We start from the raw sequence: 72,089 nt of genomic DNA, 5'->3' as shown, positions 1-72,089 counted from the left end.
AGACTTGGTTAGATATCATCTACAAGTTGAAAGAAAAATGAGCCGCATGCTATATGAAGGATGTTTTCACATTTTGGGAATGAGAAGCACACAATTAAGTGGAAGTCTGAACAATGACTTGAAAAAACATTTAAAATCAAATTTTGATACCATCTGGTTTCTAAAGCATTTTGAAAGGGTAGCGCAAGACAAAAGAGATAAGGAACTAGATTCCGAATTTGATTCAAGGAAAAAACAACCTAGAATCAAAATGAGGATACATGTGTTGTTGCAAGCAAGCAAATTGTGCACACCTATTATATTTGAAGCTTTCCGGTCTGAATATGAGAAGTCTATGTCATCATGTAGTGGAGTATTGGATGGAAATAATGAATATATTGTTGCCCTTGGGAGTCTTGATGAAGATGTAACATTTGAGGACGAGTACAAAGTTATTGGTAATCCCGCAGAGCAAACAGCTTCATGTAGCTGTGAGCAATTCAATATGATTGGAATATTGTGTGGTCATGCTTTGAAAGTTCTTGATTTGATGAATATTAAGTCACTACCGGCACATTATGTATTAAAGCGATGGACATGGGAGGTACGGTGTGGAACTATACAAGACATACAAGGAAGAAACATAATTGAAAATCCAAGGTTGGATGCTATGCTTCGCTACAATTTTCTCTCACATAAATTTCTCAATTTGGCACGTCAAGCAGCTAACTCTCTAGAATGCTGCTTGTTAGTAGCCAACACACTTGACATCCTAGGTAAGCAAGTTTAAGAACAAATCAGTGGATGTAGAAGTACTTTTGAGGATCCATGCAAAGTTCAAGAGGATGTTCAAACAACAAATGACTTGCTGAGTAATGCACGTCTAAAGAAAAAAGAGGTTCTGACAAAAGGTTCAAAGCGAAAAAGAAATTGGCTTGATAAGAGAAGATAGGCAAGGAAAACAGGACAAAAGTAGGGAAATCAGTGGTATGTTGTTAATAACAATTGTATTCTTTTGTTATTCTTCAGTACTAAGTTTCTCTGAATCCTTTGATTTTCTTCTCTTCACAGATACAAGAGGATGGGAATGATGGTGTACAAGCACAAATAGCAGATGATAGTCCTTCTACAGACAATAGGAAAGGGATTCAGGGTCCTAAGCACCTTCACTGAATTATTGATGGCAATCCTGTTCATGTGCTAATTTTACAAATTTAGCGATGATACTACTCTATTAAGAGTTCTTACTTGTTCTTTTCACCATGTAGGGATCAAATACTGATGAACTATTTTCGAAGTAGAGCTCATCGTATCCTGCAGCAATACTTTTGTTCCTAGCATAACTCATGGAGCATGTATTCTAAATGTTTTTACTTGAAAACTCATGTGTTGCTTTTGTAAATTTTAGAACAACTCGAGATTACTATGCATGAATCTTAGCTACTTTCGTTGTTGCGTGTCAACTTGGAGTATTTTGGAGACCTTTAGTATATGTTTTTAGTGTCAGCATGCAGGCTATTTTCGTTCAGAAGTTTGCAATTTTCTTATTGCAGGCTCTTAGTGGGCTGTTTGACAGCTTGGACCTGCAAGAGTCCAAGTAGCGTTCGGTGGGATTCATTGGTGGCCGGAGCAGCGTCGGATGGAGCGAACAGTGGATGCAAGTTACTGCACGCCGTGACTTAAGTCAGACTATCCGCGTCCGACCTCACGCGCGGGAGGCTGCCGGGCACGCCAGAAAGCGTGCTGCGGTCTCCGTTCTCGAGCCAGGCAGGTGTCGTAGCACGTGGTTGCAGGGAGGAACAAGTGACAGTCACAGACTCACAAACCACATGGTCAATCCAGAACGCGTCACTGTAGCTCAGTCTACCATCGTAACACGGTTCACGGTTGCATCCGCTTTATTATTGTTTTCGCACATCACATAGCCACAAAGAGAATCGAGCCACACATTCCACATCACTCACGGCGGGAAAATACAAAACTGCATAAGCTTATGTACATAATATAGCTTATCTTAACCGTCTATCTATTTTTCTGATACTCATCTATTCATTGATTCGACGTGGCCGTCAGCCAACATCGGAAGCAATAGCATTCAAAGCCGAAGCCGAAAGGCCCGCCCTTGCAGTAGCTGACCTGTTGGCCACGGGACCGCAGCAGGCAGGCAGCGTCGCAGAACAGACCGTGGCACGGCCCTATGTATAAACGATGTTCGCCGCATGATTCTTCTTTGGGACCGCCGCCGCCGAGGCTGAGCTCTTGCCCTTTGCTTCCGCCCAACTGCTCACCGTTGACATGATCTGTTGTTGAAACGATGTCCGGATTAAATAAAATCACCAAGAGATTAATCGACACAAGGAGAAGAAAAAAGGATTGCGGCAAGAACAAGAAAATGGTGACGAGGGTAAAGAAGGTAGCAGCGTTCGTGATTTGCACCTAATTAGACAAAGTAATGGCGTAAACAGAGGGTATCTTGGGACAAGGGTAGCATGAGACGACACAGTAGTATGGAGGGAGCTTTTATATATGGATGGTGCATGCGATTGTCATACAGTCTGTACCTGCAAAGACGAGCGAAACCGCAAGAAGAATCGTCAGAATGACTTCCGTTCTTGTAGCCATTTCGCAATGTGCTATGAAGAGTAGCGCTCGGGACTTGCGAGGGACCCTGCACATATATTATATAGCCGCTTGGACAATGCAAGCTACAAGACGATTCATGCGAAGCGATTGCTATTATAAGTGCGGATAGTTTTCAGGATTCCTTTCCAATAATGTTGGATTCTCAGCCATAGTTAATATATGGAAATCGGATACCCAAGTCCCCGGCGTCCACAATCATACATGCTTCTGTTCGGGATATGCGACCATTATTGAATCTGCCAGCTGTGTTGCTCAACGATTTAATTCATTACAACAATATAGAAAGCAATTTCCAAGCACCAACTAGAAACTCCCTACCAACAGATGTAAAAAAAATAAATAAAGAAGAATCAGGGCTCCAAAATGTCAAACCCGGCTGTTGGACTGAAAATTAGTTCAATCATGGTGTGAGTTTCTCTAACCACGTCAAGATTATTCCAGCTCCTTTCTCCCACGAGCAATCTAACATCATATCGTGTGCTACACCTTCCACACATACTGATTGCACCCCGTAAAATCTTGAAGTTTCAGAAAGCCCTTCAGAATCCTAATTCAAGGAAACAAAGTGATTAAGAAAACAAGGAAACAATTTTTTTTATCGTGTATGTCATAGATCTTTGAAGGAAAAGTGACGTCTACAGCGCCTTGCTAAAATGATGTGCTAAACTTTCAAGTCGCCGATAATTTTAAGGCATAGGTGTAAATGTTAAGAATAGCAATTTATATTCAATAGTAGTCCCATAAGGGTAATATATATAGTACAAAAGGAAACCCTAGACTAAGAGAATACAATAATACCCTTGACTATTATGCTCTTAACACCCCCTAAAACGCAAGACGTATGCAATAATGTTACATTTGAAAGATGTGACACTAAGTAATAAATTTAGACTAATATATCGAAAACCTTGTCTCTGGCGTGTCTCTTCCCCCACGCCATCCTCCAACAGCCGCTCGCTCTAGCCACGATCCGACCTCCACATCTCCGCCCGGAGCCCCCAACACCGACTGCCTCCGCGGCTCCCCTCCGGCATGCACGAACATAGCAGCGCGCCACTACAGCATCATCCTGAGCTCCAAATTCCACACAGCTGAGCCCGATTTCGCCCAACCGAGCCTCAAATCACGAAGAGGAAGGTCGCCCAGGGTCGTCCCCGTCGTTTCCCACGCGAATCCTCCGTTTCCCTAGCTGAATCGAGCTTTCGCGCGTCACCTTCCCCAACTCTGGCGGTTTTCACTCAGTTGTCTAGTCTCCAAGCAGAGCAGCCTCCTCTCTCTCTTTCTCTCGGAAACCAATATGATGTCACCATTGCCCATCACGTGCCGCCCCTCCGCGACGCGGCACCTGCTGCTGCTCTGCATCCTCGCGGCACTGGGGCTGGGTCTCATGCTGCCGAGGAGGGAGACCGTTGTTGCGCGCGCACGTGCGGCAGATCAAGGCGGAGCCGTGGGCGTCCACATTGGCAGGAACAGGAGAGAGGAGGCGGTGAGGTGCGCGGCGGTGGGGGAGGTGGCGGGGAGTACTGGGGAGGGGAGGAATGTAGGCATGGATGTGGCCCTGGTGGTGGTGTTGCTCCTCTCTAAGGACCTCACGGGTGGCGGCACATCAGGGGCTCGCGAGCAGGGCGCATCTATCGGGTGGTGACGCAGCGCAGGCACACGAACAGACCGGGTGGCGACGAGGCACGGATGCGCGAGCAAGCGCGGCACAGGCGGCTCCAAGGACCTCAGGGACTGCATCAGCTTCCTTGCCGGGTCACTCTCAGCCACGCTATCGGCGTGGCTGCTCATCGACGCGGCACAGAACTTCCTCCGCTACGGGTGGCTCTGGCTCATCGTCACCAAGCAGGCACTGGCGCTACCCCTCTGGACGGTGAGCTCATCTTGCATTGGTTCTTGATTTGCTTGTTGATGGAATTGGAATCTATTGTCTAGCTTGTAGTTTCTGTCATGGTAACGAAGATTGCAAAACTGATAGATCAATCATGTATCTAATGATTGTTTTCCTATGTTGTCTGCACATGGTTGTGATTCCTTTGACATTTTAATTTTTTTGATTGCTAGCTTGAAGTTGCAAGCTAGAGAGATAGCACTCCATACTGTATGAGGGCAAAGCTGCATTGTTTCTAGTGTCAGTTCTTGCGCAAGCAAGCTTCAGTTTTGCCTTATTCAATTCTGAATGATTGTTATTGTAGTATTGCAGATTTAGTTATTGCCAAGCAAATTGTGAATGACTTATGAGCTATAAACTTATGGAACTGCAATATGAAAAATTCAAGGTCTTTGCTATCAATTTATGAGTTTATCCATTGCTTCATGGCTCAAATGAGTAGGGTTGGGTGATTTCAATGGTTGATGAATACATCTAAATTTCAATGGTTTCTGTGTGCACAGATTTTGTTGAATTGGATTAGGTATGGTTAGTTACAAAAAACTAAAAAAATATAGGACAGTGTAATATTGAGGGTGGATATGGATAGTCTGTTAGAGTGAAAAAAGATATAGAGTGAGAATCTTTTTAGATGACCCTCCATATGGAGATATGATGATGTAATTTGACTAATCTGTTGGAGATGCTCTAACACCAGCAAGCAGCAGCCCACCAAAACAACTGCTAACTCCTACTGCTGCACCACCAACCAAAACAGAGCACGAAAAAGAGCAAAGCACCATATAGAGCATAACAAGATACACAGAAGAGTTGTGCACGCCAGCAAGGAGCCATAACCAAACCCCTCCCAGTCCCCGCCATCAAATCCACGCGACCGTGAGAGTGCACCACCACCGAGAGACTCCCAACGAGCACACCGACCAAATCCGCGAGCGTGTAGCAAAGCCGGCCAGATGGCATAGGCGGTCGGTGGCGGCACTCTGATGAACAATGGCGGCTCGGTGATGTCCTAGTGGTTAGCAGCCCGAGCATGCACCCACACATGCTCCCCTTTGCAGGCCAAAGGAGCCCGAAGGCCAGCAGCCTTGGCGACAGAGCCCAGCAGCTGATCCGGCCCATGGCCACACAGGTAAGGTGGCTGCGGGCGGATCCAGAGCTCCCTCCGACCGTGAAGAGCATTGCGCGGGCACCCACGACGAAGAGCACGACCGGCGGGCAATCGAGTTCGACGGTGGGTGGCGGTGACCGGCTCAGAGGCAAGGCAGCAGCACAGACGAAGGCGGGCAGGGGCGAGCGCGGCTGAGCGACATCGCAGAGGGGATCGGGGCGGAGGACCGCGCCAGGGCAGACGACGCCGGGGGCGCCGACAAGCCAGATCCGACGGGAAGGAGCGGCGGCCCGACCCTCGTGAAGCCGAATCAGATGGGTAGCCACCGAATCAGGCGGGTAGAAGGCAACGCAAGAGCACACCGTCGAGTGGAGAGGAGCCGAGCGCAGGGGAGCGCAGGAGACAACCAAACGAGCGCGAGCGCACGCATGCAGTAGGCTGGCATGCGAACGCGGGAGGGGAGCCGACGGGAGAGTCAAAGCAGCAGGTGGGAGGCGACGTCTAGATCAGATTGCCAGGAGCCGGTAGGGAGGGAAAAGGATGACGAGAGAAAACATATCTAAACGGGACGAGTTGTTGCGTCCAAAAAACTAAATCTAGCTGTGATACTATGTTAGGAATAGCAACTTATATTCAATAGTAATCCCATGGGAGCAATATATAGAGTACAAGAGGAAAATCCTATACTAGGAGATTACAACAATACCCTATTATACCCTTAACAGTTTCCTATATATTGTATAGCAACTTGTATTCAATAGTAGCCCCTAGGGGCAATATATAGAGTACATGAGATGGACTCTAGTAACCTAACATATACATAATAGATAAGGACTATATATTTCTAACACCCACTCAAATGCAAGGTGTATGTAATAGCGTTGCATTTGAACAGGGTGACACTAAGTAATAAACTTAGACCAATACATTCAAAAACTTATCTCTTCTAAGCCGTCATAGAGTGGAGTCTTGTAATCCTATTGGATCAAGCCGAAGAAGTGCATAGTGAAGCACAGTGGTCGTGATAATGACAACAAAGCATGCCCTTGATCAAGAATCACAATAGAGCGATGATGAGTAGTAAGACGACAAAAGAAAATTGCCACTAGAGCTATGAAAAGACCAAGATGACACAAGAATGGCCTAGACCAAGATGACGAGTAGCGAGACAACAAATGAAGTTATCACTAAAGCTACGAAAAGATCTAGATGGCTAAGTTGCATCAATAACGACAAGAAAAGAAATAGACTAATTGACGAAGGAATATGTAGACTCGCACGGCATAAACGAACTCAAATAGACCGAAACTTGGATGGACGCAGCAAAAGACAAAAAAACTAAAGCTAGACGCAAATAAAGCTAGCAGTGCAAAAGCTAATCATAGCAAAAAAAAAAGGTAAGCAGAAACGTAACAACAACAGGAGCAAGTACCAAATGGCACCAATATGAAGCCAATGAACGTCCTGTCCACAAGAGAGTATAGTAGCACAGCACTACTCTATTGCAGGAGAAAATAGAGAGCACGGGGTGCAGGGCGAGAGGCCGAACAGTGAACAGTAGTCGAACAAAAACCAATCCGATCTGATGAACAGTGTTAGTCTGGCGCGATGAACAATTGTAAAGGCCGGATGAACAGTTCTGGCGCCAGTGAGATCTCCTGCGGCTTGCTTGTTGCTACAGTAGATCATGTGGCTGCTTCATGTCCACGTGCAAGCAACGAGCGCTAAAGGCAATAGCAAACTGATTTGATCTGGATGAGGATCATGTTGACCAACTTGCAGCATGTGAGGATGAGGAAGAAGGCGTTGAGGACCTCTAAGATGTCAGCGCCAAGCAGCAGTTTCAAGTCCCTCCCCACCTTGAGGGGGTACTGGAAGTAGGCGCCTTGGTGCTGGTGCCGGTGCTTGTATACTAGGCGCTCCAGCACACCCGGCTCAGCCTGCAGGTGCCGCAGCGTCGCCCACGTGCGCTGCTCCTCCCCCCCCCCCATGCCCTCCTCCTGACGGTGCGGCATGGGCGCCCGCATGGCGGTGGCCCCGTTGCAGGAAGCAGGTGGCCGTGTAGGCGGAGAAGACCAGCAGCAGACATGGGAGCTGGTGGGCGGAGAAGATCGGCAGCACAGGAGGAGGGAGCAAAGCCGACAGCGGACGAGGGCGCGGTCGAGCACCTCAACGACAGATCCGGCCAGGGGCGGCGCTGTCAACGAATCTGGCCAGGGGCGACTACAACGACGAATCCGAAGGTCGGTAACGGATGAGCAAGGTTGAGCGGAGCCGGCAATGGGCAGAGCTGCGAAGGTGGTGGCGAACCAGGGCGGGCCGGGCAAATCCGGCCAAGCGGAGGGGCGCAACGGCGACAGACGACGGAGTTGGCTAGGCACAGAAGCACGACAGGTCGGGAAGGAGTCGGAGCGACGGCTGGACGAAAGGAGCAATCAACGCATGGACTACAAGCCAGTGAGTAGATGAAATCGACGGGAAGAGATAAACAGGGTAGATCGGATCTGGACGAGTTGCAACGTCAAAAAAAACTTGGTTGTGATACCATGTTAGAAATAGTAACTTGTATTCAATAGTCTCTGGGGAAAATATATAGAGTACATGACAAATACATGATACAGACTCTAGTAACCTAATTTATACATAATGAATAAGAACTCTATATTCCTAACTGTACCAACTCGTTCATCATAAATTGCATTAAGTTGGTCGAAGTCAGAGTATGTTTGGTTTCTTTGCCAATCCTTACCTAGCCTTGCCTAGCAAGGTTAGAGGACAAGCAAGCATATCTTGATTTGAATTTGGACAAGATTGGCAAGGATTTCTTTTCTTTTGAGAGAGCCAAATTGGCTCTCCTCTCCTAGCAAGGTTTGCCTCGCCTAACCTTGCCAAGCAAGGCTAGAAACCAAGCATACCCTGGTTATATGGTAAATGTATTACTGTAGCACTATATTTGTAGAACGAAATTAAGCTTCCTTCTTTATCAAATTTGCAATGTTTATTTTTTGTTATATCAAGCAGTGTGTTTATATCAAGCAGAATTGTGGAAAAATGTAAGTGATCAATATGTGTGAGGGAGGGAGGGTCACTCACAACAATGAAATCATTGCTTGCGCCCATGACAAGAATTTCTGCTGTATTATCTGGTACAGAAGATACAGGCAATGATGCATTTAGCTTCCTTAAGTCAAAAAGTGGCAATTTTGAGCTCTCCTTCATTAGCGCTTGGTACCTTCAAGATATTGATGCAGATATTATGTTGTGACTAAAAAAGAAAAACATATAAGAATGCAACCCCATAAAATAATTGGTGGGCCATGAATTATCCATGTCCAATTCGTTATAATAACCACCTCATATAAAAAATCTTTGATTTGGAGAAGCTTAGGTGAAAGAGGAGAACAGAAGGTGAAGCATCTCATGCAAATTTTAATCAAAACGAAGAGAAAAAAGAAACTACAACCACCGCTACTACTATGACGGCTACTACCACAACGACCACTACTACACCTACGACCATTGCCCTGAAATAGCATGAAATATGTCAACAAGAACAACTATAGACACTAAAGGTGGTTCGGTCCGGTGAGACATTGGCTCAAGGAAGCAGCTATAACGGAGGCGTCATGGAATAAATCACTTCCCCATAATCTACGACACAGAAGGCACCGTTGCAGTAAAGGCACCATTGGTGCCAAGTTCATGATGTCAAACACAATATAACAACATTTTCAAAAGATTATATTATAATGCAAAAGGAACTGTCATACACCATATTACCTTAACACAAGTTCATCATCCATTTGTGGCGAGAAAAATGTTTCCTTACAGAGGGACAATGAATTTGCATATGCTTTTGCCGCCAAGCTGAGTGTCACCTGATAGGAAGATTATTAAGATTTTGCAGATGCACATAAACAAAACTAAGTAGGTCAAGAAGTATCAACAGAACCCTCATAAAAAAAATAAATTAACAGAAGAAGGGAAATGTGATAGCTTCATTTCTAGTTTTGTACATGTGCATTAAACATAATACGATGTATGCACTTCAGTTTGTGGATGGCCTTAATGCCGTCAATAGCAAACTATTGTTTATGAACGGAACAATAATCAACAAATATAAGGCTGGATAATTCAGAACAGTTAAATACTAACTCAAGATAGAAGTGGAGAAAGTCCAAGAAATATGATTGTTTGTTGTATGGTAAATGAATGGGCATTTTACATTGGCAATGGAGATTGAATCAACTGGTACATTTTAGGTATAAAACACAGAATGAAAGTTTAAACAATTTGTCGATACTAGACGAAACAATTGCAGAACTAGGCTATCTCAACAAAATTCCAACACATCTAAGTGTTGGATCTCAACAGAAATAGTGTAATAGCAGATCCATTTACCTTAAACGCGGCAACTGGTTTAGTCAAAAGGTAACGCCATACCAACCCACTGTAGATAAATGATACAAAGGAGTTGCATGATAATGAAAGTAATATAAAGATAGTAAATATGCGGTAGATGATGTGAGAAACACCTGTTTCCTGAGGGAGGCACAGAACATACAAGGACAGCACCGGCAAGCTTTGGATGCAGAAGTTCTGAACCTAGAATCAAGAAAGTTACATCTGGTATACTTTGAAATAAGACTAAGGGATCATCATTGCACACTTTGGTTGCAAATATTCTGAATCTAGAAGCAAGAAAGTGATATGTGATATACTTATTGGTTGATGAGATATAAAATAATTTTTACTCTACTATCTAGCTAGATCAATGAACAAATTGAAACAGGTCACTCGATTAATATATATCATGGTTTTAGGTACCTAACATTGCAACACATATCAAGACAAGTCAATGAAGTCATGATATTGTGATATTATGGAAGGGTACTGAAGAGGATTTCTAGAAATGCTCAGGAAGTATCTGATTTTATCTTGTTTAACTTGTCCTTGTTATCAGGGGAGAATTGACAGATGCAGTATATGTAGATGTATAGCATTTAGCATAACTATAATATTGTATAACCAATTGGTTACAAGTTCTCGTATCTTGTTGGTATCTTGAATCTATGTAGCAGCCAATATATCAATATTTATGAGTGCCTGTCAACAGCCATGATTCCTATTTAGCTAAGCAAGGGTGAAGTAGTATAAATGACCATTTAGACAAAACCATTCAGAGCCATAAATAAAACAGTGAAAACAGTGAAACTTAAGATCCTCTGTAAAATAACGCTAGTCATTGACTCCCTATTTTACTTCATGATTCACCATGTCAAGACAACATTTGCTAAGTACGCTAATGTGTCTCCGATTAGCTTGTTGTGTTAGCTCCAAATGTAAGTAAGCAGGAAATCCATCCGATTTTTTTTTTTGGGGAACTAGCATATCTATGTGGCTGCAAATTCTAAGACTCTCGGGGATGCAAAATCAGTTAAGAGGGAACATAAACTTCTTAAACATGCAAAGAATTGCCATGGCAACTGACAAATTGAATTAATGCTTGCGATCTTTGAGGGAGCATACCTTGCAAGCATGAAATATATTGCTGCACAATCAAGCCTCCAAATGAATGTCCAATTAGTACAGGTGGCAAAGGGACCTCCTTCTGGATGAAATCAGCAATATCGCCAGTATGTGTCTACTGCAAGTCAATCACATATTGGGTTCACTCTACTGAAACAGCGACATGGACCAACTCTACTGAACAAAACAAACTATCATAACGAAAATTTTGGTCTTTGGCTTAAAGCATATTAATTTGGAGTGTAACACTGCTTGAAACTTCGTCCATAGTATATGTTTGATATTAATTTCACAGTGTTTTTCTTCATGTGATAGATTTATAGTGTTTTAAAAATTAAAGACATCTGGGGATAGATCAGCATTAACAACTTAGAATTATAATTAATATGTCGCATGTAAAGTTACTCTAAAGTATACATCTGTTACACATTAACACGGCATGCAGCAGCCCACAGCAGTAAACATGAACCAACAGAGCAACGTCAAATGCTGGAAGCCTGGAACAGTTGAGACTATTTCAATGCACTCCACTGCTGCTTAGACTAATTACCTCGAGTGTGCCCGCTACTGCTTCCGGTGGAACACTACTTTCACCCTGCAACAGTTGAGAACTAAGTCAGCAAAGCTGATAATGTCGAATGTTTTACAAGCAGATACTGGCAATTGGGCAATGCAGCAGCCAACAGGTCAATTGAAGTGTCACATTGCACTGACAAACACAGCAGGAATCACCATACATCTAAGATAAAAGTGCTATACACACAGACCCATCCACAGCCTGTAACTTGTAGCGGCTGCATTTTACTAATCTTTAGTAATAGTAACACCAACCGCTGAAGCAATTCGACAAACACTAGTGCGTGCAACTACCTGCGCGCGGAGGCTGAGGGCGTAGCAGGGGAACCCGGCGCGCGAGAAGAAGGGCATCCAGTGCTCCGCCCAGCACCAGGCCGCGTGGAAGCTCCCGTGCACGAACACCAGCGGCGTCCGGCGCCCCTCGCCCTGGGCCGGGGGGCCCTCGGCAATGACCTCGAGGTCGAGGCCGCAGGGCAGGCGGTGGTAGCGGCGGGACTGGCCCTCCTGGAGCGCGTAGGCGCACGCCGCGCGGAGGAGGAATGACCTCGTCCGCCTCGTGCGCGCCGACGTCGCCCGCGTGAGGGGTGGTGCTGGAGGGGAGGTGGGGAGGAGGGGAGGCGTAGCGAGGGTGGCGGCGGCCATGGGTGGCGTGGCGTCTTCCTGGTGGGAGGGAGATAGGAATGGATGTGAGCGTGACGGCGTGCGGGGCTCTTCGTTAACAGCGGGCGGTAAGCTGTGTGCCTCTTCGCGTCTGAATTGTGGGCGATTCGGTGTTCATCCAACCCATTACCTGACTGAAAATAGAATAAATTTCTTAAAATTATGGATACTTTGATAAAATTATCAAATTACAAATTTAATGTTAATTTTATCATAAAACTAATATATTTTGATAAAATTATCGTAAAATTATAGATTTAAACAATAATTTCACAAAACTACAGATTTAACGCTGATTTTATCGTAAAACTATAGATTCCAAAGTATATGTTCTCCGTCCCGTTACCATGACGATCAAACCCCACTTACAGTCACACAGCAGCTGTCAGCTCATAAAACTACAGATACTTTGATAAAATTATCGTAAAATTACAGATTTAAACAATAGTTTCACAAAACTATAAATTTAACATCGATTTTATCGTAAAACTACATATTCTATCGTAGACCTGTTAACCTGATGAATGGGTCCCGCTGGCAGTCATATGAACTCACAGACAATCCATTTTATGAGCTAGCAGTTGTTGTAAGACTGCAAGCAGGGTCTGATTGTCATGTTAGTGGGCTGGGGACAACTCCTCTAGAATATATAGTTTTATGATAAAATCAGCGGTAAATATGTAGTTTTGTGAAATTATTGTTTAAATATGTATTCTTACAATAGGTATATAGTTTTACGATAAGATTGGTACTAAATCTATAAGTTTATAAAACTATTGTTTAAATATGTAGTTTTATGATAATTTTATTAAAATATATGTAGTTTTACAAAATTTACTTTGAAAATAAGCTTGTTACAAGCACTTGAAAATAGCAAATCCTATAATCTTTTTTTTTTCCCAATGATCACATCCACGTGCCACCCAGCTTCGTTCATGATACTAATGTTCTACGATGGTGAACTTGGAATCACCTTTAGTGTAATTTTCTTTATCTGCATCTATTAAGCTTATTCCTTGAAGAATCTCGAGGGGTTGAGAAGGTCATCGATCTCACCCTGATAGGGTTTACAATGAATGAGAAGTTCACTCTTTGGGCAACTCGCCAATTAGCCATGAGCTCTATTGGAGAGGTTAAACTTAAACATAGAGGGGCCAAATTCCTAGGTTAGAATTTCACATAACAAAGTATTTGTCATGCCAATAATATCATTTTGAAGTTTTCTTGTGAAGCCTAGAGCTTATGGTCCATTTATATCACAACTATTTATATATGTAAACTCTAATATAACATCACAATAAACATAGAAATTTGAATTAGAAAATGTATATATCAAGTCGTTAGTGGCAATCAGTATGCTGAGTAACCTCATTAAAAATTTCATAGGTACCAATGTTTCTTTATTAATAAAAAGAGATATTTGCTATTAAGCTAGGGCATAAGCCCTTATTAGGTTACTCGTTGAATTGATGCTTTCCATATAGGTTTAAAAACCAATGCTTTGGTATATGCCTAGGTTATTTGCTTACTCGAGTTGTGCAAATTAGACTCATCAACACGGCAATACAAGAATATAAATCAAGAAACAAGCAAAGTTGCAATGATAAGTGATTTGCTGTTGTGTCTATAGTTTCTAATTTGTTCACATTAGACTCAAAAGTAATACTAGTTGAATTAGAGCTAATCTAATAATATCAGTTGTAGCGAAAATGATCATATTAGATCATGATTGTAATTTTAGTGATTAATAATAACATAGTTATTAGGACTAACATATTTATCAAAAATGTATGTCAGTAGGTCTCATGGATGCAATACATCAAAAAGTCACTACAGTCGAGACAAAGTTTGATTGAATTGAAAAGTCCTAGGAAGATTTGCCTCACCAGATGGTCCGGTACAGAGAAGTTTGCACTGAAAGTGCATCTAACCCTTATGTGTGGTTTTAGTAATTAATGATAATACCTATGAATTAACAATGGTATTGAGTTTATTAGTATGTTATTCCATAGGTAATGCATTGAGAGATATGCATGAGATCTAGGTGAATGGTGAGATTGAAAATGCATCAAGATAAATGAGCTCTAGTTGATGCTCACATAAGTAATGACAATATCTATGGATTAACAATTGTGTTAAGAATTGTTATTAACCTATTTCATAGGAGATGCGTAAGTGATAACTCATGGATTTTCTGAGAAATACCATAAGAACAAAATAAATGCATCGTTGTCATTGAGCTTTTAGTGATGCTCATAAGGAGAAGAAAAAACTCAATAAGATTGACAATAAACTTGAATACTAAGTTACTTGTGGAGATCAAGTAACTAAAGGTATGACATTATCAATAGAGTTTTATGGACTAACACATATGCTATGTGCTTGAGAATGAGTAGGGTTAGGTTCTATATGAAGATTGACAATATTCATGAAGGCAAATAAGTTATGTGTGGAGATCAAGCAACTTAAGGTACAAAAGTTGTCAATTAGGTTTTATGGACTCACCCATGTGTTTTTTTCTTGAGAGTGAGATGGGGTTATGATTCATAAGAAGACATAAGTTGAATTAAAATCATATATGGCAAGAGTGAAGAACAAGAGTGGACTTCATATTTGATAAAGTGAATTCTTTGAAGATATCGAATACAAAGTGGTTTTCTATGGCAAGATGGTGAAGGGCAAGCAAGACTCGACTGCGATGGATCATCCGGTGATGAAGGGCAAACAAATGGTTTGGTGCCAAAGGACCAAGGCGGTGGTGAAGATCGAGTGAAGGCTTTGCACCAATGGACCGTGTGGGGCCATGGAAAACTATGAGTAATTCACATCAATCATATGAAGAATCAAGAAGAGATAGAGTGAAAAATATATTAAAGTTGGCAACCCTCAAGTTTTGAATGAAAGAAGCGTCTTGAAAGTTATTCAAAGGCTCAAAGTGGTTCAAACGAGTTTTATCTTTGAAATTGAGTATAGGTATGCCGCACTATTAAGAGGGATGCTATATATATCTAATTGTCATTTCTCAGTGCTCAAGAGTTCCTAACCAAACCTAAATGAGATTTTTTTTTAAATCCCGATATGGAAAGTGTGGAAGTGTCCGAATTAGGTTTTGGAGTGTTCCTAATTTGATCCAATATGTTTGAGGTCATGAATTCAATTGGGATGTGTAGCCCTCTGAATAAGCTTTCCATAGAGTCCAAATTCGTCAAAATCGGACTTCGGGATCAAAAGTTATCGTCGTTTTTAGATACCCAAATGTGCAAAACCTGGATACTCCGGGTTGACTCGAATTCTCTGAGTTGTCCGGAGTCTCCGGGTAAGGTTCCGAGGGGAGGTCTCAGTTTGGGGTTGTTTAGTTCACCCAAAGTCTCCGAGTGGACCCGGATTCTCCGGAGCCTCCGGGTGAGGCTCCGAGGGGAGGTCTCGGTTTGGGGCTGTTTAGTTCACCCGGAGTCTCCGGGTGAACCCGGATGCTACGATTTCCAGAGTGTTTGGGTTGAGTTCCGGCCAGGGGTTCTCGATTCAGCTTTCCTGTGCCAACCCGGATACTACAGGTTGACCCGGATACTCCGGGTTAGTACAGAAATGTCTATAACGCCTAGTTTTTTAAGGTGGGCTATAAATAGCCCCTCACCCCATCCTCTGGGGCTGCTGCAAGGGCACGAAAGAGAACATTTTTAAAGCCAAAAGAAATCCCTCCCACTCCATTTTAGTGAGAGATTTGAAAAGAAAAGTGAGTTGGGTTGAGAGATTCGAAGATTGAGTGCAAGTGAATTAAAATCCATTCTTGAGCACTCAAGTTCATCGGCAAGAAGTTCGTGAAGCTTTTGTTAATCTTGGAGGTGAAGCCTCCTAGCTGGCTAGGTGTTGCCCGGTGAGCTCCTGTGCATGTGGTGAGCCGCGGGAAAGTTTGTGAAGGTCGATATCGCCTCCGCAAGGGAAGAGATAAAGCTAGTGGATCGAGAAAAGCGGTTGAAAGAGAACCGGCTCATTGGAGCTTACTCAACAGAGACGTCGGATTCATGGTGGTGAATCTGAACTTCGGGAAAAAAATCTTTGTGTCTCCACTTCGGTTTGTCTACATTTAAGTTCTTGCTCAATATTTGTGCATATTGCTCGATGTACTTGTTTGTGTGTATTTGATTGTAGGTTCTCCGTGGATCTACTTGGAATCATCACTTGAAACACACAACTTCATTTGGTTTGAGCTATAACTCTTTAGACGTTATTTAATTTCAGTTTCGAGCTAGTTTCTGTACAGACCCCGGAGATTCTGGATTTATCCGAAGGTTCCGGAACATTAATTTTTCAATTAATATTTTTTTGCATATCTTTTGCTAGAATTGAATAATTTTTGTCACCTTAGGATTATAACTTTCACACTTATTTAAGGTGATTATGCACTAGTTGAGTCTAGCATAATTAGTTTTTTCACTTGTGAAAGATCCGTTAATTTATATTCTGCTGTAAGTTTAGGCCAATGGTAAAATGGGACGAATTTTTGAAAAAATGTCTATTCAATTGGTATAAGAGCCAAGTCTCTCTTTTCGGGCTTTATTGCCTAGAAAGTAAAGATGTCGACTAGCGGATTAGTGCACATAGAGCCACTCCTATTAGATGATTCAAATTACTTTGAGTGGAGTACTCGCATGCTTAATATGTTTAGGGACATGGGTCTTCATATAGAGCAAGTTGTAGATGTGAGTATTTTTCCTTGTAGTGATAATCTCTTATCATTTGAAGAGGAAGAGAAATACATACATCTCAATGCTCAAGCCACTAATGTTTTATTTAATGCTTTGAGTATAAATGTGGTTAAATCTATCTTACCGCTTGAAGACGCTCATCTTATTTGGGCAACTCTTAAAGAAATAATAAGCCTAAATGTGATGAAGAAGAACTTCTTCCAGAGACGTCATTTGAGGATTGCTCTACTTCATTATCACACTATGAAGACCATCAAATGAATGTCTCATTTGTCCAAGAGGATGTCACTCCATCATCTACTTCACCAACATTTAACAACGAGCAAGGTAATGAAATGGTGAGTGTCCAATCCCTCATTTGGACTTTAACAACATTTGCGATGAAATTTCTATATCTACTAGTGTTGATAACTCTAGCATATCATCTAGTGTAAAAATTTCTATTTATCATGATGGTATGGTTCTTTGTCCTCATAGCGATGCATCTATTTCTACTAGTACTTGTGAGACTAATATTTTGAAGGAAATAGAAGTCTATGAGAGGTAAAGCCTACGTGGAGAAGCTACAACAAAAATCAACAAGAAAGCTTCATCAATGAGAAGATCAATGACAAGTCAAAATTGCTACATTTGTCACCAACACGGAGATTGTAGCATGGAATGTCCTCAACTTGGAAGTGAAGCATCCACTTCTCCAAGGTGCGCATCCCCTCGCATCGATTCTCCATTATACCTTATGGTAGAAGGTAAAAAGAGAGCGGTAATTGAGGTTAATAATGCTAATGCTAGTTCTAGTGCTAGTGATAGTGATGAGCTCGGATTTGATCTTTTGAGTAAAAAGAATATGTCTAAAATGATCAAATCCATGCACATAATACAAGGTCATGAGGAAAGCCTAGAGAGGAAAGAGGAATTCCTTATTGAGAAAATAGAAGAGCTTAAGACCTTAAATGTGAAATATAAAAATAATGTTGAAGAATGAAGAACAACACACCGAAAGGTCTGGTGCTTTGAGGATGAATGCACCGGAGTATTTTACACAGAGAGGCTGCAAAGGCTCGGATGGCTCAAGATAACTCACCAGAATGTCCGGTGATAAATTTGAAGGTACGTCGGAGTGTCTGGTGTTCACATAAGTATTGAGTGGAGTTCCAACGACTAGTTTCTGAAGATATACTCACCGGATAATTTGGTGTTAGTACTACTGTTCTCACTGTATCATTCGGTGTTAACAGCTTTTCTGAGTCATTGGAAAAATGACTAGTTTGCAAGTTTGAAACTATAAATACATCTCCACTCAGTCATTTGAATGTGTTGTATGCTGCTGGAGTCTTAAGGAAGCTCATAAACACTTGAGAAGACATCCAAGTCACTAAAATACTTAAAGTGATCAAAAACAATTAATCACAAGATTAGAGAGTATTTAGTGTCTATAGACCTAGAGTTAGGTGTAGCTAGGTGTTGCAGCTTGAAAAAAGGATCGAGGAGTGATCCTAACTTGTACCAAGAGATACGCTGGTACCTTAGAGTCTTAGTGACTCACCGGCAAGCTTGTTGACCCTCTGACTTAGTGTGCACCGGCGATAAGACACGTGTACGGGACACTGAGACCCTTGCTTTGGTGGCTCAAACTCCGAAGTGATCACGATGGTAAGTGACTGGAAAAGAGGCTAGTGGTGAGATCTTACCTTGGTGGCTTGGTGGCTCATTCTGCTTGAGGCCTTGTCTTAGTGGTTTGGTGGCTCAAGTGTCATGATCAGGTGCCAACCGGGAGTATATCTTTAGTGGAGCTCCAATATGGACTAGGGGTGGTATTCATGCCACGGGATAACAATGGTGTCGAGATAAAAATAAACCCATCGATACCACGGGATAAAAATCCCTTATGTCGAGTTTGTCTCTCTACCTTATTTATATCTTCGTATTTACATACCTGTAATTTACCTTGCTAGAGTATGTTACAATCCTTCTCAGCGATAGAGTAGATAAACTAGATAAACCTATAACATAGTTAGATAGAAATTGAGATGGATTTATCTTGTGAAGTTTTTGGAGCCATTAATTTCTAAATGTCATAATTCACTCTATTGTAGGACGTCACCGTTCCTTACAATTGGTATCAGAGCATCATGCTCTTGATAGGTTTAATCGTCTAGAGTTGTGACGTCTAGGGTTGGGATGGATATTCATAGCATTCCACATTTCGACGACACAAATTTCCCCCGTTGAAAAATTCTAATGACTTGTTATTTGCAAGCTAAATGTTGAGATATTTGGAGGGTCACCGAGGAAGAGATGAGACCTCGTATCTCCAACAAGGAGAGACAATTAGATGCATTGGCAAATAATATTATTTTATTATTTTTAAATATTGATGTATTTAATCATGTTTATTCTCTCACAAATGCACATGATATTTGGACTAGTCTCATTGAAATACATTAAGTCACAAAAGATGTGTATAATGAGAAATATCATGTGTTTGTGACTAAGCTTAATGGCATGAAACAACTATCCTGTGAAATATGTACTCACGTTTAAATATTCTTGTCAATGAGATCAATGGGTTAGGTTTGATATAAATTAACGATGATTAAGTGATGAGAAAAATATTTCAATCTCTTTTTCTAAAGTACAAGTTGATAGTCTCCATGATCTACGACAACAACGACATAAGAAAATGACTCCAAATCAAGTACTCGGCAAGATTATCGCCCATGAGATGATCATGAATATTGGGTTTGAACCTTCTACCTCATCCGACGTCAAGAACCTTGCCCTCGTAAGCAAACAAACTTCATATCAATACATGAAGGCAAAGATGAGAAGACAAGAGCAAGAGTCAAGCTCAAGCGAAAATGATGATGATCCAGATGAAGAGAGCTATGAAGAGGATGAGCAAAACACATCAAGCAATAAAAAGATGGATCCCGAAGTCATCATGCTCATCTCTCAAGTGGAGAAGAACATTAAGAAGATCAATGCCAAGATTGATCACCGAATCTCCATAAAAGACAATCATAATAATTGATCACATTAAGAAGGAGAAAAAGATCAAAAGCAAGAGGGAGACAAGGGGAAGAACCAAATCATTTATAAGTATGAGAAGATGAGTAAGTGAAGATAAAGATTCAAGCTCAAGTGATAAGAGCTTCACCACTCACTCCTCCAAGTGAAAAACTCTTCTTCAAGATCATCATCACGAAAGTTGTCATCACATAAGTGTCTTACAGACAAAGGTATGAAAAACAATGTAAGTGATGATGAATCCGATGAGGATCCTCCCTCTTAACAAGAACTTCTTGATTTGATAAATGAGCCGTAAAAGGCCTTAAAAATAAACTAAAGACCAAAAGAAATTCAATACCCTTAATAACATTCATGCTACCTTTGTTTCTAATTATGAATAATTATTGAGAAAATTCAATTTGCTAAACAATGAGCATAAAGAGCTTAAGACTAAATTTGAGTGCATTGAATATCAAAATAAGGTTCCTTTGAAGCAATCTACCTTACTCTTTAATTTCTAGCATAAGGTAGATGTTTTTACTTCTTGTGATGATTTGATTGATTTATCTAGCTCATCCATTTGCAAAGAGATATGCATTGAAAATGTTGTTGTAGAACAATCTAATGAACTTATTGCACAAGAGAATGATGAGCTCAAGTAAGAAGTGAAGAAGCTTAAGAAGGACTTGACAAGATTAAAATGCAAGAACCATATACAACCTCCTCAAGATAACCATACTACCATGGTGAAGAAGCTTACGAAGAGGTCCACTGTGAGATATTTTAAGTATCATTAAGAATGTCGCAAGTCTTTCCAATGCAAGTAAGTCAATAAGGAGATCAAGGAGAAGAAGACGATTATGAATCTCTCTAACAAGACCTCTAACATCTACACAAAGCCTAACTATAAGAATAATATCAAGAGCAACCACTACAAGCTCAAGAAAAAAATAGCAAGGTAGTTGCACATATGGTTAGAAGAAAGGATCAGGTGTGGAACCAACTCATTTGGGTGCCAAGGAAGTCATCACCAATATTAAGAGACCCCCAATCGGTTTGGATTCCAAAAAAGACTTGAAACCCGAGACGACTATGGGGGTTTGGAGACTTGGCTCATAAAATAAAGTGAAGGTTAAAGCAAAAAAGCCAAATATATAAGATTAAGCGCTTTCATGAAGATCATGATCATCATGTACCAAAATCTCCATCCAAAGATAAAATAGGTAATAGAGCTAGATGCAAAATCTTTCAACTACTAGAGCTCATTCACCTTGTCTAGGATTATATGCGCATATTTTAATTTATTGCAATACCTAGTATAGGTTTTTATATGATAGATTGCTTGTGTTTTTCTCTTTCTTATGAGCAACCTATATGGTTTTTTAGTTGTATGTTCTTTTTGTGGCACTAATTTTACAATTGATATCTTTCATGTGTTATCATCTAATCTATAGGATAAATCCTCATTGTTATAAAAAATAAGGGCATATCTTTCACAAGTATTCAATATTTATATGCACACATTTAGTGGGAGCATATCCTATAAATTATGATTTTGAGACTAACAGTGTTGTTAGATATATCTTTTGTAGTCTCATAGAGAAATCAACACGTCACCGGAGGTATGCATGCTTAAACGTTTCAATTGGTATCATTGTCAATTTATTTATATATTTAAGTTACCTCTATGCATGATATGACTTAAACTTCTATCTATACATTGTCTAGTTGTACATATGTTTATCTTTTTATCATATGTATGTACACATATAGGGGGAATTAAAATCATATTATATGAGTTTCATGAATTGTGAGTTTCAGGAATTATGATCCTTATTTGCCTTGTTCAATTGATATCAATGTCTCATATTTTTATAATTGGTCTATCTATTGAATTGATATCATCTTATATGGATCATGATTTATGAAGTTCTTTCCCACTTGTTCTAACACTCTTCCTCAAGTTCAACATATGACATATGTTTGTAGTCCCTTTTAAGATTGTTGATAAAGGAGAGAAGTTTGACGACTAAAGTAAGATGCATGCCTAGTGGAGAACAAGTAAAATATCAAGGTTGACAAAGGAGGACTGAAAGTGCATCTAGCTCTTATGTGTGATTTTGATAATGAATAACAATAACTATGGACTAACTATGTTATTGAGAATTGTTAGTAGGATATTCTATAGGTGATGCATGGAGGAGAGATATGCATCAAGATCAACGAGCTCTAGGTAATGCTCGGGTAAGTGATGACAATATCTATGGACTAACAATTATCTTGAGAATTATTATTATATTATTCCATAGGAGATGCATAAGAAATGAAGTATGGATTCGTTGAAGAATGCCATGAATTCAAAAGATTGTATCAAAGTTATTAAGATATTAGTGATGCTCATAAGAATAAGAAGAAGAAGAAGCTTGAAGCTTGACAATAAACATGAAGGCTAAGTCACTTTGTAAAGACTAAGTGACTAAAGTTATAAAGTTGCCAATTAAGTTTTATAGACTAACCCATGTGCTTTGTACTTGAGAGTGAGTTGAGGTTAGGATCCATAAGAAGGTATAAATTGAATTGAAATCATATATGCAAAAGTGAAGAACAAAGAATGGACTCCATACATGATACAGTGGATTTATTGAAGATATTAGATTCAAAATGGTTTTCTATGGCAAGACGGTGTTGGAAAAGCAAGACTCAGATGCGATGGACCATACGTGGTGAAGGGCAAGTAAATGGCTTGGCGCCGAAGGACCAAGACGGTGGTGAAGAGAGAGTGAAAGCTTTGCGTCAATGGACCGTATGAGGCCATAAGAAGCTATGAATGATTCGCATCAATCATATGAAGAATCAAGAATAGATGGAGTGAAGATTATATGAAAGTTGGTAACCCTCAAAGTTTGAATAAAAGAAGTGGTACTCGAAGGTATTCGAAGGCTCAAATGTGATTCAAACGAGTTTTGTTTTTAAATTTGAGTATAGGTATGCCACACTATTAAGAGGGATGCAATATAGAGCTAATTTCATGTCTCAGTGCTCAAGAGTTTCTAACCAAGACCAAAGTTAGAATTCGCTTTAGGAGCCCGGTGCCGAAAGTGTAGAAGTGTCCGAATTGAGTTTCGGAGAGTTCCTAATTTGATCATATGAGTTTAATATCATGAATTTAGTTGGGATGTGTAGTCCTCTGAATAAACTTTCTATGAAGTCCAAAATCGTTGAAATTGGACTTTAGGATCAAAAATTATCGCCATTTTTCAGAAGGTCAGTTGTGTTGTTTTGTTAACAGCAGAGACTCCGTACATTTCTGCGGAGACTCCAACATTTTTGCGGAGACTCCGCATTTTTGCGAAGGGTCCGCAAATTCCAGGTCCAATGGCTAGTTTTGGGGTTAACTGGGAACTACGGAGTGTTAGCACCTTTTTGCGTAGTGTCCGCATTTCTCAGGTGTAACGGCTAGTTTTGGAGGGTTGGGTATTTATACCCCCTCACCTCCTCCTTTGAGGGATGCTGGTGCCTCCATGAAGATACACAAAACCAAAGCCAAATAGAGCTCTCTCCACTCCATTTTAGTATGAGATTTGAGAAAAAAATGAGTTGAGTTGAGAGATTGAAAGATTGAGTACGAGTGAGTTAAACTCCATTCTTGAACACTCGAGTTGATCGGCAAGAAATTCACTATGCGTTTGTTACTCTTGGGATTCAATCCCCTATGCGGCTACGCGTTGCCAGCGAGCACCCAAGGTTGTGGTGTGCCGCAGGAAGTTTGTAAAGGTTTCGATTTCGCCTCCGTAAAGGAGGAAATCAAGAGTGGAAGCCAAGCTCAAGTATGACCAAGCTTGGAGAGAAAAATGGTTGAGAGAGACCCGACTCAAGTGTGATTGAGCCCCTCAACGGAGATGTAGGAACCTCTTGAGGAGGTGTCCGAACTTAGGGAAATAAATCACGTGTCTGCTCTCTTATTTCCTTATTTTTGAGTTTTTACTCAATATTTGTGCATATTGCTCAATCTACTTTCCTGTGAACTTTGAGCTGCAGATACTTGGTGAAATAGTTTGGAATACATCCACTGATGTGGGTAATTCGTAAATTTGATTCATGCTGTATTGCATAAGCATCTCTTGTGTTTTTTCTGAAATCTCCAGAGTATCTGTAGATTTATGTGGAGTGTCCGCACTTTTGCGGAGACTCTAGAAAAATCTGCAGACTGTCCGCATATTGCTAATCGGCTGCATTTAGTTTATAAAATTTTCAGGATACGCCTAATCACCCCTCTCTAGGTGATATCGTTTTCCTTTCAGGGACTCATTTACATTTGGTATCAAAAGCATGCAGTAAAAAAACTCTTGTATGGGTTGATCAAGGGAGATAGTGACAATGAAGAAAGTGGGAGCCACAACAAAAGGGCTACTAACATGTTTGTCCAGAATATATGTTAGTAGGTCTCATTAATGCAATACATCAAGAAGTCATCGCAGTCGAGATAAAGTTTGATTGAAGTGGAAAAGTCCTAAGAAGATTTGCCTCACCTAATGGTTCGGTACACAGGAGTTTGCATTCACCGGAGCATTGTGTCCAAAGACTAATAGTCTCACCGGATAGTCTGGTGAATAGGATATGAGACCACGAGATTATTTCTGATAAATGGGGAGAAGGTTGAGGACCTCACCGTATATTCTGGTGATCTGCACTGGGTAACACTAGAGTATTTTCTTGTAGAGAAAAATGCAAGTGCAAAAGACTAAAGGTCAACCAACCAGATAGTCCGATGCTTGATTTATGCACACTGGATTATAGTACCGGGACATTTCTTTCAGAGATAACTGCAAGTGTTGAAGAATGAAGAACAACCCACCGGAAGGTCCGATGCTCTGAAAATGAATGCATCGAATCATTTTACACAGAGACACTGCAAATGCTCTGATGACTCAAGATAACTCATCGTAAGGTCTAGTGATAGATTTGAAGGTACACCGGAGTGTTCGGTGTTCACATAGGTATTAGATGGAGTTCTAATGGGTAGTTTCTGAAGATGTATTTACTGGATGATCCGGTGTTAGTACTATTGTTCTCACCGGATCATCCAGTGTTAACAGTTATTTTAGCTATTGAGAAAATAGCTAGTTGGTGGGTTTGATGCTATAAATATCTCTCCACTCAATCATTTGAATGTGGCATGCTACCGAAGTTTAGAGGAAGTTTATACATACTTGAGAAGACATCCAAACCAACAAAATACTTAAAGTGATCATCCAAAGCGATTAAGCATAAGATTAGAGTGTTTAGTGTTGATAAGCCTAGAGTGAGTTGTAGCTAAGTGTTGTAACTTGAAGAATGGATCAAATAATGATCCTAACTTGTACCAAGAGGTACGTTTGCACCTTAGAGTCTTGGTGACTCGATGACAAGTTTGTTGACCTCTTGACTTGGTGTGGAGCGATGAAAAGACACATGTACGGAGACACGGAGACCCTTGCCTTGGTGGTTTAAACTTCGAAGTGATCATAACGTAAGTGATCGGAAAAGAGGTTAGTGGTGAGATCTTGCCTTGGTGGTTTTGTGGCTAATTCTGTTTGAGATCTTGCTTTGGTAGCTTGGTGACTCAAGAGTCATGATCAGGTGCCGATTGAGAGTATATCTTTAGTGGAGTTCCAATATAGACTAAGAGTGGCATTCATGTTATTGATATCATGGGATAAAAATCTCTTGTATCGAGTTTGTCTCTTTACCTTATTTATATCTTTGCATTTACATACTTGTAATTTACCTTGCTAGAGTAGGTTACAATTCTCTTGAGCGGTAGAGTAGACAAACTAGATAAACCTAGATTACATTCAGATAGAAATTAAGATTTGTTTATCTTATGATTTTTTTAAAAAACATTAGTTTCTAAATATCCTAATTCATTTATTCTTAAAACGACACTGTTCCTCACATTAGTGAACTTAGCTAACCTATGTTCTCCGACCCTACATGGTAGCCATGTCAGGTTGGGTAGCCATGACAATAAAGTGGAGGAAAAGAAGCTGTAGTGGGCAAGAGAAAGAGTAATTACATTCCATTTTCTTTTCTTTTTTATATTGTTATTCTATTTTCTTTTTTTAAATATTTTGTTTTCACAACCGTTACATGACCCTAGCCGAGAAAAGAAAACATTTCAGTGGAATAACCACTTCGGCATGTATAAAGAAAGAAGCTACGAGATATTATACCTAAATTTAACATCGTTGACAGAAATACGTGGCTAGTCGAGCCAAAGATGATAGAAAATGCTGAATGAATTTAGTAGAAAATATTTTATCGATGAGCGCTAAATTTCATAATTGAGGCGTTAAGAAATGTCCATCGTACCTGCGTGGCAAACTTTCAATAAAAATGCGGTAAAATAATTAAAATTAGGTGAAAAACGTAGATAAACACGTTACACGTGCCTGCAGCATATTTTAGCCCCGATTTCAAAATTTGGAAATGGCAGCTTCCACTGCAAGTTGGCAGCAGGTACCTCACGCCAAGCACACAACCCTGACAAAACCCATCCAAGAAAAAAAGGAAAAAAAGAGCCCCGCGCCTCCCTCTAATCTCCCAAAACCCTACTCCGTCGGCGGCGATGGCGAAGTCGGCGGCGGCGGAAGCAGCGCCGCCGGAGACGGTGGGGCAGGCGGTGGTTCCCCTCGTCAACAGCTTGCAGGACATCATCGCGCGGCTGGACGGCGATGACGCCGCCGGCCTAGAGCTGCCGCAGGTGGCGGCGATCGGCGGGCAGAGCAGCGGCAAGTCGAGTGTGCTGGAGGCGCTCGTCGGCCGCGACTTCCTCCCTCGGGGCCCCGACATCTGCACGCGCCGGCCCCTCGTGCTCCAGCTCGTGCGCCACTCGGCCCTCGAGGAGTGGGGCGAATTCCTCCACGCCCCCGGCCGCCGATTCCATGACTTCGAACAGATCAAGCGCGAGATCCAGGTCAGTGCATTGTCTCTGTGGTTGCTGCAGCTTCGCCTTTTTGCTGCATTTAGGCGATGTGTATGGTGTATTGCTTGAGGCTCGAGAGATCTATTTAGCCGAGAAAGGGTTGTTTGGGTACAATTACAGCCATTCTGAACTTGTATTTTCTATAATGTGCTGCTGGAGAATGCTGATTTGGTGCGTTAACATTAACCAGCATTAATATATGTCAATATTGTTGGTAAAAACTAACAAAACTTCATAGCACATAGTATGAAAAACTTTTGTGCACTTTCATTATTAGTTCGAAAATACCAACTCGTGCATTTGCCTATGACTGTATGGTGGAATAGATGATGACTGTGTTAAAACTTGACAGTAATTTGTTTTTCGCTTAGCACCACTTCTTAAATCATTTGAGTGTTAGTATACATTCACATTGGACTGTAGATTTGCTTAATTACTATTTACCCAGTTGCACTTGTTAGCCATTTATCTTCTCAAATGCCGAAGAGAATTGGACTTTACCATGAGTGGGTCATAGAAAATAAGAAGAATTCACCAGGCTATCCTGTATGGAGTGCTTCAGATAGTCTCTCATGTACTTGCATACCTATGACCTACCCTATGCTGCTGAGGCTTTGCAAGGTTACACACTTGGTGTTTGGTACTTAGGGAGTGTGCTTTTGCAGCTGCGTGATGTGATTGCCTGCTCATTCGATGGGAAGTATTATATAATGCGCTGAAAGTTAACTAATCTGCTGTCCGGTGCAAGCATCTAACCTGCTTAGGCCATGGCATTTTGAACGAATTGTGAATGTGCTTGGTGCCTTGGGGTTTTCCCCATTGCTACATTACCGTTACCCCGTTGATAGTGCGTTTTGCAATTGGCTTTCAAGTAAGGACGCGGCTAAATTCTAGGCATGCATGCTATAGTAGTTTAGCATGCACACCCGTATTTAGCAAAAAATTAGTCTGAACACATACATCCATTTTCCGTTTTCGGATAATTAACATCCAGTGTCCAGAGCTCATTTTTTTTTATCTCACATCATTGTGTGACAAAAACCAAGCACAATCTTGATGAAAATCCATCTATTCTTCCCTTTACACCCCTACTATATAAGCAAATTTATCAAAATATATAAGCAAAATCATATGATCCGGAAAGCAAAAATAGAACCCTGTGAAGGTAAATCATACCGATGTGTTCCATATTTTCAAGCAAAAAAATCAGAATAATTTATGTGGATCAAACCAAGCAAATAGCAAATCTAAGAGAAACATTTCAGGTGAAATTGGAGGAGCAAACTGTTACCTATTTGCAAGCATATTCATGCAATTTGGAAAAGCAAGTTGTTGCATACATGCAAGCAATCTGGTTAATTCGCTAAGAAGTTGTGCAAATTCAGATCCGAGAGGGAAAAAATCTATACAAGTATATAAGCAAATCCATACAACCTGATAAGTAATTTATTCCATACTTATAGGCAAATTTGGTGAGAAGCATATGACCATGGGACCCAAAGTGCACTGAGGAGGAATTTTACTCTTCTTCCTCATCCCCACCAAATTCTCCTTCCAGCCCCTGTTCTCTCGCATGCCCATCCGAATGGCTTCCCCAGCAGCATGACCTTGGCTCTTGCCTGGTATGGATCTGGTCGTCGATGGCTCCACGCGCTCAGCCAAGCTGGTGGCTTGGAGCCCCATAGTGCAGACTTCATGAGCATGCCGGCACGGTAGCGTGGAAACTAATGAGCCTCCGCCCAAATGGGAGGTCAACAGCGACGCTCCTCCCCAGGACACCTCGTTTTGGAGAGGGAGGGCGCGTTGCTGGTCTCGTTGGGGCACCATTGAAGCTCACGGTGGAAAGGAGTGGAAGAGAGGCGGAATGATTTGGGGATAAAGCGGATGGGTCACGAGGTTGAGCAATGACGTGGCAACAATCGTGGAGGAAAAACACGTGCGCACTACATCGAAAGTTGAAACTTCCACGGGGTGGTGCATAGCAATGGATCCATGTCCAACAGCAGAACACGCGTGCAGACGAGAATGCACCGGCACTCACGTATGAGAACTAGTCTATACCTTCAAGTAATGAGTATTAGTAGTATATACATAATTGGGTCACAACTCATAGATTACTAGTGGCCAGTGGAGACTAGCACATACCAAAATACAAGTTCAGTTGTTTGTTCTTCTAGCCTTACATGTTCCAATTCAGCTAAGGAAGGCGGAACAAATGAATCTTCCCCAATAATTGATTGATCTCTTTTGCTTTTGAAAAATAAATGGATAATTTTTCACAAACCATTACTACTTAATTTAGAAATTACAATGTAGCCAATTAACCATGAAACAAGCAAAATTATATCTACTAAGAAGTTAGGGCAATGGACTAGGGAACACTAGGGTCGACAAGGCGTGCAATCGCGGAGACTAGAGGACGTGATCTCCGGTCCCTGTTGCCGATGCACCACTACTCCTCTCCTAGCTTCGGCCTCCGTAGTCCGTGGCTCCGTGCGTACTGCATAGCACTTTTGATCAATTGTATTAGTGGCCTGGTGGGCTTGCTACTTTCTAGTTGCAGTGGGCTACGCACTTGGTTTCGGCGTTGTGCTGGTCAGCTAGTACTCCTAGTGGTCTAGTGAGGCTTGGGTATGCCTGGCTCCTCAAAATTTTGTTTCGAGGAAGGGTCCGGAGCACAGTTTCGCCCTATGTAGCACCGATACGATACGTGGATATGGCATTTTTCTAAAAAACCCGATACACGAATATGTTTTACTATTTTTTTTAAAATAATTAATATGGTGCATAACCAGCAAGCCACCAAGAGTACTAGAGCAGTAGAGTACCAAACATGTACTAGAGCAGGAGCAACAAGAGTAACAGAGGCAAAGAGAACACAAGTAGCAAAGTAACAGAGGCGCACACAAGTAGCAGATGAGCAGATCAGAGGCTGCATATATATGCTAATAATAGCAGGAACAAATTAGCTTGTTCTTGAGCACTTGAGGTTGCACCACCACCACTACTAGAAGTTGCCATCTGAATTTAAAGAGAAAAATTGAGTATAATGTATTCATCATAGCAAATTCACTACCAAAACAAGGTTCTAGTTTGATGTATGAACTGTCAAAAGGTGGTGACTTCCAATACAATGCAACATCATTATGGTTATAGTGATCAGCTCATGATGCTTAAACAGCACGCCATATGCCTCCACCACAATGGCCACCCAACAGGCAATACCTAGCTAAGGAAGCAACCTTTTCCTTAAACTCTAATTACTTGCATGGCAACATCCACTAATCTAGCTTAAACCTGAGACGTATTGTACTACTACAAGTACTAACTACCCTACAAATTGCCGGCTGTTGCAAATCGAGAGGGGAAAAAGGGGAAAGAGGAACCCTACACATCGAACCGACCAATCGGGAGGGGAAAAGGGGAAAGGGGAGAACTTACCGTCGGGCGCCGGCTGCAGGAGGAGGAGGTGCTCACCGTCCATGACGTCAGCTCGTCGCTGTAGGTCAGGCGGCGGTGCTGCCTCGCTGGCCTGGTGGAGATCCTCGCCCGCTCACCGTTCGCCACTGGCAGGTGGTTGCCGGTTGCGGTCGGTCGTCAGCATGTTGCCTCTGCTAGATGTAGTCGCTGTCGAGACAAAGAGGTCAAGAGGCGACTGGATTCACGAGCGGACGAGCCATCACGTGGGCATCGATCGAATTAGGTCACGGAGGGATGCCATCTTGGGCCGGATTCATGAGCCTTCGTGGGCCGAGCCGTATCGCCCAAGTATCCAGGCCGTATCGCTCATATATTCGAATTTTGTTTTTTACCTCGATACTCCCCGGATACGTATCGGGGCCGTATCCGAGCCGTATTCGTATCTAATGCCATGTCGGATACGGATACAACCATTCCTGCACGTATACGTGTTTCCCAGGTTTTGCCTCTACTGGACTCTGTCCCTGTTTTCAAAGTCTTTGTGTAATTGAACAGAAGCCTATGAATTTAGGTTTTTTGTTTGCCATTTTTCTATCAATGTAGATACGCAATAAACCATAGTCACCAGAAACAGGGTTGACCTCGCGTTTCGCGACCCTGGGACACCGTCCCGAATTGAGGGTCGGGGACGGACGTGGTCGACGTCCCCATTCCAGCAGGGTCACCGCCCCTTTGCCATCTCCGCTGTTGCCGTCGCTTGCCATCTCCACTGGTAGACGAGGCAGAGACGCAAGAGTAGAGGACGGGGAGATGAAGGTGGTGTCGGAGACGAGCACGCCGTGGTAGTAAAGTTCATAGTATCTGGCAAAACCGAGGGGTAAGGAGAGAACAGGATGACACGGGCTATCCATTTTGCTATTCATTGATGAGAGATGGTGGCTGGTGGCGAGGGATTTAAGGTGGCGGCGACCGGCAAAGCTCCTTTGTGGAAGACAACGATGGGGAACAGAAGGATGGCGGCTGCCTCGCCTGCCTGCGTGGGTGTGTGCGGAAGTAGTCTGTTAGGGTTTAATAAGGAGGTGGGCTAGATGGGCTGCTGGACTGTTGGAGCAGTAAAGGTTTAATAAGGATGTGGGCTAGATGGGCCATCAAATGTTAGCTCACCTCATCCATTATTCCTTCTATTTTCCTTTTCTTTTTTAGCCTTGATGTATCTAGTTGATAATGGGCTTTAGTTGAAACGTGACTACTATATTTAGTAAAAACAGGTCATCGACCCAGCTGTTGACCTGGGGTCATGTCCCACGTCCCAGATAAACGTCCCGAAGAGGTATACCCCTGTCGCACCGCAATTTTGTCAGAGTTTGTCCCGCGTCCCTTGACCCGATCGTCGCTGAGTTCTGGTGACTATGCAATAAACAGTTAAATTCTTAACATTTCGCTTTGTTCCTTCTGTTTTATTTATTCTACTCTTACAGTTACAAGACACTCCTATTCAATTCTTATGGGGCACTGTGAATTTATTTGTTTATCTTATTCTAATCTTTCCATTAGTACCACCTGTGAAACAATTTTTGAAAGACTTTTCTTGTATGCCTTCATAAGTTCTCACAATATGAAAGGAATTGATTGTTTTCAGTTAGAAACGGACAAAGAAGCTGGAGACAACAAAGGGGTTTCGGAGAAACAAATTCGGCTGAAAATCTTTTCACCAAATGTCCTAGACATCACCTTGGTTGACCTCCCTGGAATAACAAGGGTGCCAGTTGGAGACCAGCCTAGTGATATTGAGTCAAGAATAAGAACAATGATCATGCAGTACATTAAGCATCCAAGTTGTATTATCTTGGGTGTCTCTCCAGCAAATGCAGATTTAGCTAATTCTGATGCGCTCCAACTGGCAAGGCTTGCTGATCCTGATGGTACTTAAGAAACTCAAATAATGCATTTGATTACTAGTTCCTTTGTAGTGGACAGTTAGTTAAGTGTAAACCTATAACATCTTGCTGTTTAAGTGGCAGGGTCTCGTACAATTGGTGTTATCACCAAGGTATTAATGTACTGTACACTGCTAATAATGTCTAGTCCTTTGATTCTTTTATGATCACTTTGATAGCTGTTTCAATGTCTTTAGTTAGATATCATGGACAGGGGCACTGATGCTCGTAATTTTTTACTGGGAAATGTGATCCCACTCAAGCTTGGTTATGTAGGCGTCATAAATCGCAGCCAAGAGGTATTTTATCAGCCAAACCACAGGCCTTGATATATTTGATTGTTAATTTGATTTTCCCCCTCTGTAGTTAGTTCTATAGCCTGCCTACCCCAACTTGGGGACAAAAGGCATTTTTGTTGTTGTTGTAGTTAGTTCTATAGCCTCTCAAATAATGCTATATTTATGTCTGCAATCACAAGGGAAACAATATGTGGAAATGATAAATTGATAATAAAACCCATGCAATTTCTATTGAAATAATTCAGTTTCAAACTATCTTGATTTTGTGTATATTGGAAGCCAACTCTGATCTTATATTACCAACAAATTAAATTTCTGATATTGGCAATATTGGTTATACGCTATAACATCGTGTTCTGGTTATGACCATGATCTTAGAAGCAGGGGTTTGGTACCTACTTAGCTATTATGAGTTCTTGCAGCTACTTTTCTAAACTTTATGTTCTTACTTCTAACTAGCTGATTACAACAGGATATCAACTTTAACCGAAGTGTCAAAGATGCACTTGCTTTTGAGGAGAAGTTCTTCTCATCTCTACCTGTATGCCAAGAACTTATGAATTTTGTCTGTGCAACTTTTTCTATTGTGGATAGATTTTTTTTTCTTAAAGAATATCCGTGCTATTAACAGGCTTATAATGGTCTTGCACATTGTTGTGGTGTTCCTCAGTTGGCCAAGAAGCTAAATACGGTATTGCTATTAAATATCTAATTGTTATAGTTTGCCTTTGTATACCATGTTGTTGGCCTCCCTGGATTTTATCTGTCAAAATCCTGAACAAACATTGAGACACTTGGGTTTCCAGGAGACTCTAATCCGATATAGAAGTAGTTAGTTGCAATTAGTGCAGGATAATAACTCAAAGAAATATTTTCATGCTTAAATGAAACTTCCAAAGCTGTATGACCAAACACAGTAAAAATTCGCCCTATAAATAAAACTCTTGAAGCGTAGATTAGAATGCTGATTATCACATAACAATTACTTATTTTATTACGATGCTTGATTTTTTACTTCACGATTTCAAAGTCTTGAGACTGCAACATTTGCCCTTATGTGGTTATGCAGTGTATGCAGGCACCTTTGTTTATCCATTGATATTGTTTGTGATGTTTCCACAAATAATGTAGTATATTTTCTAATGATATTTTATATGATTACGTCCGATCATGGTCCCTTTTGCAGATTCTACTAAAGCACATCACAGATATGCTTCCAGGCTTGAAAACTCGCATCAATGCTCAGTTGGTAGCAGTTGCGAAGGAACATGCTGCCTATGGTGATACTGTAGAATCAACGGTAATTACATTTATAGATACCTCCATACTTGTAAAGTTGTAATACCCTGCCTCATGATGGGTTGCCATGGAGCACCAGAGATGTATTTGTTAGGAATAGCAACTTGTATTCAATGATAGCATATGAGGGCAATATATAGAGTACATGAGGGAAACCTTAGACTAAGAGATTGCCATAATACCTTTGACTATTATACCTTTAATAACCTCCTAAAATGCAAGGCGTATGTAATAGTGTTACATGTGAAAGATGTGACACTAAGTAATAAACTTAGACTACTACATCCAAAAACTGTCTCTTCAAAACCATCGTAGAGTGGAGCCTTGGTAATCCTGTCGAATCAAGCCGAAGAAGTGCAAAGCGAAGCATATGAGTAGTGTCATGATGATGACAACAAAAGAATGCACTTGGTCAAGAATCGCAACAAAGTGATGACAAGTAGCAAGATGAGAAACGAAAATTACCACTAAACCTACGAAAAGACCAAGATAACACAATAATGCCCTAGATCAAGAATTGCAAACACATCAATGACAAGTAGAGAGTCATCAAATGAAGTTGTTACTAAAGCTACGGAATGATCTAGATGGATAAGTTGCATCAATAACAACTGGAAAGAAATCGACTAATGGACGAAGGAATATGTGGACTCGCACGACATAGATGAGCTCAAAGAGGCTGAGACTTGGATGTGGACGTAGCGGAATTGCAAAGACTTTAATATGAGACTAAATATACTAGGACCAACGCAAAGCCATCAGGAGATAGGCTAGCATGAACATCAGCTGAAGACGAAGGCTAAAGCTAGACGCAAGAAGACCTAACAAAAGGACTCGTAGTACCAAATCACGACCTATCACAACAGCAGCATAGCCTAGCGACTAAGACAACAGTAGTGGCAGCAAAGCAAAAGCTAGCAAGCAACAACTTGTAGCACACCAGCAAGACTAAGCCCAAGCACCAGAAGCCCATGAAGTAGCCCATCAAGGAATGCAACCCACAAAGATGAAGCCCAAAGCAAATCCACCACCAACCCATAAAAGGGCAGCAGAGCAGCAACATCCGATCAGGTTGGTCAGCCAGCCACTCGTCAGCTGCGCAACAACTCTCTAAGACTAGCAGGAATCCGGCCAAGCGGAGCGGCCGAAGTGATAAGTAGGGAGGCCACCAACAGACGGAAACATCGTGGGCGAGACCAATGACTCCAAGGTGGCCATGGACAAGCACACCCCCACGCCCACCGCCGAGGCGAGCGGCGGCGGCGGCGGCTTTTGCCGTGGAGCAAGTGGGCGGCGGACATCCATGACCCGCACTAGGCGGCCCGCATCGGGCAAGTGGGCGGTGGATCCAGTCTGGCGACGGTGTGAGAGCATGGTGCGGCGCATGTGTCAGCCTCCGATCCTGCACCTACGACTAGCAAATCCATGGTTGAGGCGAGCGGGGACGGTGCATGCGGGAGGACGTGAGTCTGGGTCGGATCCTCGACCGGTAGGGGGAGCTGGCGGCAAGACGAGCTAGGGGTGGCCCTGATAGAATCGGTGGCCAGAGGGGGGACACAGGGCGGAGCCAACGTCGGGCCCACCCGATGATGATGTAGACGGGGGAGCCGACAGTAGGGAAGCTGGTGGCGGGGATGACCCCGTGAGGGCGGCCACTGTAGATCCAATCAGGATTGGGCCGGATGAGAGAGCTGGTGGGGAGAGAGAGAGAGCCGGCGGTGGAATAGATCAGGACGAGTTGTAGCGTCCAAAAAAGGAAAACCTAGCTGTGATGCCATGTTAGGAATAGCAATTTGTATTCAATGATAGCTCATGGGGGCAATAGAGTACATGCGGAAAACCCTAGACTAGGAGATTACCATAATACCCCTGACTATTATACCCTTAACAGTATTAATTGTATATACCTTTGCAGTTTGCTAGATGCCTTGACAAGAGAATTACTTATTACGAATATCATATGCCTTGTTCTGTCAAACCACTTCTTATGGGTCCCTATGCGTATTTTCTTTCATTGCATGCTCTTTCTTGGTCTTCTATTTTATTTCATGCACATGTTGGTTTGTGTTTTACTCCTTTAGTTACTTGAGTAAATTTCACAAAACTACACATGCTAGAAACAATCACACAATTTCACCTTTTTGAAATACTGTTTTTCACCTCTTAATACAATGACACATAGTTCTCCTGCGTGTTCGAGAAAAAAAAAACAATTTCACCTTTTCTACAACATTTGAAGTAACTACACTACATTTGGTGTTGCCCTCTTGACATCAACTGACCGCTTGGTTCGATAGGGAAGACTCACACTGATATCCTTGGTCATTCCACATTGTTTGCCTTGTCACTCAGGTCATACCACATAGGGTGGCGAGGCAAGCCATGTGGAGTGACGGTGGCCTAGCATGACCCAAGTTACATGGCAAGCCATGTGCAGTGACCTAAAGTGAGTAGATTCACATGAGTCTTCTAAGTGGATTTGGCAGTCATATAAGATTGCATATAGCATAAGGACCTTAAAAGTATAGTTTTGCGATAAAGTCAATTAGTGTATTTTCTTGAAATGGTTTTATGATAGTTTTCACCACATTTGTGTAGTTTTATGAAATTTGCTCTAGTACATTATTACCCTTTTAATCTTGGCTTTTGATCTTGATGGATGCAGGCTGGTCAAGGAATCAGACTGTAGAATATATTGAGAAAATATTGTGAAGGTGAAAAAGAATAATTTGTTCTGCCTTCATAAGAACCTGAATTACAACATTTTGTTTTGTTTGCCCTCTTTTCTTTGGAATTAGAAATACAGGTTTCTATTATAATGATGTAATGTTCCACTGCCTGCAACGAACATTTGTAGTCCCATTCAATATTTAAAGAATTTTAAAAATACAACTTGAAGTTATCCATATTTTTTTCTAACCAGGAATCATTTGCTTGTTGTTCTTCTCATTGTGTATCTCTTTATATTACATGACATTGAAATTTGAGGTACTTGCTTATTTTGTAAGGTCGTTGCTCATGCAACATGATGTCTTCTTTCTATCTGCCAGTTTAAATTTTATCAAAGCTATATTATTCTAACATTTTATCGTTTTTCCTGTTTTCAGCTTTTTCTTCAATGGTGGAGGGAAAAAATAGAGTGTCAACAGATAAACTTTCTGGTGGAGCTAGGATTCACTACATTTTTCAGTCAATATTTGTCAAGACTCTGGAGGTTTGCAAAAGCAACAATTTTAAATATTTAGCTAGCAGACATATCTCAGTGTGAGAATTACTCACTAATCACTATGTAAGAGCATGAGGATGTGAATTCTAAAAAGATGGGTGGGAAATTGCCATTGAAGCAATATAATTTCACATAAAATTATGAGTAAAACAAAATCACAGTGGATGACAATTTTTTTCCTTTCTTATTTTAGTTTCTGACGTAATTTTTCTTTTTCTATTTCCATGTAGATCAAGTTAGGGTTTTAAGTTTTATATGAGCAACAAAATGTTTATGAGATGTGCCCCTTTAGATACCAGCTGTGGCTGGTGAGAGTTTTCGTGAAGTCCTGCCACAAAACAATTCTCAATAAGATGCATCATGTATCAATTATGCTGCAGGCAAAGAGCAGTTATGCTTTGGTCATAGTAGCTTTTGGCTGCTAAGTCTGACTTTGGACCTCCCCTTATCAACATGCTCCGGGATAACAATGTTGTGCACTGTTTCATAGAATAATACCTTCTGCTAAGTCTAATTTCTAGGTGGTCAATATCACACTTCTTTTCAGCTTTCACATTATTTTATATATGTTGCTGTGTGGCATCACAAACTACTTCACACTTAGTTTGGATAGCTGGGGATATCCCTTTGGATGGGTTGGAAAAAATGAACTTTTTTCCTATCAATCCGAATGGGTTGTATCTGATCTCTATTGACATTGCTGAGTGGCATCACAAACTATTTAATGCTTTGTTTGGATTGCTGGGGATATCCCATTGGATAGGTTGGAAAAAAACAACCTTTTACCTATCAATTCGAATGGATAGGATCTGATCTCTGTCCATCCAACAAACCCTTTTGCATTTCCAACATTTCTTTATCAAGAATACACATAATCATTGTTTTCAACTGCCTTATCTGGTAGTTCACTAGTTCACAGCTCTTAATTACTTACTCATACCGGCAGGAAATCGACCCTTGCAAGAGTATTACTGATGAAGATATCCGCACAGCCATCCAGAATTCTGGCGGTCCAAAGGGTGCTATGTTTCTGCCAGAGGTTTGTGTTTATCTGGATTAGGCAATCCTTTCTTGTGAACTTTGGTTTCTAATTCATGTTCTTTTTACCTAACTCCTTGGCATGCTCAGAACAATGAGTTTTTCTATTGAGTTTTAGGTGCCATTTGAGATCCTTGTGCGAAAGCAGATATGTCGTCTGCTCGATCCAAGTCTTCAGTGTGCACAATTTATCTATGACGAGTTAATCAAAGTATGTGCTCCTATCTCTGTTATATGCGTATCTCCTATGAACCTTTAATTAAACTATTTAAATATCCTATAATTGATGCAGATTAGCCATGGTTGCTTAACTAGTGAGCTTCAGAAATTTCCAATTCTTAAAAAACGGATAGGCGAAGTAGTTAACAATTTTTTGAGAGATGGTCTTCGACCTGCGGAGACAATGATAACCCATATTATTGAAATGGAGGCAAGTGTTTACTTTCCTCAGTTCTGATCTTCCAGTAGTAGGCTACGATTAATTGCTCCCACAACGAAATTTATTTGTCTGTGTTTTTTCCTCTCTTAATTGTATTCTTCCAGCAGAAGGTAATCATTACCATTGGATTACTTTCACATAGAAAATTATTTTGCATCAAACATTATTTTATTGTACACTATTGGATATCCATATCCTTTTCAAAATAGTTAGGAGTAGATGCTTTTATTACCATTTTTGCTTTAACCGTGTTGAATCTCAGAGAATTGTGTTCTTTTCTTATAGTTGTTTGAAGATCTTCATTTGCCACTTCCATGAAATAATTAAGTTTTTACGAGCCCATAATCTGTCATGTGCACGGTTATACCTCCATCTCAATGCTGTTTAATCTTCCCATGTCTTGTACTGGTACCAGTTGTGCTAGTTCCTAGTTAGATGTTCGATTAGCTTCCTATTCCAATGGTGAGCATATATTTCTTTTTTGTATTGAATTTCAGGGATGGCTACTTGCTAGTGAAATTGCATATACATACTAATGTGTCACCCGTTGGTTAACTTGCACTTGTGCATGTACCGACATGGCGACATTATATCTGTACCTTTTTTGTTTAATTTCTTATGTTTAGTGAGTAGTGACAAGTCTTGTACTCCTGTTACAGATGGATTATATAAATACTTCGCATCCAAGTTTTCTTGGAGGCAGCAAAGTTGTTGAGCTTGCTAAGCATGAAGTTCTACCTTCCAAAACATCAGCTTCACTATCGGGTCTTAAGGTACTTCCTTTCCACCTCAGATTTTGTAATACTGCATCTAATCACTAAAGAGAATAAAGGGAAAATCTAATGGGGTTGAATGCTGGTCCTGGGCATCTACCTTTGCATCAAATTTCTTGCACTTTACCTAGTTTATTTCTTCTGTATCTGAAATACTGAATGCTTTCTACTGATCTGCTACAAAAGTTATATTATTTAGCACGATTACTCATATTTTCCCTGCAAATTAACAATTCCATGGTTGTTATAATGCTCTGGTGTTCCGTATGAAGAAAACAATTAGCTGAAAGACATAATGGTCGATTTTTGCATGATTGCCCTGAAACCTGTTTGGATTACTGAAACAATCAACTGAAAGACATAATGGTCCTATCCGACGACCAAGCGTGAGGCTCTGTCTAGGTTGTGCACATAGGCTTTGAGTCGGGAGGGAGAAAAGGGGGGGGGGGGGGAGGGGGGATTTGCTTAATCATAACTGATACGTATAGGGAGGGTTTGACGTGAACCTGAGAGACATATCTCTAATACTAGTAACCGTGCGCGTGCGTGTCGCACGAGCAATTGTATACCTACGGTTTCTAAATTATGCGGACACCTTTTGTATTCTGAGTTAACATAAATCAAGCAACCGAATATTTAATAAAACACTGCAAGCATAACGAAGGCTAGTTTAATTTAATCATGCTGCAAATCTGCATCTACTACAAGGAAAAAAACATCTAGTACAACACCAATATGTCTCACCACTCCGATACGTCTTCATACACAATATTCTTTATGCTCTTTCCCGTGGGATCTATTTCTTATTTGGCTTAGTAAGAATCCAAATCGTCTACCTTGACACACATGCAATTAATAATGTTGCGACGAATGCATACACATGAAATCAGTAATATTGCAACGGGAGTCAAAATTTTAAGCAAAATACGGTGTCGAAGTTTACGATCACATATTATATTATTTAAGCAAACTACGGTGCAGAAGTTTACGATCACCTATTACAATTGTACATAATTGAACTCATGAGAAAAAACTTATATAAAGGAGAATAAAGATGTCCAAATGGGCCGTGCAACATAGGCCGACCCGAGGCACGACACTGTTGGTACAGCCCAAGCATGGCCCGGTCCGAACGTAGATGGGCCGGGCCGGCACGGCACGAAGCCTTGGGCTGTGCCTGGGCCGAGCGTGCGGCACGGTAGGCCGGCCAAGCCCGACCCGGATACTTCGGGCCGACCTGGGCACGGCCCGGGCATGCGGCGGCCTAGGAGGCATGGCCGGGCCGGCACGGCACGGTCCACCGCGTCGGCTCGGCACGCGGCGGCCCACGGCACAGCCGGGCCAGCACGGCACGGCACGGCCCAACGCGCGGGGCACGGCCCGGCCGGCACGCGGGGGCACGCGGGGGCACGCGGGTTAATGGGTTAAACGGGCCGGGAACCCGTTAACCCGATATTTTTGAATTTTATAGCCATTTTGTGACCGTTTGAGCTCCAAAAAATTTGAAAAAAATTACAAAAATCATCATTTTTCACCTATAAATAGAGGAGTACCCTACCCTTCCATTCCACACTAGCAAAACCATTTTCTCTTTTGTTTCCTCCTCTCATTCTTGTCTTAAAGTTCTTGAGAATTAGCGATAATTTGGTAAAATTAGTTTGAATTGTTGCAAAAAAATCCGAGCAATTCCAAAACCGTCATCCTGCTGACCTGCTGTCTTGAAGTTGAATAAATCTTGGTGATTTTTTGCATCATTGTTTTATTACTTGATTATTTCTAACTCTAAATATTTGCAATTTTTGTAGTGTCATTCGACATTGATCATAAATGCCGGTGATCATGATACATCCATAGATCATGATTTTTTTCTCGAAGAACTCATAGGGGACTACGACCCTTTTGATACCAGTGCTGCAGGTGATGATGGATCCGACGGTGAACCTCCGGTTGGTTCACATGCAGGTGATGTAGCAGCACTTCCATCATCAGGCTCTACAAGTGCGTACACATTAGCAAGGACCGAGTCTAAAAGATCAAGAGCCGGTACTTCTGAAGTTTAGCAAGACTTTGAAAAGTTCTACAAATAGGAAAATAGGGTAAGTGTCAGGTATGCTAGGTGTTATATTTGCAAACATGAATTATCTGCAAAACCCTCGGGTGGAACGAGGCACTTGAAGAGGCACGCCACAAGTTGCAAGCGAAAGAGTGGAGCAGCCATGAAGCAGACGGTGTTGCAGTACAACCCCGACGGCTCTGTTCGTCATTGGGAGTACGACTCTGCTAATGCTCGAAAAGAGCTATGTTGCTTCATTACAAGAGTGGATCATCACTCAATATCGGTGAGTCTGCTGCATTTGAAGATTACATTAAACAAGCTCATAATCCTAGGTTCACGCATGTTTCTAGACAGACAACTAGTAGGGATATGGTAAAATACTACAATGCGTGTCGTAGCAAGCTTAAAAAATGTTGCAAACATATACATTTTCAGTTGCTTTGACCTCGGACATATGGGCAGGTACGGCTAGATAGGATTATCTTGGTGTTGTTGCCCATTTTGTTAATAATGATTGGAAATTAGAAAAGAGAATAATAAGTTTCAGGTTGATTGACAACGCACATATCGGTGAAAATATTGCTAAAAAAATATCTCAAGTAATTGAAGACTTTGGTCAGACAAATAAAATATTTTCTATCGCTTTAGATAATACCGGTGTAAACTCTAAAGCCTTGGATATTCTTACTCCGTTGCTTAGTATATATGCTGAATCTTTCTTGTTACATCAACGATGTGCTTGTCATATTGTGAATCTTATAGTAAAATCCGGTTTGAAGATGTTGTCGTAATATTTAGACGATTTTCGTACTGCAATATCTTTTGTAAACTCCTCTAATCAACGAATTGCAGCATATAAACAGTATTGTGTTGCAATGGGTGTGCGTCCATGTAAGTTTGCTATGGACATGCTGATAAGATGGAACTCTACTTTCTTCACGCTTAAAAATATTATACCATATAAAAGCACATTTAGTGTGTTTATTCATACACATTACCATCAGCATGGGGTCAAGCTTTACTCATGGAAGCGCATTGGTATGTCGCCGAAAAGATACTAGAGTTTCTTGAATTTTTTATGATTCAACTGTAAGTTTATCAGGAGTTTATTATCCAACATCTTGTTTAGTAGTGCATAATATTGTTGAAATTGCTACTCATTTAAACAACTATGAAAATGACAATTTTCTAAGAGATTGTGTAGTTCCTATGAAATCTAAATTCTTAAAATATTGGAAAAAATTCTTTTGTTGTACGTCTTTTTCTTTATTTTAGATACTAGAGCTAAAATTGCAGCTTTCTGTAGAGTTCTCGAAATTCTAGGTGATGCTCTTGGCCACGATTATTCTAATTATTATACTAATGTTCGTTCTAAGTTATTCGAAGTTTATAATAAATATGAAACAAAGTATGGCGGAGTTCGTCTGCAACGACCTCCACTAGCACCTACAACAAATAAGAAGACAACGTGGGGGAAAATATTTGGTGTAGTTTTTTCATCAAGAAGTTCAGACTCTTCGTCTCAATCGTCTACGAGCACCGGAATTCCAACATCCGGAGGGAAGCTAACTACCTTCATCGACAGTGACGTTATCAGCCATGAACAAGAAAACTTCAACATACTGCAATGGTGGCATGAGCACAAGACGAATTATCCAGTGGTTTCACTGTTAGCGCGAGATTTGTTAACGGTTACTGTATCTACAGTTTCTTCTGAGGCCGCCTTTAGTCTTACTTGAAGGATAGTCGAAGAGAGAATAACAAATCTGTCAAGTGAGATGGTTGAAATACTCACCATAGTAAAAAAGATTGGGAACAAGCTGAAGCATGAATGCAACACACTGTAGAAAACACTGAGCTTGAAGAATCATTCCAAAATTTGTATCTAGATGCTGACGAGAACGTGTAATTTTAAATTTTCTGAGCTAGGTTGTACTCTTTTTTCATTTGCTTGAAAGGTTTTTAATGAGACAACATATCGATAAAGCTCATTTTTAGAATTCATTATTTGTCTATACTCCCTATTATTTCTAAGTTTTTTTATTTTATTCATGTTTTTCTTTATTTTTTTTTCAAAACGATCCCACAACCCCACCTCCACCCACCTCTCGTCTTGGCCTATAAATACCATCTCAAACTCTATGTGATCTCATCGGTCATCCATCTCTTTTTCTAGTTGCTAGCCAAGTAGCTACTTCACATCAAGAAATCAATTCTATATTTCAATTCATGGATCAAGACGCCGAGAACTCGCTTGTATGGTCATGGGTGTGGCAACATTTTGAAAAGGTCTTTAGAGAAATTAACGGGGAACAAGTAAGATTTGCTAAGTGTAATATATGCAGCAATGAATTAGGTGCCAGATCTAAAAATGGAACGGGACACTTGAGGAAGCATATTAAATGTTGCAAGCAAAATTCTGTGGTTTCTAATGAAACCATGTAATTTTCGGAGCATAATCATATATTGTACTCTTTTTTCCTTCTGATAGAAGATTTTTAACGAGGCAACCAATCAATAAAGCTCTTATTTATTTATTTTCTATAATATTTTTGATTTTTTGGAATTTTTTAGCTATTATTTTTGACTTTTCCTATTTTCGGAGTGTTAGCGGGCCAAGCGTGTCTCCATCGTGCCGGCCGGGCCCGTTGTGCCTCCACCGTGCTGACCTGGCCCGTCGTGCCTCCACCGTATCGGTCGGGCCCGTCGTGCCGAATGGGCCCGTCGTGCCTCCACCGTGCCGGCCGGGCCCGTCGTGTCGAACGGGCCCGTCATGCTGGCCGGGCCCGTCGTGCTGACCTTGCCGTGGGCCGGCCCGCACGGCGCGGTGAAAGCTGGGCCGTGCCGTGGGCCAACGACTCGGCACGCGGGCCGACACGGCACAGCCCGTTACAGTAAACGGGCCTATTGGGCCATGCCGTTTTGGGGTTGTGCCGAGTTGGGCTCGTGCTGGGCCGGCCCGAGTGGCCCATTTGGTCATCTCTGAAGGAGAAAAATGAACGGTACAATAGTCATGAGCAAAAATAATAGCACAACTAATCTTTCATTCCGAATCAGAGATGACCAAATGGGCCACTCGAGCCGGCCCGCACGGGCCCAGCTCAGCACGGCCCGGCTACAGCACGACCCGATAGGCTCGACTACTGTAACGGGCCGTGTCGTGCCGCGCCCTCAGCCCATGGCACGGCCTATCTTCCACCGTGCCGTGCTGGGCCGGCCCACGACACGGTCGGCACGACAGGGCCCGGCGGGCACGGTGGTAGGTCGGCGGCACGGCTGGGCCGGCGGGCACGGTGGAGGCACGGTCGGGCTGGCAGCACTCCGAAAATAAAAAAATAAAAAATAATAGCTACAAAATTAAAAAAAATCAAAAATTATAGAAAATAAATAAAAAAGAGCTTTATTGATTGATTGTCTCGTTAAAAACTTTCTACTAGAAGGAAAAAAGAGTATAACCTATGACTATGCTCCGAAAATTATATGATTTCATTAGAAACTCCAGAATTTTGCTTGCAATATTTAATATGCTTCATCAAGTGTCCCGTTCCATTTGGAGATCTGGCACCTAATTCATAGCTGTATATACACTTAGCAAATCTTACCTATTTTCCGTTAATTTCTCTAAAGACCTTTTCAAAATGTTGCCACACCTATGACCATACACGTGAGTTCTTGGTGTCTTGATCCATGAATGGAAATATAGAATTGATTTCTTGAAGTGGAAAAGTGGCTAGTGTCTAGCAAGTTGAAAAAGAGAGATAAGTGGTCGATGGGATCATAGGGAGTTTGAGATGGTATTTATAGGTCAAGACGAGAGGTGGGTGGCGGGTCGTTTTCGAAAATAATAAAGAAAAATCATTAATAAAATAAAAAACTTAGAAATAATTAGGACACATAATTAATTCTAACAATAAGCTTTATTGATAGGTTGCCTCTTTAAAAACCTTTTTAACAAAGGAAAAATAAGTACAACCAAGCTCAGAAAATAAAGGCAAATGCATACAATAAAATTTTTTTTTCAATATTTTAAAAATTTAGATTTCATAGGAACTACACAATCTCTTAGAAGATTGTTATTTTCATATATGTTTAAATGAGCAGCAATTTCAACAATATTATGCAAGAGTAAATAAGATGTTGGATAATAAACTCTCGATAAACTTACAGTTGAATCATAAAAAATTCAAGAAACTCTAGTATCTTTTCGGCAACATATCAATGCGCTTCCGTAAGTAAAGTTTGACCCTATGCTGATGGTAATGTGTATGAATAAACACACTAAATGTGCTTTTATATGGTATAATATTTTTAAGCGTCAAGAAAGTAGAGTTTCATCTTACCGGCATGTCCACAACAAACTTACGTGGACGCACACCAATTGCAACACAATACTGTTTATATGCTGCAATTCGTTGATTAGAGGAGTTTACAAAAGATATTGCAGTACGAAAATCGTCTAAATATTACGACAACATCTTCAAACCGGATTTTACTATAAGATTCACAATATGACAAGCACATCGTTGATGTAACAAGAAAGATTCAGCATATATACTAAGCAACGGAGTAAGAATATCCAAGGCTTTAGAGTTTACACCGGTATTATCTAAAGCGATAGAAAATATTTTATTTGTCTGACCAAAGTCTTCAATTACTTGAGATATTTTTTTAGCAATATTTTCACCGATATGTGCGTTGTCAATCAACCTGAAACTTATTATTCTCTTTTCTAATTTCCAATCATTATTAACAAAATGGGCAACAACACCAAGATAATCCTATCTAGCCGTACCTGCCCATATGTCCGAGGTCAAAGCAACTGAAAATGTATATGTTTGCAACATTTTTTAAGCTTGCTACGACACGCATTGTAGTATTTTACCATATCCCTACTAGTTGTCTGTCTAGAAACATGCGTGAACCTAGGATTATGAGCTTGTTTAATGTAATCTTCAAATGCAGCAGACTCACCGATATTGAGTGATGATCCACTCTTGTAATGAAGCAACATAGCTCTTTTCGAGCATTAGCAGAGTCGTACTCCCAATGACGAACAGAGCCGTCGGGGTTGTACTGCAACACCGTCTATGTCATGGCTGCTCCACTCTTTCGCTTGCAACTTGTGGCGTGCCTCTTCAAGTGCCTCGTTCCACCCGAGGGTTTTGCAGATAATTCATGTTTGCAAATATAACACCTAGCATACTTGACACTTACCTTATCTTCCTCTTTGTAGAACTTTTCAAAGTCTTGCCAAACTTCGGAAGTACCGGCTCTTGATCTGTTAGACTCGGTCCTTGCTAATGTGTGCGCACTTGTAGAGCCTGACGATGGAAGTGCTGTTGCATCACCTGCATGTGAACCAACCGGAGATTCACCGTCGGGTCCATCATCACCTGCAGTCCTTGGAGAAAAAAATCACAATCTATGGATGTATCATGATCACCGGCATCCATGATCAATGTCGAATGATATTTAGAAAAATTGCAAATATTTAGAGTTAGAAATAATCAAGTAATAAAACTAATAATAAAATAAGACTCAACAACGATGCAAAAAAATCACCAAGATTTCTTCAATTTCAAGATAGCAGGTCAGCAGGATGATGGTTTTTGGAATTGTTCGGATTTTTCTGCAACAATTCAAACTAATTTTGCCAAATTATCGCTAATTCTTAAGAACTTTGAAACAAGAATGAGAGGAGGAAACAAGAAAACAAATAGTATTGTTGGTGTGCAATGGAAGGGCAAGCTGATCCTTTATTTATAGGTGAAAAATAGTGATTTTTGCAAAAAAAATTCGAATTTTTTGGAGCTCGAACGGTCACAAAACGACTATAAAACTCAAAAATATCGGGTTAACCTGTTAGACCCGCGTGGCGTCCGTGCCTCCGCGTGCCGGGCCCGCGCACAATGGCTACAGCCGGCCCAAGTGTGCCCGTTGGGCCGTGCCGCCTGGGCCACCGCGTGCCGTGTCGGGCCGGTCGGACCTCTTGGGCCGCCGCGTGCCCGGGCCGTGCTCGTGCCTGCTTGGGCTGGGCTGTGCCTGTGACGGGCCATCGTGCCGCATGCTCGGCCTAGGCATGGCTCGGGACCTCATGCCGTGCCAGCCCGGCCCGTCTAGCCTTGGCCGTGCCGTGCTTGGGTCGTGCCTACAGTGTCGTGCTTCGAGCCAGCCCAGTAGGTATGACCCATTTGAACATCTTTATTCCGAATGATGCACTATCTGATGAGTTTAACAAATTCTCATACAACTTCAGGGATGTTGTGTTTAGATTCATTCCCTTTGTATTTCAGCATATCAACCAAGAACTTCTTTCTTAGTTCGTGCACATACTGTAATTGCATTATATTTAATTGTAATTTCCCAAAGAAAGTGCATAACCAAATTTCCAATTGCTTAATGTAAATCACAATGTTGTTGAGAACACTCAGTGCCGAAAATTTGTACACGATAACATTGTTGACTCCTCCAAACCAGCCATCATCGTCGAAGTATCTTTCAAGCTATAACATTGTTAATATTTTTGAAGCACTGCAAATACTAAATGCACTATTTTGAACACCAGGCAATACATTGCCATACAACCAAGTTTACATCCTTATTCGAGCATACACTGAACACTTATAAAAACATTAGGAAAGGAGATTCAAGCAAAGCATTAGCGTCAAACATAACAAAGTATATACTGAAAGCAGGCGTGGTACCATGACCTTATTAAAGGAACTGGTACCATGACCTTATTATCTTGGCCTTATAATTGAAAAATAGAAAGTGTAAATTTCTTTTGATTTTCACATTTTTGTATCCAGATTCTTCATTCATATCGTGTAAAGGATAGGAAACAATGTTGGCAAGGAAAGACATAGAAAAACAACCATAACCAAATAGGCACAATCTTGAGCAACTCTGATTGAAAGTTGAAACAATGCAAAAAAAGGGGGAAATTTCCAACAATTTGACCACTATGTAGCATCTTGATGTATCTCTACCTTTTTTTTCTTTACAAACTCATTTGTACAGAAGAATCAATCCCATGGCAAGACAGCAACTACAACCAACATGTGAATGATCCGGTCATCCAGCTGATCGCATCAGTAGTTCAGTATATACATCAATTGACATAATCCCTTTCTGTTGAAAAATATCACTTGACACAATCTGAACCATCAAAAAGTGAGCATACTCTATCCTGTTTAATGTGCTTTTCAGTTGCTCCCAATTCTTGACAAGCTCCGGAAGTGGTCTCGTGTGAATTTTCACCTGCCTTCTAATCAGATTCCTCATCGGATCTCTGAGGAACTCTTGCACCTGGGATAATTCCTGCATGCACAGAGATTTGTGAGTTCCATTTAACTGTTTTGCATCTCTGTCATAGTCGTTGGCCAACACAGAGATGAGCCTTCGTAACGTATTTCTCCAGATCTGGAATAGCACGGAGACACCCTTCTTGTTTAAATAACTAACTATATCATCACGATTGTCCAAAATTCACTAGAAAAACACAATGATGGCAGTTAGTTGCAGCGTATACTTTTAGTTTTGACAAAATACAACTCGGTATAATTTTCAGTACTGCAAGTGAAAACAGAGATTGAAAATAGCAAACTATTTTTTGGATCAGCCATCAAATCTTGCTATTAATCTTATCTAACAAAATGTAAAACTACCCAGATCCGGAGAAAAACCAAAACATCTTCAGCCAATTCTACAAGGTTACATATGACAGGTCCTTGTCAAAATATTGCAAACGGCGGTCAATAACCTAACTAAATGCCTACAGTTGTACGAACAGGAATAACACTGTGAGTGTTCTAGCCAAAATAATTTCACAAATAATATATTTCAGACTCGTACTCAAAAGTTAGAACAGTAACTTAACCAAAATCCTTGAAAATGTTTATTCCTTTTCTTGTTTGAAGCCTTGGGACCTCTAATGGTGATGCACTGCCTAGGTAATCTTTCATCCCTGGGACCTCATCTACATAGCATAGGAATATATGAAGCACCAGCATACAGATGTAGAGCCTAGTATCACTGTAATTTCATAGTAATACCTATATTGGTTAAAGAAAGAGCCCACATATGTCTAAACAAAAAAGCATAATTCCAAGAGCTCATGCCAACCCAGATGCCAACGTAAGAAGCCACACCACCTTGCCTTGTAATCCAACACATGGCATTGATGCCACATAACAGGAACCAAGACAATCATACACCCAAACCTGCTAACCATAGCAATAGAATTGGGCACATCAGACATTTTGGTTAGAAGAGAAGAAGAGAGGTACTATCGCATTCAAATAAAAGGTAGTCGTTCTACATGAGAATCCTTTGCTGGAACCCCGATCAAAATGACAAAAAAAATCAAGCATTTGTATGACAGACTTGTGCATGCTGTTAGGATCACGGGAGAGGGAGTTTTCCTATTGCTTTGTATGGTGTTGATAGAAAGATATGAAAATCAAGCATTTGAGAATATAAGAGTGATCGAGTGTCACTGGACTTGTAAATTAGTTTCTTTGTAATAAATAAATTAGTTCTTTCACAATGATCATGCGGGTATAGAAAGAAATTGCTAATCTAGCATAGATTAAGTCTATTAAGTAATCTGGAAAGTCAAATGAACGAAAAAGGATGCAGTCAGGAAACCGCACACCATTTGAGGGGAGAACAATAACTAAAACTCACATGTAATTGTAGAATTGTGACCATAAAGGGAGTTGCAGAATCGTGATTATAAAAGCAGGGGCTCTGATGATGAACTCATCCAAGGTAAAGATAAAGCAAATTTCATCTGAAATTTTAAGAAATCAGGACATGTTTGATTAGGCTGTGCTATTTCAAAAATATTTTCATCAATATAGAATACTAACAGAAGTGGGACACTAAAAGAAGTGCAAAAGTGACGCAATCCTGCAAGCAGATAAGAGGGGATAGTTAATCAAAATATATCAACATAGACGGGGGAGAATGAATCAAGAGCAAATAACAAGATTAGAGTAGGAGACCTGCAGTGTTGCTGAGGTGAATTGGCATGGCGTCAAAGAAGGCTGGCACTGCCTGGGGTCAGCTCAAGTGGCGAGGTCGTAGACATGGGAGCTCCAACCTAGTCAGATACTGCAGCTGCTCCATAACAAATTGGCATCCCAGTGCTCATATTGGGGGGAGGAGCATACCATGGTCCATAGACGGCAAATCGTAGGTGCGGGCGTGCAGCGACCAAACTGGATGCAGCCGCAAAGCCATGGATGATGGTACTGCCAATTGGACGGATGACTTCGGACAGCTGCTGTGTGAACCACCGGGGAAGCCTGACGCAAATCCCATCATGGAGATGCCAAAATGCGATTGGGTGGCAGAGGCACTGGGTGGGGAGCGGCAGCAAGCCGCATGGAGTGGGAAGGGAGAGCGTGAAGGCAAGGGGAAATCAAAAGGGGCCGTAATATACACAAGGATAAGCGGAGTACGAAGAGTTGGAGAACTAATTGGCGACGGTTCTAGATGGGACGCGTCGCCGACGGTTTCGGATGGATGCGGCCCGACAGGTGCGAACAGAGGGAGTCATGCGCCTGTTCACTTCGCCGTTTGTGAAGGGGATGTGGAGGAGGATGCGCATCGAGGGCGGCGAGAGGAGAGGTGGAGGGGGGCAAGGTGGGGCGAGAAGGAAGGAGAGCTCCTGGAGGACCTCAACATGGCAGCGGGTGAGACTGGGTGGCTCGTGGACGGAGGCATCATGGACTTTCGTGCGACGATGGGGGAGGGTCATGGTGGTCGGGGGATCCAGGATTGGGGGCCTCTACGGGCGGGGTCGGTGGTGGCATCGAGGAGAGGTGGGGAGGGGAAGGCGGGAGCGGTGAGGAGGTAGGGCGGTTGTGACGATTGGAGGGGACGTGGGAGAAGCGGTAGGGCGCGGGAAGCAGGGTGGAGCCGTGGAGGGCAGAGATAGAAAAAATATGAAGTATTGCGGTGGGGGAAGAGAGGATCGTTGGATTCGATTTGGAGGGGTTGGATGGTGCTTGACACCAAATGCATTCACGTCTTTATAGTTTAGATTAAGGAAATAGATTATCCTAACTATCTGATCTAAAGATGCGCAACTAACAAGATATGGAATAATATAAGTATGCAGCCCAAGAGAACTAAATCATGGAAAAACAGTCTGAAGGATTATGATCACTTATTCTTCTCTTGTGCCTTCACTAGAAGCTGCTAGGATTTACTTGGTATTAGCTGAAGGGGTAAATAAGTTCATTCATTTCGTAGATATCTCTTTTATTATTTTTGGACAGGTTGAATGCTGTTGTAATTGTACCATCTCCATTTAGAAAGGTTCCTAAAGTGTTAATCACTTTGGGATGCTGTCATATTTGGGTTCAGAGAAACAGATGCATCTTTGATTGAGTTCCTCCCAATAAGCACAGATGGAAGATAATGCTTATCAAATACATGATTTTGCTGAAGGAGAGAACCTTCAAGAAATTCCTGCCATTTCTGCTTAACTGGATTCAGAGCAATAGCACTGTGTAATTCTTTTGTTTTTAGCTGTTTCAGTGGTCTTGTAGATGCTGATAAACCCTTTCTTTTCTATTTTGAGTCCTGTGGACCTTTTGTACCCCTTATTCTCTATTAATATAATTATTCAGTGCAATCCTCATACACCCGTATCCTAAAAAAGGGGAATAACTAAAGGTAGCAACTCCTAACCTTTCCTTTTTGAGGGCAAATCAGCAACTCCTAAACTTGAGGGACAGATGAGGGTGTTTCCTTGAACACTGGGTCGTGCCTTTTGTTGCTGTGTGATACAGTATATATCATGGTGCTGCAGTAGCAGAACTGCTACAGTACCACACCAGCCCAAAGCCTGGACTTGAAAGAAGGATAGTGAAATTGTTCAATTATTTTGCACTTTCTGAATAAGATGTTGATTAATTTTTATTTCATATCATGTCAACACATACACACAACATATTGTGTCATTTGGCATTGTTTCTACTCTGGAGACACATATTTCTGCTTACCATTTGGCTTCCCTCATTGTAGGATGGTATTGTTGGCTCTGAGATACAATTAACAGCTGAAAGAAGTCAAAAGTCACGTGCTGTTTTCGCAAGAGATGCTACCAGAGGAGCAACATCTGATCAGGTTATCAGAATTTTAAATACTAATATTTGTTGTTTAAGTTTTTGGTATGAAGATATTAACATTTTTTTGCTTGACTTCTTTATGTCTTCCGTTTTTGCTTGATTGGGATTGCAGCCTGATATGGATGCAGGTAAATTGGTTCACCTGTAGTCATGCTAATCACATGCTTCACCTACATTCGTTTTGCTTTATGAATTTTATGGTTGTGTATTTCTGCGCAAGCATGATGTTGATCTGGGCTGCATTTAATTGATTGTTTATGTTCTTTCATTAGACATGCCAATGTTATTCTCTGTTTGGGCATAGTGTTCTTTGTTGGGTAGTATTGTTTGCTCTGGAGCCTTTCTTTCTAATGAATTAGATGTAATCAAAGTATAGATCAATCAATTATATATTTTATGAATGACTAAGCACTATGTTGAGTACTCTGAGATTTTGAGTTTCCATTTCTTGGCGGCTTGGCCATTTAGTGATGGCATGCTGAGATCCTGAATTGTCTTCCAGCTGAAAATGGCCTAAACCGGATATAGCTAATCTTGTGGATGACCATGGTTAAATCAAGATCTGCACATTGCTGAAAATTTGTAATAGCCATTAACTAAATGATAGCCATCGTATTTCTTATCTTTTCAATTTTCCTAATGCCTGAAGAAAACAGCCAATTGCTTATTAGCCGTGTTTCTTCTGTTATGAACCGCACTTGATTGTATTGAACATCCCAAGGGACAATATATAGAGTACATGAGTGAAACCCTAAGAATAGGAAAAAGACTCTAATACTCTTGATTCTTATACCCTTAACCCCCACCCCTCATATGCAAGGCGTATGCAGTAGCATTGCTTTTGAAAGAGTTGACACTTAAGTACTAAACTTAGACACAATATAAAATTGATACATCCAAAAATCCGACTCTTCAAATTGTCCTTGTAGCATGCAGCTCTGGTAATGTGTCTCTTTCCACCCGAGGTTGTGTAGTAGCCCATAAAAAGATGAAGATGACACGCCGAATCAAGCCGAGGATGTGCAAAGAGAAGCATAGGAGCAAAGTCGTGATGGTGACGATGAAATAATGCCCCTGAACAAGAACCGCAATAAAAAGTGACGAAGAGCAGCAAGTCAGAGCGGATAGGCTGATGCCACACAAATCCGGACGGGTCAAAGCATCGCAAATCCAGACAGTCCCAAGCCGCACAAATCCACATGGCAAGAGCTACAAGACCACCCAAGACTGCACAACCACATCGACAGGAAGCGGTTAGCCAAAAGGACGGCCAACCACAAAGAAAAAGTAGCAATCGGCTTACTGACAGAATTTTGGACTCATACGACATTGACAAACTCAGTATTGCATTGGATATGGATGCACACAACTGAAGAAAAGACCCAAGGAAGAGATATTAGCAGCAGTGGCAGCGACAACAGGGGAAACAGCAATGAGCACACAAGCAGGCCACAGACCAAAGAACCAGATCGCAAGACACCAAATGAAACTGGCTGTAGCACCCTTAACATCTTTATCCGGATCTGGAAAACATCCAAAGCCCAAACTTGAGTGTATTTGCTGTTCAGCTCGGTTTAACATGAGTTTCAATTAGTTACCATTGGTACCTGGCAGTGGCAGCGGTAGTTGTTGTTCAGTCTGGTCTCCTTTATCCTCCCAACCAATGAGGTGAACAGATAGATGGTCTTTGATCTTCTTTATAGATGAAGGAATGTCTTTATTCCAACCTGTGCATAAGGCATGCACTCAACCATTCTTATTACAATTTTTCAGCCATCGACTGGAATGACAAAAGCCAACAAATAGCCATCGACTGGTCTTTGATCTTCTGGTTGCAATATTTAATGATTCTTAAGAGCCTTTGCTCACTCGAAAGCTAAATGATGTGAATACACTTTGGTTGAGAATCCTAATTGGTCCAATTGAATGAGTGATGAGATTAGATTGGCTATGATATTGTCTATTTTCTAAAACAGATAATTAAAAATGCACTCATGGTAACTGTAGTAAAAAGGTTCCCCTTCTCTTCTTTCTGGTGCCTCCGTAGTGGCATAGTCTCATAGATGGTGAGCCTTTGATCCTAAAGTATGTTCATTCACAAATAACTTGCTTTCCTAATCTATAGTTGCAAACTACAGTATATAAGTTAATTTGATTGTTTTAGCTCTAGATAAAGAGATTGACCTTTTGGCTATCGTCTGACTTTGAAAATACAGGAACAAGTCTGACAGGTGGAACTCAGACAGTTAACTCACAGGTTGGTGGGATTTCATCAAACCAATTATTTCCACGAGTTCGAAGCCTAGATGACATATACTCTATCATTCAGCTAAAAGAGGTGAGAGTTTACTATCTCCAAGTGAGCCTAGGAAGTTCGAATTCATCTTCAAGGTAATGGGTGGCTGGTACAAACATGGAGAAGAATCAGACATTAAACCTAAATAGCTAACATTAAGATATTAGTCCAGGAATATGTTCACTGGTAACCAAAAAAACTCAGTTCTAACATGAGATGTTGTTGAAGGTGGTTGATATCACGAAGCGAGAGTGAGAAAAAAAAATACGAGGTGGCTAAGTGAATAATACATTGGTTGTATCTGCAACAGGCAATATCCTAAATAGCTAGCTCTGCTACATAGCTTTTCGAGACCTAAAAAGAACCGTTTGCCCCAAAATGTTACACTTAGCCACGCCTGTGAAATAGACCGCTATCAACACCATAGCTAATACCTTGTAGCTGTAAACGGTTCTTTAATTGGTTTGATCCAAAAGTCCTTAGCCAATATTTAATTAAAATTCTCTACAAAATCCTACTTTTATAAATTATAGCTGTAATATTTACAGTCTTATAAGTATTGTTCACGACATATATTTATTACAAAAACTGAGCAGGATGCAACAGAGGTAGCTATTGTAAAACTATTGATCAAATCCTACTATGACATTGTCAGAAAAATTATTGAGGATGCGATCCCGAAGGCTGTAATGCATTTTCTGGTAAGTCACCTTCCGCAATGTAGTTTTTGCTTGTTCTTTGCTCCAGTATTCATATATGTTAAAATGTTCACACCTCCAATAAAACAATGTTCAATTATTTAATGCATCTGGGATGCAGTAATTACTCGAGTGTGATGATATTGATTTTCACACTGTCGTGACAAGGTCCGGACAAAGCTATGGTAGATGTTGCGGAAGCTAGCCTACATATAGGATTTTTTGTTTTCATAGGTATATAACTAATACTTATAAGTGCTGTCTAACCAGGACGTAAATATGAATTTGAAGCTTATAAATCGAATAGAATAATATGTAATATTAAAATCTGGTTGATGTTTCTGTACTAAGCACAGCTTCTACTGTATGTGAAAATAATCATAATTTAATTTAATCATTTATAAAAGAAAAGAAACTTGATAAATATAGTCCAATAAAAAAGTTATACATGTCCATGAAAGTTCGTGTGTTTTACACTAACTGATATTGCTTACTCTCTTAAATATGGTGTACCAACTGTATATTAAATTGAAAATAGTCATTTTCTTAACATGAGTTGATATCACGAAGCGAGAGTGAGAAAAAAAAATACGAGGTGGCATAGCTGTGAATATTACAGCTACAAGGTATTAGCTATGGTGTTGATAGCGGTCTATTTCACAGGCGTGGCTAAGTGTAACATTTTGGGGCAAACGGTTCTTTTTAGGTCTCGAAAAGCTATATAGCAGAGCTAGCTATTTAGGATATTGCCTGTTGCAGATACAACCAATGTATTATTACCTCAGACTGAATCAAAGGCATGGAAATCAACCACCTTCAACAACATCTCATGTTAGAACTGAGTTTTTTTGGTTACCAGTGAACATATTCCTGGACTAATATCTTAATGTTTGCTAATGGTCATACATTCCAGCACTTTAATCATTGTGCATAGAAACTATCATTGTTTGTTGATTCCTGTTCAACTGGGATATAATAATCTTAGGTTTCTATGTATTGGTGACACTCTTGTTTGACGGATCTTTTTTATCTCAGGTGAACCATACAAAGCGGGATCTGCACAACTATTTAATTCGCAAGCTATACAGGTGCATGAGTTGTCCTTTGGTTTTATAGTTGCTTATGAACAGTTCAGCAAGGTTGTAGCCCTTCTCAATCTTTTCAGCTTCAAGGGGAAATTCCTCAAGTGTCTGAAAAATACAGGTGTCAAAAAGATTGCAGGACAGATGAAAATGAGAATATTTAAGAAACTATAAATACCCTATGTGCCTGTTCAAGAACTTCAAGCGTTTCTTGGATACCCTGCCGTCTGATAAGTACTTCATCAGTTTCCCTCATTAATTCATTGAGCAGGTTCTCTCTGCACAGCAGATCATCATTTCAGAATGATTCTTATGTGAAAATTTGTAATAAGGATGGCATTGAAGTCGCCCTTCAACATCTTGAATAGTTGTTTTCCCCAAGAGGGCAGTATTCCCCTTTGGTTTTGAGAGCTTTCTAGCGTTGCTCGATTACAGCTGACTCGCAGTCGTCCACCTGGAGCGGACGCGGCACAAGACGACCCCCGCAGAGTAGACTCCCACACCGAGACCAGAGGCCAGCAACCAAAGCACAAGCACCGCGCAACAAGAATAGTTGTGTCACTGTCCAGGTGCTTTTTTTTGAGAGAGATTTTGGATTCTTTAGTTGGTCATATTCAGTTTTAAGAAATTCTAACTGCAAGAAGGATTGCAGTTAGAATTTCACCTGCCTGTGTGTTGCCCGCTGCCTGTGTGTTGCCCAAGAGTCTAATTGCATTGGACAAAATCATAGTTGTTACGGCGATGTGGCGAAGCGCGGCGACCACCACCTTCACACCTTTACAGCGCTTATAGGTTCGATTCAGATACAGCTCTGCAACTTCGACAAAACTCCTATTCTACATGGGCTTGCTTATAGGGTCTTGACACGGTGCACAAGAGGCTGCAAATGCGTGAAAGATTACGCGACTCGAGCTGGTTGCCTCCCTAGTTTCCGTTGGCATCATTCGATGCCGCCTCTTGTGCCTTCATCCCATTATAAACACTTAGAAGCTATTTCAAACGCTTGTGGCTGTAACATTTTTCACAGCCTCGAATTTTCGGCTCAGTCTCGAATTTCTGCGGCTGCATCTGTATCTATCGCTCTTCACATGAATGAGCCGCAATTCAGATACTGGAATTTTATCACAATTTCCTCTTGGTCGACTTCATTGGCCGGTCATGCTCTTCATGTGACGAATAAGTCATGATGTAGGTCAAACCAGAATTGGAGGAGGAGTTTTTCACAAATGTGTAATAATTCCTTTTCCGATGTCTCCAATTCCCCATCTGCAAATCTCTTTGGTTCTCTCCACATATTCTTTCTTTCCCGCACACTACTAGTGACCCAATTCTGATGTGTAGAATAGGAGTTTTGGTGATACAACGTGTTGATGAATTTCGATACTAGATGTCAGTATGTATAGGCACGACGGGATGCTTTGGTGGTGGTTGGTAGCAGCCTGAATTATACGTCACTTGTTTTTCGTACATGTACACCTTCACAGCACAATATCTGAGAACCTTTTTAAAAAAGTGGTAGAGCTCACAATTAACTGCAGTGGATGTGTTCTCCTTGCCCAATCACGGCCTTGCCTGCAAACAAGCAGAAAGAACATATCTCGATTCACTAATGATCACGTCTTTTGTCAGACAAAAAATGCGGTGTCAACTGCTCCGGGTGAAAGATCGGTGATGTCTATGAGATGAAATGAATTAGGATATTTAAAATTTAACTGATTTAAAAACCTTATAAGATAAATATATATTAATTTTTATCTAAATGTGCTATAAATTTATTTAGTATGTTTACTTTACCGTTTAAAAAGATTTACAACTTATAGTCAATCATAACAAACTACTTAGGAATATAAACATGCAAAGGATAAATTATAAGAAGTAAATAAAAACCGTAAATAAGGTAGAGTGAGCAAACTAGGCACACGAGATTTCTATCTCATAGTATCGATGATATAAATGCCACATCTAGTTTATGTTGAAGTAGCCACCTAGATTATAGTTCTCGGACGGCACCCTGTCATGGCCCTTGAGCCACTTAGACCTCAAGTACGTTGAGTCACCAAGCCACCAAGACAAGATCTTACCACAAACCTCTTTTCTGGTCACTTACCGCTATCTTGAGTCACCAAGGTAAGGGTTTCTGTGTTCCCGTATAAGAGTCTTGTCGTTGCTCCATACAAAGTCGAAAGGTTAACAAGCTTACGCCACCAAGGCTCAAGGTGCCGATGAGTCACAAAAACTTTAAGACGCCAACATACCTCTCGGTACAAACTAGGATCACTCCTTGATCCCCTCTCTAGGTAGCAACATTTAGCAACACTTATCTCTAGTACTAATAGCACTAATCACTCCTCATCTTGTGCTAATTTTCTTGAATGATTACTTTAAACACTGTAGTGGCTTAGATGTATTCTCAAGTGTCTATGAGCTTCAGAACACCGGAGCATCCTGTATGTACAACTATGCCAAACTAGTCGTCGAGACATTCTCTTGGAAAATGCTCCGGTGCAAACATCCGGCATGTACACCTTCAAGAACCGAACCATTCGGTGTGTTCTCTGGAGAAATGCTCTAATGTGTATATCCTCTCTAAGCACCAAACCATCCGGTGTGTACAAATCTTCTGCACCAAAATATTCCTCCTGAAAAATACTTCGGTGTGAACATCTTGATGAGCAATAGACCATCCGTGTAATCTTTATTTTCTCATTCGAGCTGAAAAATACTCTGGTGTGTATAACTTTTGAAGCACCGGACCATCCGGTGTTAACAACTTTTTCTGAACTCGTACAATTCAAACTTTTTTGAGTTCTGCTTCGGTGGCTTCATGTATAGCATCCACAAGACCTACTAAAACATATATTTCATAAATATATTAGTCTCATTGACTATATTGTTATTAATCACCAAAATCACATATATGCCCTAAAAGGACCATGCTCACTACAATCTTCTCATTTTTTGTGATTGATGACAACACAACCAAAACAAGGACCAAAACATAAATGATATAAAATATAAAATGCACAAATGTTGAATGACACCAATTTATGAAGTGCACACGGCCTTACCGCTTTCCTTGGATGCATGGTACCAATTGTGAGGAAACTAATGATACCAATTGAAAGTGCACTAAAGATACCAACTGAAGATGGATCAATTGTAAAAGAAAGATTCTATCTTTATCATACCTAGTTCTTACATTCACTTTGTCCCATTTTGTTGTGACTATCATAAAGACAATTCTCCCCGTTTCTCCATCGCCACTATCTTACTTGATTGATCTATGCAAGAACTCTTTGCTTTGCACGTTTCTTGCCTTGATATCACCTGTGCTCCTTCTATACGCACTTCTCGTATCATGCTTCTCCCTTTGTCAACAATCTTCAATAATCTTGCATCATGCAACTTGAACTTGCTTTGGTCATCAAAATTATCTTCCTTTATCAACAATTATAAAAAGGCTACGAACATATGTTGAACACAAGGGAAAACGTTAGAGCATATTGGAGAGAGCTTCATGAACCATGACCCAATAAGATGATACATCTTGTAGAAATCTAATTGAAAGAAATGATACTAACTATAGGGTAAATGACACCAATCGTAGATATGCATGACAACGGTAGGAATATGCTCCTCTCTGTTCAGCTCGCTCTTAGGAGACGAGATTATATACTGTGATAAATCACTATCGATTCTAGATATCAACTAGTAGTGATAAAGAAGTATCACTATCGATCCATAATAACTCACTGATTAATCGGTCGTTAGAGCTTGTGAACTAATAGTGATATTTTATCACTGCTATTTATTCTTGAACCAACAATAAAAAAAAAAGACACTGATAACTCGTTCTGTAATAGTGCTTGTGGTGAAGATAAACTTCGAAGGTACTAGAGCTAAATCATGTTACAGAAAAAAGTGGATGTTCCCATTCACCACCAGGTTGGAGACCACTTCCGATTTCTACCGTCTTTATGTAAAAAGAATACCTGATTCTTTCTGCGTAGCTTCCATTTCAAAATAGACTTTTCCCATGTACTCTCCTTTTCTTTGTGTGGAGTTTTAAATCCGAAGATGTGTTTTGGCTTGTTGGGTGTTTATCGAATCCACAAAGTATTTGAATTATCTGGTGCTTTCTTAGCTTCTCTAGTATCATAGAAGTATTCCCGAAACAAATTCACATGCACTACACACACACACGCATATATATGTTCTTTTATTTTACCTGTTCGTTTTGGACATTATCACATTTTCCAATAAATACTTTCCATGTTTGTTTCGCTACCTATATGCTTGGAGAAAAGTGTTGCAGATACAATGATATAAAAGTGATTTTGTATCAAATGAACCATTAGCCATATTAACGTATGCATTTTCAAACAAAAAAAATTATAATATTAATTACAAGCATCCTTTTACATGGAATGTAACGTTATTAAGCATTTTTAATTACATTTATATCTTATAAAAACTATTTAGATTAAAATTATACAACTTAAAGAATTTGTGGGTAAAATGAACATTTTTCCTTTTCAATTGGAGTACTTCCTCGTGTGTGTATGTAGCAGGCCGAAATAGCAGGCCGGAGGCCCATCGCTTACCCGTATCTGTCAAGAGACGTCAATGTGCTCATCAACGGCTGGGACGGGATACTGGGATCTAGACCCTCGGATGGCGAAATGGACGGCTGAGATTGCAGAGCGCCCCAGTGCGAGCTATGTAAGCAGAGAACCCTTCCCCACAGAAACCCTAGAGATCACTGTGAGCCCTCCCCCGCCGCCGTCGCTGCCGCCCGAGCTGTCTTTGGTCTCCCTCTCCGTTCCATTCCAAGTAATGCGCACTACCCCCCCCCCCCACCCTCCTTCCGCCCCTCGATCTCTCTGTACATCATGATTGCATCCCGTTTGTGCCCTGTTGAATATCGTAGGGTAGTTCTTGTTGATCGTTCTGGTGCCAAAATCCGTGCTTTGTAAATGTTGTCTTGTTGCGGATTTGACTTTGGTGAAATGGGATGCTAGTTTTGAGGTGCTTGTGCAGTGGTGGTGGTGCTATAGGTTTGGATGGCACTCCATCCTGGCGCTAGGTTCTGAGATTGTACATTGAGACGAGCAGTAGGATTGCCTGTCGGACATTGGTTTGTGTGGTGAATTTGGTCTGAAGTGGGGGAAAGCTTGGTTAAGATCTGCATTTTTGCTTGATGTCTGGAAAAATTCTTGCTTTAGATGGTTTCCTCAGTAGTTGAGTTGTTTTGATTGAAGCATAATGATATACTTTTTTTCATGTAGTCGTTTGTACAGTATTCTGCTTAGATTATGCAGAGGGGTAATGATATCCTTTTGCCCCTGCCACTACAGTAAGCCCGCATTTTGAGAACTTAAGCTTCATTAGTTCATTGTTAGCCTATGCTTGTTGATTTGTGTACTTAGATAGATTGATAGAGCTGTATCACTTAGTTTTTTCGATGATTTGGTTTACTGTACTCACGATATTTGTTGATTTATCTCGCTTCTTGGTTCATTAGATACCTGAATATTTTGGACCAACAGTCAATGACCATGCTTTTTGTTGTTTGAGCAGGATGAAGTTCGTTGCTGCCTATCTGCTTGCTGTCCTTGCTGGGAACCCCAACCCCTCTGCGGAGGATTTGACGGCTATTCTGGAGTCAGGTTATTCCATCTACCTCAACCTCCTATATCATTTTAGCACTGCAATGACAGGAACCATACAAAAATTTGATGCATCGATTCAGAATACTGTACTGATCCTGACAGATAACATCTGTTACTGCCATTTCTGGTTGTTGGTTATCAAGAATTAGCTAAGTATTCTGATAGAATGGATTCTCTTGCTTTTAGAAAGTAGTTAATTCCTTTTTGTCAAATGAGCTGTTTGTATTTTAATGTCAGTCAGCAAAATGATCCAACCGAGTTTTCATTCCTATTGATTTGCATCGTTGGTGTGTTACTTAGAAGCCAAACCCTGTCTAAGATTTAATGCTGTACATGTAACATGTGCTTTCTGCACATCATTCATTTGTAAAGTGATACTGGTTGCATCTAATACTATCATATCTTCTTTTACTATGTTGCAGTTGGTTGTGAAATTGACAATGAGAAGATGGAACTTCTGCTGTCCCAGTTGAGTGGTAAGGACATTACTGAGCTTATTGCTGCTGGTAGGGAGAAGTTTGCTTCTGTTCCATGTGGCGGTGGTGGTGTTGCTGTTGCGGCAGCAGCTCCTGCTGGTGGTGGTGCTGGGGCTGCTCCTGCAGCTGAGGCGAAGAAAGAAGAGAAGGTGGAGGAGAAGGAAGAGAGCGATGACGTAAGATCACTTTTTTCAGCTTTGTTCCTCTAAGCAACATTTCTATGCTCTGATGATGTCTACTGTTGCTACAGTAGCTGCGCAGTTTTCATGAACTTGCTACCTCGTGCATGATGCATTGTCTTCTGAGCAGATGCCTCAATATCTCACGTTTAGAAGTTTTGACTTTATACAATAACAACAACAAAGCGTTTGGCCCAAGCAAGTTAGGGTAGGCTAGAGATGAAACCCACAAAATCTAATACAAAGATGATGAGAAAATAATAATGCTAATAAAAGTACTAGTAATAATAAAAGATAAAGTAATAACGGTACAAAGAAATTGATGCATAAGTTATGATTCTAGCACGTGGGTTCCTAACATCCACGTGCTTCTATCCGTGGATAGTTCTTTGGGTATATTCCATTCCTTTAAAGAGAGATGACTCCTTCCATGTTATGTTTGGTCGACCCTTGCCTCTATTCACATTATCAGGGCGTCTTAGTATATCCCGCTATTCTCAACTGACTCTGGAGGTCTCCGTTGGATATATCCAAACCGTCTCAACCGATGTTGGACAAACATTTCTTCAATTGGTGTTACCCCTACCCTGTCACGTATATCATTTTTCGGATCCGATCCTTTCTTGTATGGCCACAAATCCATCGCACCATATGCATCTTTGCTACACTTAACAGTTAGACATGTCTTTTATTTGGCCAACATTCGGCGCCATACAACATCACGGGTTAAATCACTGTCCTATAGAAGTTCTGACTTTATAACTTGCACCAATTGATTCTAAATGTGTAGCCAGCATGTCATAGTCAGCCATGATTTATTGATTTGTTCTCATTTTTTGAACATTTTGCATTGCATGTTTTAACCTTCAAAGTTGTTTTGCAATGTCATTTTATATGCCCTCTTGATTTAATGTCGCGCCATTTCAGTTATATTTTTGATATGGTAATATGTATGTACCGCTTCAAACAATTTAGTTTAACGACTAACTGTTTTGTTGAATATGTATTTACAGGACATGGGCTTCAGCCTGTTCGACTGAGCGGTGGGATCATCTCTGCTATCATCAGTGTCAAGCCTTGTGCAGGAAACTAGAATCTTGATGTTTGAGTTCTAGCCTTTTGTTTTAGTTAGCTGGAGAACATTGGAAACACTATGTATGCTTCCTACTCTGTTTTGGTATGTGGTAAATGGTAATCCATCAGTAGGTTGCCATTCTGGTTAATTTATCGGTGATCCATATAATTTCTATCCAGTTTTGACGCATTACCGAGAATGATTGTGAGCTTGCATTATACACCATCTTGATTAGTCTAACGCCCCGTTCTAGCTCTCAGGAATTGGCCCGTGGTAAACATGAAACTGGAATTCAGTTTGAATGATATGGTTCTTTGGTTGGACCTATATTTAGAATTGGTGATTTGAACTGGAGCAGCAGCGGCTGGCAAGTCGCCAGAAGGAATCGCGAAGGAAAAGGAAAGTGAATTCTGTCCAGAAGGGAATGATCTTGAGAATCTGTTCGTGACGAGAATCGTGAAGGAAAACCATTATAACGTTAAAAGGAACGAAAACTCCTTCAGAACAAGGTTTTCGTCTCCTAAAGAAAGCCGTTGGCTGTGATCTAATCAGCATGACCGCTCTCCTCCCCTTCTACAGTAGAGAGCGGGCGACCAGGAGGCGAACCAGAGTCCGGCACTGTTTTACCTCGTTCCCACTCATCTACCGGCGTCAGAAGGGAAGGGGAACCTGGATCTTCGTCCTCCGGTGTACATACCTCCTTCTAGTAGTTTATATTAGCTAGGATTAGGTTTCCGCATGCCAATTCCTTCGGTGAGGGACGTCTGCTACATCCTGCTCCTTCCCAGCAATGGCGGCGACAACTCCAGTGAGGATGCTGGGAGGATTTTGCCTCTTCGAGTGGGCGCCGGTGAAGTTGTCAATTTCGATGCGTTCTCAGCCGCCAAGCTTGTAGTGACGTTTTGCCTCTTCTTGATCTGCCGCGACGGTGTTGCTACCGGTGAAGGTATGAAGGGGATTTTGCTCCTCCGAGTCAGCTCTAGTGACGGCGAAGGCATCGGCGCCGATGACTTCCCTGGCTCTGCTTGGGAGAGGTCAATTATGCTCTACCTGTATGCGAATGGGTGGAAGCTTTATGCAATCCCCGTGTGTGGGTTTCGATTCTGTGTCGTTGGCTTCGACGGTGGCGGCGGAGACTTTTTCCGAGCTACCATCTCCGGTGATTCCGACGGTGGTGGTGCTGGATTTATGCTTCTCTTCTAACTCCAATGACGCGATTGCCGATGGTCGTTCAATGTTGTATGCGTCTCGATGATGGTTCTCTGGCACTGACTCCTGCAACGATCAAGGAGTGGGGTCCTTCGTTCGATTTGGTAAGAGGTTTGACAATAACCTCTACGCTCCGCTCTCCTCTTCTTCGGCTATGTGAGGTAGCGTGAAGAATTACGGAGATCGGAGCAAGATGAGCAAAACCTGAAGGTCTTCTTTGTAATTTCTTTTTGGTTCAGAGTCCTTTATGTAAAAGGGGCTGTACTGTGCTTGAAATTTTAATATAACCCCTAACCTTCAAAAAAAAAAAAAACCATAGTTGTCTCAACTAGCAGGCACTTTTCAATCCGGACAATTTTTTGCGATGGTACAAAGAAATTTTCTCCTTTCCTGTTCTGCCACTTTGTCGTCCTTCCTGGTAAGTGAATAAGCACTTCAAAAGGATCAGAAGTGAGAAGAATTTCCAGTAAAAAATTGGCCTTTTTTAGAAGTTGGCAACTGTACCACTCGAATCTTTTCTATCGTGCAAAATAGTATCGAATATTTCTTGGCACCCCGTCAATCATTTTGAGTCGGAGGGCACTTTGGAGCCTCCTTGGCGAGTTTTGGTGACTATGCTTTTGAATCACCCCCTTTCTTCATCCTCTGGTTTTACCTCTCCTCTCGTTCTTCCTCTCTAAATAGTAAGACTGCCAAGCCCTTGTCCACCTGAGTGGCGAGACCCTGAGTAGCAATGAGCATGTGGGTTGTGATTAGAGATGCTAATGATTCAGCCCATTTACTTGTTCAAGTTCTTTTGCTTTATAACCATAGGTACAAAATAATTTTTTCGATAAAAGAAGTTTTTATTAACTCTTATTATTATATGTACAAAATACAAGCTACAAATGAACTGGAATGTCACGGGTGGCAGCCTGGGGCCAGTACACCATTCCATCAAATCTTCATCCAGCAAACTTCACGAACACGGCGAATTGGTGGCATCAAGTATCCTACAACATGCAAAAGGAAAGAAGAAGCGAAGTGAACGGTATTATCATGTATGCTATGTGGAACATATATATGGAAGGAACGAAATAGAAGAGTGTATTAGCACAAGTCCCTCCAACATGATACGGTTGCCAAAATTACGGTAGAAGATATCTAACAATGATTCTTCCTTGCTGTCTAGTGCGGTAGTTGTTTTCGTCATTTGTGTGCGTAGGCTCGCTTCGATCGGGCATGTGTTCCTTCTCCGCAAGTCTTTGACGTCCTGTGCCGTGGTTAATTTTTTTTCTTCTAATTTACATGCTTAGACTCTTTATCTCTTAATGAAATCGGCAGAGCACCCGACTGATTCACATTAAAAAAACAAATAAATTGGAATGTTTACCGAGTCCTCCTACTCGCGTCGCTAGTTCCAAGGGTGAGCTTCTAGACAACAACAAGCAGAAGGTTCTGGCTGACCCAAGGATGAATTGAAGTATGAGCAATACGGGAAGTAGCTGTTCACCGGGAGGATGATCCCCCATCCAATTCTTTCAAATGTTGCAGTCTGGGGTGGAAATGATGCTTCCCGTGACAGTGTGTGTGTTCCTTTCATGATGCCTCCTATTCCCAGAGTTATTTACACTTCCTGGCTCACTTCCCCCTTCTCCCTTTTATTCAGTTCGTTCCTACCTACTAATGTATTTGTAGGTGAAAAAGGAGATATACAAATGGCTAACTCCTAAAAAAGTTCACAGTTCAATGCAAGAACTCTATATACCCGCCAAGCACCTAGAGCTTTCTAAATCACTGATCGTAATAAATACCTTGCACAATGGTGGCATGCGATGTTCGCTTCTACGATCGTCTAGCACATGTAGAAACGATGACTAATCGCTAGTCAAAGTCTCGGCATCTAATATAGGGCTTAGATGTAACTCTAGACGGCTAGACAGACAAACTAGTCAGTAAATCTAAATGGTGGTTGGACGTGACTAGTCGGCTATGCACGCGACTATGTGTCTGTCTTGGCGATATAGAGTTTGGCACCTAGCAGGTCCGCGTGGGAGGATTTTTTTTGTCCATGTGCAGGACCAAATTTTGGCTCTGAAATTATTCCCTGCACCGCACAAAATCTAAACCAATCCATCCATTTCCCATTAGTCTCTTAACTCTCTCCTCTCATCTATGGCGGCACCATCGGTTGCAGTCCCTCGTGCTCGCGCCCGCGGCCTCATCCGAGTCGTCGCCCACGGTCGTCGGCCACTCCCGCGCCGTCGCTGATCTCTTGCGCCCATGGCCTCGTCTGAGCCGTCATCCACAGCTGCACCCGAGCCGTCGTCCGCTGATGCACCCACACGGTCACCCATGCCCTCAGCGTCACCCATCCGCTCCGCAAATCTCCTGTTGTGGATATGTACTAGCTCTAATCCTCTGATCTATGTATCCACTTTCTTCACCAGATCTATACTCTAGCTCTACTCCCCTCAAGTGTCACACTCCGATAGCCCACGCTGCGGTTGCCATGGCTGGCTCAGGCACTGGTCCAGCACCTGCAGCCTAGACGTCGTCTCCTTGTGTGTGTGGTGTGTGCTTTGCGTGTTATGATGATTATTGATTGATGAACTAGAGGACAATAGGTGATTGACGTGTTTCTATCTTTGAAAGGTATGCCTCAAATCTCACTTGAAAATATATTTGTTTGCATTTTGGTTGCTACAGTACACAATCGTCTAGACCATCTAGTCACTGTCTAGACAGCCTAGTCACTAGTAACGGGGTAATTGACTGTCTACATCTAGCGTTTAGGTAAACATTGGTTGCATGTATAACTATCATGTTCGAATTCCAAAAAAAAAATCCTGAAAAACTATCAGGTTTGAAAGAATACACTTATGTGCAGTAATGCAAGTAAATAAAAGGACATTCCTTATTGACCACCCTGATAGGAAGATGCAAATTTATGCAGATAGTTTAAAGCTTGTATGTCTGGCATACCTTGCCCTTTAGTTTTCAACAAAAGGCTTACTTCTGATTGGGATTTTTCTCATGATATCATTTCTGAAATATTAGCTCCAAGAAAGAGCAATCGGACTACCAAACTTTTCTGTCTGGTAGAAACAGTACATAATAACAGCAAAGCTGCTCTCTACAAGGAATGAACACGCCCAAGATATAAAAAATGATCAAATTTCTACCGAGCATTGTTTGTGTGGACATAGATATCTTTCATTAGTAGTGTCCTCCGTTTACGCAGAGAGAATATTTTCTCAATAACACAGATGGTATGTATTGTAAACTGAAAAAATATCATCTAATTTGAGGATTAGTCGTTGTTTTACTAAAGATGTCAAGATCGTGATCGTAGTTAGAGCAGTTTTTGGACCAACCGGATTGGATTGCAGGATCAAAATTTTATCATATTTAAAAAAAAACATATTTGTTTTGTTTAAAAATATATTTTTGTAAATGATATGTAAGGCAACAATGTAGATTTTGAAGTATTTAATTGAGCCAGACATAATGCAAGACATGTTATGGAGTTGGCTTCGCCTTGGTAATTGTATCTTTACGTGCCTGCCAAGGCACCATATCATTTCTTTCTTGATTTCTCCTCTTCACCATTAGTGTTCTTCAGGCACCGTGACAATCTGTGCCTCATTTTTCACTAGGTAAAAAAAGAAAAGCTTCAGTGATAAATGATAACCGGTATTAGTGATGGGTTCTGTATCTGTCACTTTAAATACGTTACTGATGAGTCGTTATTAGTGATGGGTTACAATTCGTCACTTATGAAATCATAGGTAACAAGTCGTAACAGTGACCCGTTACTTATGACTGATGTACATTTTCATGTTTTTTGACACGAAAAAAGTTAAAAAAATATTTTTCACCCGAGCCATGCAGGGCCCATCGCATATGTCTCACACAAGCCATGTTATTTTCAAACTATTTTTCAGTCTGAATTCCATGGGTCTCGAACCAGTGACCTCCCCTCGCACACGTAGCTCGCTTACCAACTCACCTATCACATAGTTGTAATAGACACCGGAGATTTTATCCTTTTAACCTTCTTTACTAAAGATTATAGGTGACGGGTTATAACTATAACTGATTAGTGATGTGTCAGAATTATGACCCATTAGTAATGATTGAACTTTAGTGATGGATCATAATCTTGACCTGTCATTAATGACTAATTTTACCAAATTTCATCGAGGGTTATAATTTACATATAAAATTCTTCTTCATTCAAATTTGTACAAATATTTTGTGAATTTATGAATATCTCATCCAAACGATCGCAATTTGATAGGTGATCTGGAGTGCCTTCGGTAAAACGGCCATAACTTTTGCATATAGACTCTGATTTTGACGTTTTTGACTCTACGGATATCTATAGAAAAGTTACATCTATTTGTCCCTACTCTGTTGGGTTCGGCAAATTTTTTTGAGACCAAATTTAGCTTTTGGAAGATTGAGTTCTCTCCTCTTGAAGTTTTTGCATCATTTTCGAAATGCGCGTTTATGTCCATAGCCGCCACCCCTTACATCAAGAAATATACAATGGTTACTATTCTAGTGCTATTGAGGTAAGAAAAAAAGAGAAAAATAATAGAAAAATAAAAAATATTTTTGAATTGGTCATTAGTGAATATAGAACAACTTGGGTAGCTATTTCCTCTCGAAAGCCTTGTGGTGATTCTGTTGAAGTTAAAACCATCCACTTTGGAGTTGTTAAATACTTCCGCTGTATTACAATATGTATTCCTTTTCTTAGGCAGTTTTCATGAGCAATCACCTAAAGACACCAAAAGATCTAATAATGTGTCTCTCCCATCACAATTTTTTCTCCTTTTCTTTTGTTATGTTCTTGATTATGCTTATGTGTGGATAAATTCTTACATTTCACGAACTTGGATTTAATAACTTGTTGACTATGATTGGCTCAAATACATTCATATTTTGTTGCAATTAAATGCTCATTTGTCACATTTGTATTCTCATTAAGATTGGGCTTTCAAGATTTCCTCCTATTTCATCCATAAGTCATTGGTGACGGGTTGTAATAGTGACCCGTCACAAATGAAGTCATTGGTGACGGGTCATAACAGTGACCCGTCACCAATAAAGTCATTGGAGCATGAGAAAAATAAAAAAAAAATACTATCATTAGTGACAGATCACAACTTGACCTGTCACTAATGATAAACTCATCAGTGATGGGTCACAATTTGATACGTCACTAATGACTGGCCTACGATAACCCATCAATGATGAGTCGTCATTAATAACAAGTAATAAGTTGACCCGTCACTAATGACTGGCCTAGGATGACCCGTTACTGATGAGTCACTATTAGTAATGGGCCACAACTATGACTTGTCACTATTATCATCAGTAAATGATCATGTTACGACCCGTCACTAATTTTGTTTCTCTTTTATCTGGTTTTCACGTAGTGTTTTTCCTTCACCAGTTGCAATCTACTTGCAGCTACTTGCGTGTACAACATCAATTGTCAAGCCGTGGTGCGGTATCAGCGTGCTAATGTGAAGTTGGAACTCGAGGTGTTACATACAAAGAGAGTATCCTCTGCCATCTTTGTCACATCCTAAAATTTTAATTATGTAATTAGGCATGCCTAATCATACTTGTATTATGTTTTGTGCGATAGATTATCAATTTGAGTTTAAACACGTTCCAAAAGTTATGTATTTCCCCCACATACATTTGAGTATTTGAGAGTGAAAATGGTTTAGAAGCTAATTAGGATAAACCCCATAGACATTAGAAAAGAAAAAGAATAATAAAAAGAAAAAAGAATGAGACTTACCAAATTGCTCCCGCTGTCTGACCGGGGCTCCCTGCCATCTGACTGTCAGTATACAGAGCGTTCATTAAGGAGATTGATCACACTCTCTCTCTCGCTCTATCTGTTTCTTTTGCTCTCTCACTCTCTCCCTCACTCAAGCCTTAGAGAGAGAAGAGAGATCACCTTGATGACTTCGACGACCAGAGATCGACAGAGGGGACTCCCTCGAGCTTGCCAGAGGTTTCCCCGAGCTCCTCCCCTCTTCTCCCTCGCCGGAGGAAAGTTCATCCAACTGCAAGCCCATACGCCACCCCAGAACTCGATCTCTAAATCGGAGCTTCTCCGGAGTGGATTGGTCCGCTAGAAACCTTCCCTACAATAAGCTGAGACATCCCCTACCGTTTCCCCATCATTCCCGAACTCGAATCGGTCCTCATTTCGTTTAGACCCAAGTTCAACCTTAGCTTAGATCCTATCTGTGGAGTTTTCCAAGTTTGGCTCGGTGATAGTTATCCAAACCACCATAGAAGCACTCCACTAGTCTCCTAGGCTGTTTTGGTACCCTTCGTAGTCAAAGGTTTCACCGGAGTCTTCATCGGCGACCTTGCAAAGGTGTTGCTGGCATGGACTCGCAGTTTTACCACCGATCAGGTCAGTCTTACCGCCGTATTGGAGATCAAAACCTCACTCAAACCCATAGCCAACTGCTGGTCTGATCGACGATACACCTTTGGTCTGACCGCTAGATGCCAAAACTCTTTGCACACTGGCGGTCTGACTGCCACAATACCTGCTATCTGACTGCCAGTTACTCCAAGCCTTATGAGCTTAGGTCGCCTTATCTGAGGTTCTAATCTTTTCCAACCCGAGTTGTTTGATGATCTTTTGCAAATGTTTTTGAAACTCGACGCTCTATTAATACTC

General features: G+C 41.1%; 3 protein-coding genes across 9 annotated transcripts; 2 read left to right on the top strand and 1 right to left on the bottom strand.

Annotated features, from left to right (window-relative positions):
* Positions 1–2,751: 2,751 nt before the first annotated feature.
* On the bottom strand, positions 2,752–12,439 carry LOC133889164 (uncharacterized). 4 transcript variants are annotated; one of them, XM_062329634.1, is made up of 8 exons: positions 12,021–12,432; positions 11,701–11,745; positions 11,151–11,265; positions 10,157–10,247; positions 10,023–10,071; positions 9,402–9,499; positions 8,715–8,853; positions 2,752–3,169 (listed from the first exon to the last, which is right to left on the bottom strand). In XM_062329634.1, the coding sequence occupies exons 1-8, from the start codon at positions 12,366–12,368 to the stop codon at positions 3,023–3,025; spliced, it is 1,032 nt and encodes a 343-aa protein (XP_062185618.1). In that variant the 5' UTR covers positions 12,369–12,432; the 3' UTR covers positions 2,752–3,022. The 4 variants fall into 4 exon arrangements, with proteins under 4 accessions (XP_062185618.1, XP_062185620.1, XP_062185619.1 ...); XM_062329636.1 differs by having other exon boundaries at positions 10,157–10,220; positions 12,021–12,431; XM_062329635.1 differs by having other exon boundaries at positions 10,157–10,226; positions 12,021–12,429.
* Positions 12,440–26,589: 14,150 nt separating this feature from the next.
* LOC133888085 (dynamin-related protein 3B-like) lies at positions 26,590–55,034 on the top strand. Of its 4 annotated transcripts, XR_009903708.1 has the most exons (15): positions 26,591–27,056; positions 32,125–32,407; positions 32,507–32,535; positions 32,620–32,721; positions 33,194–33,262; positions 33,353–33,412; positions 33,908–34,021; positions 37,128–37,234; positions 38,193–38,285; positions 38,403–38,495; positions 39,383–39,496; positions 41,406–41,835; positions 52,593–52,694; positions 52,809–52,824; positions 54,913–55,034. XR_009903708.1 is itself a non-coding variant. In XM_062328198.1 (11 exons), the coding sequence occupies exons 1-10, from the start codon at positions 26,709–26,711 to the stop codon at positions 38,488–38,490; spliced, it is 1,293 nt and encodes a 430-aa protein (XP_062184182.1). In that variant the 5' UTR covers positions 26,591–26,708; the 3' UTR covers positions 38,491–38,495; positions 38,577–38,714. The 4 variants fall into 4 exon arrangements, 2 of the variants coding, with proteins under 2 accessions (XP_062184183.1, XP_062184182.1); XR_009903709.1 differs by lacking the exons at positions 41,406–41,835; positions 52,593–52,694; positions 52,809–52,824; positions 54,913–55,034 and adding an exon at positions 41,302–41,373; XM_062328198.1 differs by lacking the exons at positions 39,383–39,496; positions 41,406–41,835; positions 52,593–52,694; positions 52,809–52,824; positions 54,913–55,034 and adding an exon at positions 38,577–38,714.
* A 6,425-nt stretch (positions 55,035–61,459) lies between these two features.
* LOC133889648 (large ribosomal subunit protein P2A-like) lies at positions 61,460–64,322 on the top strand. The gene is made up of 4 exons (XM_062330091.1): positions 61,460–61,605; positions 62,353–62,441; positions 62,867–63,096; positions 64,113–64,322. The coding sequence occupies exons 2-4, from the start codon at positions 62,354–62,356 to the stop codon at positions 64,137–64,139; spliced, it is 345 nt and encodes a 114-aa protein (XP_062186075.1). The 5' UTR covers positions 61,460–61,605; position 62,353; the 3' UTR covers positions 64,140–64,322.
* The last annotated feature ends 7,767 nt before the right edge of the window (positions 64,323–72,089 follow it).

The sequence above is a fragment of the Phragmites australis genome, chromosome 13 (genome assembly GCF_958298935.1).
Source record: "Phragmites australis chromosome 13, lpPhrAust1.1, whole genome shotgun sequence".
Taxonomy (NCBI): domain Eukaryota; kingdom Viridiplantae; phylum Streptophyta; class Magnoliopsida; order Poales; family Poaceae; genus Phragmites; species Phragmites australis.
This window is presented reverse-complemented; position numbering and strand designations above follow the sequence as displayed.

Excerpts from the sequence above, each read along its gene's own strand:
- LOC133889164 (XM_062329634.1), bottom strand. The coding sequence starts at position 12,368 with ATGGCCGCCGCCACCCTCGCTACGCCTCCCCTCCTCCCCACCTCCCCT. Across the intron at positions 11,266-11,700 it reads CAGTAGCGGGCACACTCGAG|ACACATACTGGCGATATTGC; the intron begins GTAATTAGTCTA and ends GACTTGCAGTAG. Across the intron at positions 8,854-9,401 it reads GATGATGAACTTGTGTTAAG|GTACCAAGCGCTAATGAAGG; the intron begins GTAATATGGTGT and ends AATATCTTGAAG.
- LOC133888085 (XM_062328198.1), top strand. The coding sequence starts at position 26,709 with ATGGCGAAGTCGGCGGCGGCGGAAGCAGCGCCGCCGGAGACGGTGGGG. Across the intron at positions 27,057-32,124 it reads AGATCAAGCGCGAGATCCAG|TTAGAAACGGACAAAGAAGC; the intron begins GTCAGTGCATTG and ends GATTGTTTTCAG. Across the intron at positions 33,413-33,907 it reads TGGCCAAGAAGCTAAATACG|ATTCTACTAAAGCACATCAC; the intron begins GTATTGCTATTA and ends TCCCTTTTGCAG.
- LOC133889648 (XM_062330091.1), top strand. The coding sequence starts at position 62,354 with ATGAAGTTCGTTGCTGCCTATCTGCTTGCTGTCCTTGCTGGGAACCCC. Across the intron at positions 62,442-62,866 it reads GACGGCTATTCTGGAGTCAG|TTGGTTGTGAAATTGACAAT; the intron begins GTTATTCCATCT and ends ACTATGTTGCAG. Across the intron at positions 63,097-64,112 it reads AGAAGGAAGAGAGCGATGAC|GACATGGGCTTCAGCCTGTT; the intron begins GTAAGATCACTT and ends ATGTATTTACAG.